Source organism: Magnolia sinica, chromosome 6, assembly GCF_029962835.1.
Source record: "Magnolia sinica isolate HGM2019 chromosome 6, MsV1, whole genome shotgun sequence".
NCBI lineage: Eukaryota > Viridiplantae > Streptophyta > Magnoliopsida > Magnoliales > Magnoliaceae > Magnolia > Magnolia sinica.
In genome coordinates, this window is record NC_080578.1 from 1,537,448 (window position 1) to 1,608,829 (window position 71,382).

At 39.7% G+C, this 71,382-nt stretch overlaps 6 protein-coding genes, 1 long non-coding RNA gene and 1 other non-coding gene across 19 annotated transcripts in view; 4 read left to right on the top strand and 4 right to left on the bottom strand.

Moving 5' to 3' along the window:
- The window catches only part of LOC131247898 (protein ENHANCED DISEASE RESISTANCE 2-like), a 23,232-nt gene extending 22,986 nt beyond the window's left edge, over window positions 1-246 (bottom strand). For 2 of the 6 annotated variants that reach the window (XM_058247850.1, XM_058247848.1), the window contains exon 1: window positions 1-229. This exon is cut by the window's left edge and continues 74 nt beyond it. The gene's annotated coding sequence lies outside the window, so the exon portion shown is untranslated. The other 4 variants (XM_058247849.1, XM_058247847.1, XM_058247851.1 and 1 more) reach the window with 3 other exon arrangements.
- A 14,025-nt stretch (window positions 247-14,271) lies between these two features.
- Window positions 14,272-15,480, bottom strand: LOC131247900 (protein transport protein SEC13 homolog B-like). The gene has a single exon (XM_058247853.1). The coding sequence runs from the start codon at window positions 15,384-15,386 to the stop codon at window positions 14,475-14,477; it is 912 nt and encodes a 303-aa protein (XP_058103836.1). The 5' UTR covers window positions 15,387-15,480; the 3' UTR covers window positions 14,272-14,474.
- A 598-nt stretch (window positions 15,481-16,078) lies between these two features.
- On the top strand, window positions 16,079-16,152 carry TRNAV-CAC (transfer RNA valine (anticodon CAC)). Its single transcript has one exon. It is a non-coding gene; the product is annotated as a tRNA-Val (tRNA).
- Window positions 16,153-16,358: 206 nt separating this feature from the next.
- LOC131247901 (uncharacterized) lies at window positions 16,359-21,331 on the top strand. Of its 2 annotated transcripts, none has more exons than XM_058247854.1 (4): window positions 16,359-16,502; window positions 19,049-19,159; window positions 19,278-19,350; window positions 20,835-21,331. In XM_058247854.1, exons 1-4 carry the CDS (start codon window positions 16,459-16,461, stop codon window positions 21,108-21,110), a joined length of 504 nt encoding a protein of 167 aa, XP_058103837.1. In that variant the 5' UTR covers window positions 16,359-16,458; the 3' UTR covers window positions 21,111-21,331. The 2 variants fall into 2 exon arrangements, with proteins under 2 accessions (XP_058103837.1, XP_058103838.1); XM_058247855.1 differs by having other exon boundaries at window positions 20,838-21,331.
- LOC131247902 (uncharacterized) lies at window positions 18,190-18,694 on the bottom strand. Its single transcript, XR_009172080.1, has 2 exons — window positions 18,594-18,694; window positions 18,190-18,286 (listed from the first exon to the last, which is right to left on the bottom strand). It is a non-coding gene; the product is annotated as an uncharacterized LOC131247902 (long non-coding RNA).
- A 10,939-nt stretch (window positions 21,332-32,270) lies between the features above and the next one.
- LOC131247903 (uncharacterized) lies at window positions 32,271-39,718 on the top strand. The gene is made up of 4 exons (XM_058247856.1): window positions 32,271-32,417; window positions 34,596-34,722; window positions 34,827-34,899; window positions 39,311-39,718. Exons 1-4 carry the CDS (start codon window positions 32,279-32,281, stop codon window positions 39,578-39,580), a joined length of 609 nt encoding a protein of 202 aa, XP_058103839.1. The 5' UTR covers window positions 32,271-32,278; the 3' UTR covers window positions 39,581-39,718.
- A 7,417-nt stretch (window positions 39,719-47,135) lies between these two features.
- Window positions 47,136-52,781, top strand: LOC131247904 (uncharacterized). Of its 6 annotated transcripts, none has more exons than XM_058247859.1 (5): window positions 47,136-47,222; window positions 47,336-47,374; window positions 48,012-48,459; window positions 51,720-52,212; window positions 52,614-52,781. In XM_058247859.1, the coding sequence occupies exons 3-4, from the start codon at window positions 48,113-48,115 to the stop codon at window positions 52,207-52,209; spliced, it is 837 nt and encodes a 278-aa protein (XP_058103842.1). In that variant the 5' UTR covers window positions 47,136-47,222; window positions 47,336-47,374; window positions 48,012-48,112; the 3' UTR covers window positions 52,210-52,212; window positions 52,614-52,781. The 6 variants fall into 6 exon arrangements, with proteins under 6 accessions (XP_058103842.1, XP_058103843.1, XP_058103841.1 ...); XM_058247860.1 differs by having other exon boundaries at window positions 48,066-48,459; XM_058247858.1 differs by lacking the exon at window positions 47,136-47,222 and having other exon boundaries at window positions 47,253-47,374.
- Window positions 52,782-54,567: 1,786 nt separating this feature from the next.
- LOC131247905 (MOB kinase activator-like 1A) lies at window positions 54,568-65,583 on the bottom strand. Its single transcript, XM_058247863.1, has 7 exons — window positions 65,418-65,583; window positions 60,404-60,452; window positions 58,064-58,172; window positions 57,125-57,218; window positions 56,136-56,269; window positions 55,867-56,030; window positions 54,568-54,842 (listed from the first exon to the last, which is right to left on the bottom strand). Exons 1-7 carry the CDS (start codon window positions 65,438-65,440, stop codon window positions 54,768-54,770), a joined length of 648 nt encoding a protein of 215 aa, XP_058103846.1. The 5' UTR covers window positions 65,441-65,583; the 3' UTR covers window positions 54,568-54,767.
- Between the last annotated feature and the right edge of the window lie 5,799 nt (window positions 65,584-71,382).

A 71,382-nucleotide genomic window follows, 5' to 3' on the forward strand; every position in this document is an offset into this window, starting at 1 on the left:
GAGTTCGAGCTACGGAACCGAAGATACGAAATTTGGATGGAATCCGAGAATTCTGAGAATCCCGTCAACGTTTTTCGCCCTCCAATCGTGGAGGATGTCGGAATCGGGCGACAGGACAATGTGTTCAAGCCGAATCTCGCTGGTCGAGCTGGCATAAAATCCACGTAGAGAGAGAGAGAGAGAGAGAGAGAGGAGCTATCGGGATTTAAACGGGAGGGTGTGAGGACGAAGAGAAGAGAAGACGTTGTAACTAGGAGCGCCTTCCGCAGTCGCGCGCTTGGTTAAAAAGCGCGCGCTGATTGGTCACATTCGATATTGAACTTTTTCAATGGGCGCGGATTGAATATTACCGCTGCCATGAGCTCGCTAGAGACGAACGGTCCTGTCAGGGGCTCTGTGGGGCCACCATGATGTATGTGTTTTATCCACGTCGTTCATCCAATTTTATAAATCATTTTAGATGATGAGCACCAAAATGAGTCATATCGAATGCTCAAGTGGACCACACCAAAAGAAACAGTGGAGATTGAATCCTCACCGCTGAAAACCTCTTTGAGCCAAAGAAGGTTTGGATCAAGCTGATTTTATTTTTTTTCCCTTCATCGAAGTCTATGTGACCTTATGAACAGGTGGGATGTCAAACAAACATGACGGTGGGCCCTAGTAAGGTTTCAACAGTGGGTGTCATTATCGCCACTGCTTCCTGTGGTGTGGTCCACTCGAGTCTTACATCTGCCTCATTTTTAGAATCATACATTAAAATGATCTTTCAAAATGGATGGACGGCTTGGATAAAATACATATGTCACGGTGGGCCACAGAGACCCTAAAGGACCGTCCATAGCTAGCTAGGCGCTTGCGGGGTATACCCAATCCGCGTCCTTTTTTAACGGCGGTGTTCCATTTTCTTTGGTGTGGTTCACCTGGTAGATCCAGCACTGCTTCATTTTCGGACGCGGATTGCGTCCTACCCCGCCGAACGGGGGCTTTGTGGGGCCAACAGTGATGTAAGTGTTTTATCCACGCCGTTAATCATTTTTTTCGGATTATTTCAAGGTATGATACAAAATTTTAGGCAGGTACAATCTTAAGTGGACCACAAAGTGGGGATTGAACGTCCACCATTAAAAAGTTTTTGGGAGCTGGAGAAGCTTCGGATCAAGCTTATATTTGTGTTTTCACTTATCCACGTCTACGTGACCTTATTAATAAGTTGGATGGCCCTCATAAAGGTTTCAACGGTGGGTATCATTATAACTGCAACTTCTTTTGGTGTGGTCCACTGGAGCTGTGGACCTGCTCGTTCTTTGGATCATATCTTAAAATGGTCTAATAAAAGCGATTAACGGCGTGGATAGAATACTTACATCACTTTGGGCCCCACAGAGCCCTGCCCGGACGGATTGGGGTAGGACGCAATCCGCGTCCCTCATTTTCAGGCTCATCTTCTAAAATGAGCCAAAAGGTTATGGTGGGCCCATAGAGCTTTTCCAATACCCAATCACCAACTAGGCATTGGAGGAATCACTGCCGATCAAGTCCATTCTGGTTTTTCAATTATAAGATGAGCGGTCATGATTCATGGTTCCATTGCCTTGTATACGCTAGCAGGTTGACTGTAAACTCTCATCCTTTTCACCATCTTTTATCTTCCGATGATTTGAAAAATCTAGCTTATTCATTGCTCATGGACTATGCAATTTAGAAAAACTTTTAAAATCTCTTGGTATGCTTTCCTTTTTCCCTGATAAGATATATTAGATGAATTGATTTAATAGCATATGACCACCACAGTGGGCTAAAGAACAAAAGTTTGGACTCACATCCCAACTATTTTCCATGGTGTAGCTTACCTTAGTTTTTTAATCATCATATTTTTTGAGTTTTAAGGCGAATACAGATAAACTTATCTAATGGCCGTGGTGTTCAGTTAATTATGAGTGCATGTGCAAGGTTATAGTTGGGTATTTGGTTTTTTATTTTATTTTTATTTTTTTTATGGTTGTCATCATTTTCAATATTTAGGCCCACCTGAGTTTTGGAATAACTCAAAATTTTACTGGTAAATAGATAATCATTGATTACAACCATGATATGTGGTGATGCTTTTACGTGACATTGACGGCTATTGCTTTTTAGAATGATCCAGCATAGACATGCTCATTTTAAGGGTAAATAGGAAGATCCAAAAGCTCAAATAAGCCACACAACATGAGACAGGGGAATTGAGCATCTGCCTTTGAAACATTATTGGGGCCATTGAAGTTTTGGATCAAGCCAGTATTGGTGTTTATCCTTCATATATCTTTGTGTGATCTTATGAACAGCTTCGATGATAGATGCACATCCTCATGGGCTCTTATCCACATTTCAACTTTCAATGGCATATGTCATTGTTCCCCTTTGTTTCTGTAGTGTGGTCTATTCGAGCTTAATTTCTACTTTATTTTTAGCTCCATCCCCTAAAATGAGTTAGTAAAATAGATGAATGACATGGATCAAACACATACATTATGGTGGGCCCCATATATTTAACCGAATACAATTCTTGTTCAATAACTAAGATTACATCACCATTATTGAGGCCTAATTAAAAAGGTAATTTCCTTCCCTACCAAATAAAGGTGAAAAGTTATCATTGCTTATTTACACTACTATTTACATTTATCATAGACGAACAAACAGCCCTAAATTCACACAATAGTTCGATTTACCTTAATTTTGGGATTTCTAATTTTCATGATAGGGCCAGCCTTCTGGACAGGTTGCATACCTGCCATGCATTAATTCAAATTAAATCAAATAAAGTGTAGAGTTCTAAACTACTGTCTCAAAACTATGCTGGTTGAACAATCCTACTCTCATATTGGTGGGCCCTAGTTTGTTGAAATATAACCATGAGATATTTTCAATTTTAAACTGTCCAATCGCCATCCAACTACCAGATGCTAATATAATTTTAATTTTTTATTTATGATGTGGGATTCATAATTCTGACAGTTTGATAGGCCTTGCTTGTATACGACTCATGCAAATTTTTTTGCGTAATTTTTAATTACCTCTGTATTAACCATGATACTAGTTAGAATATAGAATTCTCTACAACACATGTTTTACACAGCTCCAAATAGGGGTGTGCAGGAACCCAGCTAGCTTGGTTAGCTCGCTCGACCTGACTTGAAAAAGCTTGATTGGTCTGAGTTCAAAGCTGAGTTCGAATTGAGTTGAGCTGATTTTTTTAGCATGAAAATGAGTTTATGCCAAGTTCGAGCAAACCCCAGCTCGACTCAACTCGGCTCGGATCTAACTTGAATTGAACTCGGATCGAACCAGTTTTGTGACACGGCTACTTTGCCATTGATGTTGCTCATCAACTGTTGAATAAAATGACTCAACCAAATGTGGCTGATGGCAAGGAAGGTATGTATATTAAACAAACACCATTTTTTTTTCTCTTTTTTTTATTTAAATATTATTTAGAAGGTGTTTGATAAAACACTTCTAAAACCATTGCTTTTATTTTACAAACAGAGGGATTGTGAAGTTACAGTTCAAGTGCCTGTGGATATGCCTCGATAACGAACTCAGCTAGATCTTGGCTCGAACTAGGCTCGAGCTGTTGATTGAACCGAACCACTCGATGTACACCCCTACCCATAACGCATGTACTTTATGTGAAATCCACTCCGTACATCATATTCCATCCTGCACTCTAGGACCTGGAGCAAAAAATCATCTAGACCCCACAGCTCAGGTGGGCCACGCATCAGGGAACAATGGGGATGGAACGCCACCATGGAGCGCATCTTTTATCAAGCTCATTGATCAGGTTTTACATTGTTCCATTGACGTGGCTTATCAGAGTTTTTATGCAGCTGATCTTTTGTACCTAAGGTAGAAATAATAATGCTCACATGATGGACAATGTGAAATTACACGTACAACATGGTGGGCCCACATAGTGACTACTACGGTCCTGATTGGGTAGGCCACACCAGTACGAGGAAAATAGACGCTTATGAAAAGACACCATATAAATCTAGCGGTACACGTCTAGCTCACCTGTCGACCTTATTAGTGGAGTATGTTTTCTATTTCACGGTGCTCCTACCCGATGAATGGCCGGATCACCCATACGTGTGCCATTCTTGCACGTGTACCGCAAAGCGCCTTTTTAACCCCTCGCGCATCTCCCCTCGGCATTCCATCTCCATTGGCGGGAAACATAGCCCTCCGACGTCCGATGCGAAGGTTACGGTTGATTGGCGGGTAGGAGATCGGATTACCTGCCGCTGTGGGCACGGGATTTTCGTGCCACCAAATTGTGTGCCACACGTGTTCATGATGATCTAAACCGCATATTCTTTGGATTCAGATATCTATTGCACTTAGCCCTTTATTTTTTTGATTAGACTATTTTAACCATATAATAAATGGACCTTTTATGGATAAACAGGAACCGTTTTTTATTTTTTTATTTTTTTTATTTTTTATGTCTTAAGAAATATAGCTACTTAAACACCATGACTTTTGGACCATATCCTAATCTCTATTGGAAGCACTAAATGCACGGTTTCGATCTGATCCACGTGTGCCACTTTTTCGTATGGAGAACGGATTACCTGCCTCCATGGGGGGCTACTACTAATCTATTCTCGTATGGAGAACGGATTACCTGCCTCTGGAGGTTGTTCGCATGCCACTTTTACAATTCCTGGATACCTGCATATCAAGCATTATATTCTGCCAGAGTATCAAGTAATTCCCACGATCTAAAGGGTCATGCCTGATGAGATGATGCTTATCAGTTCCGATGGAACGCTCATACACGCCTAAAGGGGCGGTCAAGTATCCTTCATCTTGTTTATGCTTGTTTATGCGGCTAACGTGTTATACGAATCTGATCCGTGAAGAATGTGAGCCCCATCACCACGATCATCAAGATCAAATATCAGGCCAATCTGCTTATCTATAAGAAAGCAACGAAAGGAAAGGATGAAGTTTTATGTGGATGATCTATGCCACCCATCTAATCAGTGGATCGGCATAAAGATCTGATCATAAGTGGATTCAAATGTGGGTCCCACATTTTTTTACGGAACGGATTTTGTACCAGTGGAAAGGACATGGGCTCACCACGTAGAGCGCGACTTGGCTGATGTGGGTGCCACCCTGACTGTAGGGGCCACCTCAATGCATGCACTGTATATCCACGCCATTCATATGTTTTGTCAGTTAATTTTAGGCCATGGTCCTGAAAATTAAGAAGATACAAATTTCAGGTGGATCAGGATACAGGAAACACTGCTCGTTGAACACCCACCATTAAAAATCTCCTTGGGTCCCATAATGCTTTTTGACCATCCAACCTATGCTTTTTTAATGACCAATAACCAATCTTTCCTGTTGCCTGGTCTACCAGAAATTTATATCTATTCCTTTTTGGGACCAGGCCCTAAAATAAATTCCTTTAAAACGAGAATTAAAAGCTCATGACTTATATTGAATTGAATGTTTTACAAAACACATGTAATGATCTTAAAAGACAACTCATACTAAACTCTTTTTAAAAAAGAACTAAAAGTTGATTTTTATTGAATTGAATGTCTTACAAAGCAGATATATTATATAGTGATCTTAAATTGGCAACCCCAGGCAACCCTTCACCCATATCCTAACTTAATTGACATTTAAAAATAAAATTTGTTAAAAAGAGTAAAAATCATATAAATTCTAAAATCTCAATCACAATCCTAACATAAAATTATGAAAACTAAATATCAACATCAGGTGTGGTGCACTGATTGAAGTTTTTATCTCCCTTCGAAAATTACATGGGAGGCTATTGCCTCCAACCCGCATGAAGGAAGCAGGGTGGGCCTACCGTGATATTGGTAAGAGATCCAATCCGTCCATCCATTTCGCTTGCTCATGATACAAAATGAGGAAAAAATTACGATGGATTCAAAACTCAAGTGCTCCACGTGAGAGGGAAACAATGGGGATTGAACACCCACCATCGTTGAAACATTTGTGGTGCTGCAGAAGTTTTGTATCATGCTAATATTTGTGTTTTGAATCATCTTAATCTAGTTATTATGATCATTTGATCAGCATGTTTTCTAGACGATGGACGATGGACGGTAGCTCCCAACAGATGAACACTTTCGATCATCTAATCACTTGGGGCCCGCTACATGGCGGACGAACGCGAGTCACGTGATGCACGGTTCCATGCATGTTAGGAGAGGGATTTGTCAAATCCCTCGTGAAATGTGGTTAGAGATTCCAGCTCAACATGAATGGATGGATATCATTGGTATTCAAGATTCCCGCTCTACATGAATGGATGGATAAACATGAATGGATGGATAAGATTCATTGGTATTCAACTCCATGCAGGATAAGCTTATTTTCTCATTGATCTTTTCCCACGTGATGGTCCACCAGAACAACAGTCCCGATCGCTACATGTTTGCCACATGGAGGAGGATAATGCGCAGAAGTTCTATCCATGGCATGCTGCATACCAGCATTCCTCGGTTTCAAAAATCGGCCTCTTTGACGTTATGTTTAAAACCTATTTTTGTGGCTCGAGGTAAAACGTCCATTTCATTGTTAGAGGTTGGGACGTAAGGTGTTGAATCGCGTTTATATATCTCTCTATCGTATATAACCTTAATAGGTTTGGACATTTTTACCCTTATAATTAACCTTCATAATTGTGGTGAATAGAGGGTAAATTCCTCGTAAAAATACAGCTGCTTGGCATGGAATGATTGAGATTTTACTACATAAATGTATGTAAGTATATATGTCACCTTCTTCCTTTCACTTTAAAAAAAATATAAAAAAATTTAATGCGTATAGTTTGTACCAACTTACTCTTTTTCTTGAATTAAACGCACCATGGTAAGGCAGCCTCTATGGAGCCTACCTTGATGACCATGACATCCACATTATACATTTATTGTTTTAGTTAATCTTAGGATGTAAAAGTACACCATTAGTGCTCTCATTTTCTAAGTTTCCTTTATAGGCCATCAAATGGACAGTCCCAAAAACAAAAGTTTAGCAGTCTAGACAATCCGATTATTATGACTAGTAGACATGGCATGTGCAATGCACATGGTGTGGGAAGAGGTTTTGCCAGCTTACTTTAGGGCATGAGCTAAAAAATGAAGCACATCCAAAGCTCAAGTGGACCAGACTGCAGTAAATAATTGAGATACTGACACCCACAGTTGAAACCTTCCTAGGGCCCACCATAATGTTTATTTGGCATCCAACCTGTTCATGAGGTCACACACTATAGATTCCACAGTGAGCCCCACCATGATGTTTATTTTGCATCCATCTTGTTCATTAGGTCACACACCGCACATTCTACAGTGGGAAACCAATCGCTACTTTCGGTGTTGTGGTCCACTTGAGATTTAGATGTCTCGTTTTCAGAGAGGCGGCACAATATATCTATGGATTGGATTGCATAGAGCCATCATCGTGAGCCCCACACATCATTGTGGGCTACATGCGAGGAAGGAAAGAGGGCTACTCGCATAAAACAGGGTGCGCTTCCTGCGGGGAAAAAATAAGCCATTGCAGGGTTTTTTTGAGTGAAATACGAACCATTCAATGGACAATACCTACATTATTAAGTTTCCAAAATAACCCTGCTTTTATTAGAAATGTCTTCTTACGCCCTCACTTTGTGTATGGTATAGATTAAATTTGAATGATGAAAATGCTTTAGTCTCGTCTGCTTCAAGCAGATGATTTTTTATTTTTTAAATTTTTAATATGAGAATGAAATTTCACACACGCACTGATGTGTGTTGGACATCCCATCATGGTGGGTCGCCTTTAGGCTATGGGATGTCTTAAAAATCAGTCATGTCCAAAACTCAAAGTGGACCACACCATTTGAAATAACGTGAAATCATACCTAAAACATCTAAAAGCTTTAATAAGGTTCACTTGAGTTTTGGAATAGCTCGAAATTTGGTGCGACACTCGGACCTTTTAAATGGCAGATTGGGCCACCTATCATCGATGTGAACTATTCATTCATTTAAAAATCTAGGAGCGAGCCATGGTGACTGACCAAATTATCCTAGTCCTTTAAATGGGGCCAATTTGTTACAAATGTCAATTGTTTACAGGCCATAAATCAAATGGTTACAATTATCAAATCAAAATGTTGCTTTACCATCATAAGAAATAAAAAATGGGTTCCATCGACCATATGTTTCAAGATGATGATTTGACCTATTATATTTCTCCAGTCAATCTTGACTGTCCATTTTCATGCTATTGATTAGAAGCTTAGGATCACCTGATTGGCATGATTTTTGCATCATGGTTTGCTCATATTTGTATAAATTGATTGACAAAAGGCCACCCTGTGTGCCGTTTAAAAAGGCTTGGGGACATTGCACGAAGGGTGTCAGCAAAACTCCTATACATAAGTCCAGGTGGATTCCCTGTTACAAGTGGTACCTAGAGGGCTCCATCCTGTTAACACTTCCTCGATAGGAGGATTAGGTTTTGGTTCCATGATGAATGGTGAGGAACATGAAGATTACAAGTAACTATTACTGTATTTGCGCTTCTCCAAGCAGAAAATCCATATATCCGAGCTTAAGTGGATCAAAACTAACCGTAAGTACACGGTCAACCATCCGACACGATATGCTCAAGCCAAGAACCAAACCAAAGCAAGAATAATGGATTAACAGAGGAGAGTTCAAAGCACAAGACCGTCAACCGATCATGCGAATTACTCGTTGATAAATGAAAGTTACTTATGCAAAGCATGCCCCTAGTGGATCTCAACTCAAAAATCATTGGACACGAACTCAAAAATCAGGATGCTATGAATGTATCTTGCCAATCACCATGAGTAATAAATGGCTACCGCTCCAAGATCTTATAGATAGAAGGTATCGAAAACTTAAATGACGTAGAAGAGAATAGATTGCTTTCAAGGATTAGGATATCAGAAGTGAAAGAAGCTTTGTGAAAAAGAACTGCAAGGGAGATACTGGCTTATTTTGGTTGACAAACTTGTATGAGACCAAAGAATATGCTACAAATGAATGAGTATTGCATTGCCTATTTACAAGAGCAAAGGAGAGATACAGAGCTACACTTAACTATGGGGGATTAAACTTATTAGTCATACTATGAAACTTTTGGAGAGCATGATTAGAGGAATGTATCAAAAAGTAAATTTCCATTTAGGTGGAAGGCTCCCCTACCCCTTTTCTTCCAATAAACTTTGACAGCAGCTCTTTTGGCAACCAAATCCAAAAGGTGTGGGTGGAGATTTTGAGATCAGAATGGTGAGATCCTCATTTAATTTTTTTAAATTTTTTTTGAAAGATGACAATTTTATTAGGAAAAGCCAAAAAAAGAAGACGAAAGAAAACAAAGCAAAAGGCAAAGGAAACTGCACAAAAGACAAATACAATAATCAGCCCCAGAACTGGAAGAAAAACCCAAAGAACCAAACAACTAAGGAGCCCAATTCCTAAACAATACAACAACTCTAGAAAACACCCCAGCCGACAAAATCTTAAGATTTCTAAAGAGCCCATCATTCCTCTCAGCCCACATAGCCCACAGAACTGCCATAAGAATGGCCCTCCACTTGCTTTTCCCCAAAGCCCCTTCTGGATTCACATGATAGGTGAAATGGAGGCTCTCGATAGACTTGGGCATATACTACGAGACCCCCGCCAAACGAAGAACACTCCACCAAACATCCATAGAGAAATTACTGTGGATAAAGAGATGATCCACTAATTCCTTGGCTTGAAGGCACAACAGAGAAACATTTGGAATAATCATGCCTCTTTTTCTCAAATTATCGACTGTTAGACACAATTCTTGCCAACCAGCCACACAAACGCCACAACCTTTGGAGGCACACCATAGAACTACACCGATCCCATGTGGCAGCATCTAGCTGATGGAGGAGCTGCTAGAGAGCTGTAGAACAATTGCACCAAGAAAAGGCCAAAACTCGCAATGGACCAACATAGGGAATCTTCCAAGCTTGGATCAAGGAAGTGATCTTGTAGACGAGAAAGGACCTCAGTGAGGTCCCGAATTTCGGAATTAGAAATATTCCTCCAAAATGGTGGAATCCATACCCCTCCTCCATTGCCATAAAAACAGTTGGCCACCAAAACATTAAGATTGGAGGTAATGGCAAACAGGGCAGGGAAGTCTTCGGAGAGATTGGAGGATCTGCGCCACAGATCCAGCCAGAAATTTATTCTGGAAACTTTCCTCGAGAGAAAGACAACCTTTCAAAATTTTCATGGGCCACCTTGGCAATCCCTTTCCAGAAAAAGGATGAACAGTAAAGAGAGGATCTAATCCACCATCCACGAGGAGATAATCCATATTTAGCAGCAACTATCATTCTACAAAGGCTATCATCCTCGCGTCCAAATCTCCAAGTCCATATGCCCAAAAGGGCCTCATTAACCACCTCCAATCTTTTTATTCCCGCTGCCCTTTCTGAAAATGGAGTACAAACCTCCCTCCAATTTAACAACAGGAACTTTTTCGAGGCTGAACCTCCTTGCCGCAAAATGTCTCTTCGGAGCTAATCAGTCTTAAGGATGAGAGACTTTGGACATGAAATAAACAGGTAAATTAGAAAGGGAGACCTTTATTAGATTTAATCTACCATCCAGAGATAACAATTTACATTTCTAGGATGACAATTTCCTCTCCAATCTTTCTATAACCCTATCCCAAAGAAACAATGCAGGTTTCCCTATACATAGGGGAAGGCCCAAATAGGTAGTAGGCAGAGCGCCAACCCTATATCCTAAGGATTCAGCTGGGGAAGAAGTTACCTCCGGAGTTAAATTGATTCCAAAGCACTCACTCTTAGACAGGTGAACTTTCAAGCCTGAGACCATCTCGAACCGGCAGATGGTCATACTCAAGAAAACACCATATGATCATTATCTTTACAAAACAACAAAGTGTCATTAACAAATTGGAGGTGACAGATATGCAGGGGGAAATTCTCCACCTTGAATCCCCTAAAGAGTCCTGTTTCTTGACCCCTAAACAAAATACGACTAAGAGCTTTAGTAATTAAAACAAAAAGAAAAGGGGATAAAGGGTCACCCTGCCGCAGGCCCCTTGAGGCCCGAAAAAATCCAAAGGGGTACCCATTGATAATATCCTCATTGAATTATAAGGCCCAACCAAAATTAAAGACTCCGACTTTGTGGAAGCCATGAGTCTCCTCCAACCAAGGTATTAAAAAATGGAAACATAATGGCCATACGGTAACAACACAAGCTGTTACGTGACATGGAATCATAACAACCCGTGTAAAATTTTTAAGACAATAATGGGCTTGTAAACAGTTGTTACAGGCTCGTAACAGTTCATTATGACCACGTATAAATCCCCTTTGCGGGGCTTTTTTCATTTTTCCCCATTTCTAACCCAATTTCAACTAGATTTGTGCAATTTTTTTTTAAAATTATTATTATTATTATTTTTTTTAAAACAAGATTTAATCCATTTTCGAAAAATTGATGATTTGAGGCCGAATAAGGAAATTTTGAATAAATAGGTTAAAATAATTACATTTTTTCCTGTTTTTCTTGCCGTGAATGTATTGATTTAGCATCATATCACCAAATTGACCAATTTTTGGTAGATTTGTGTTTGATTTGGCCATGTTTGTATAATTTTTTCATTTTTGTATTTTTTCTAATTTTTATATAATTCCCAACAAGTTTCAAAATTCTTTTTATTCTTTATAAAATATTTGGAGCATGGATTGTTCAAATACATGTTTGGATTTTAAATCTACACATGCATGCACTAAATCAATGTTTTTCATTACTTTTTCTATTTTTTGGTATTCATGGTAATTCTGGGTTATTTATAGTTACCATTTCCCCCCTCAAATTTCTTAAGGGGAATTATGCTAAATGGTTTGGAATATGCACTAATAGGATGGATCCCACAGATTTCGTGAATTTTTTGGTCCATTTTGAGGGCATTCAAGTGGTTCGAATCAGCTCGACACTATTCATTCAAATTTAATTTAAAAAATTTCCCCAATTTTCTTCAAGGAAATGATGTCAATGTTTACTGATATGAATTAGTTAGATGAATTCCACAGATTGCATTAATTTCAGGTGATTTTGGGTGGATTTAAGTGTATCTAAATTGGCTTGACACTATTCATTCGAATTTAATTTTATTTTCCCCCAAAATTCTTCAAGGAAATGATGCCAATGTTTAGCGATATGTATTAGTTAGATGAGTTCCACAGATTGCATTAATTTCATGCCATTTTGGGGGGATTTCATAAATCAACTTGACACCATCCATCTGAATTTAAGTTTTATTTTTTCCTCAAATTTATATTAAATCATTGATATTAGATATTTAAAATGTCAAATATAAGAGTTTCAAAGTCAGACTAACCCTCTAAAGTTAATAATATCATCAAACAACCCAAGACAGAATTCTTAACAAAGAATGGCCCATTATAGTATCATAAACATGTTCAAAACAATAAAAGAATACATATTGGGAATCCTTCCATTTTTCTAGTGTTTTTCACATTTTTTTCTTTAAAAAAAATTGACTGTCACGGGAGCAGTAATGTGACAGTCCAATAGCTGGCCATTACTAATATTGAATACCATGCCTCCAAGTGGTTAAAATGCTAGTGGAGTTCAAAATGCTCCCAGCTTTGGTGGAAGGTCATTCATGGACATCCATTGGCTGGGTGCTATCTGCAAAATGCATGTGGAAGGTTGCGGATATGATTGAAGAAGCTGGAGCTCGGAAGTAGGTGTCCGTCTCGCAAGTGGAACATGAAGCTAATGATGCAGCTAAGCAGCCTCTTACAGCTGGGGCTTCCAGACAATCCTTGTCCGTGATTGAAAGGAGATCCGGTTCGGATCTTGGGCTTGTTGGGATGCTTGTTCCCTGTCACTGGTTTTTGAGTTTTCTTGTTTCTTTGCCCTTATTAGTATTGGTGCTGCTAACACCTGTTTGAGCTAGTCTCAATGCTCTGTAGTATTATCTCCTTCTGCTTCTTTTTTTTTCCTAATAAAATCTTGTTTACCTCTTAGAAAAGAAAGGAAAAGAAAAAAACTTGGAGATATAACTAGAGAAATTGAGGTCTGACAGAGAGGTTCCTGTCAGGGTGGATATGAAGAAGATTGGAACTTTTTATGAAACTGGAGGATCACAGATGGGATTCATCCTAATTCAACCTTCAACCTCCAGATCGGCCAAGAATTATTACTCCACGGTTTCAAAACAGAGATGGACCATTGCCAAAATGAGCTCAACAATGCACAAGGACAGAATGCGGATGTTGTAAATCAGTAATCAACGATACCAATGACAACCCCATGCATTCGCTTCAGAATCCTTAAATTTCCATTTGACAGGCAGCAGGAGTTGCATATTCTTGGCACAATCTTTACCAGTCTTTCAGCAAAACAAAAAATCTGGTGTTCATGCAGCTTCTATCATTTCTGATGAGTTCATATCGTGAAAGCATCAAGCGATGTTCAAATTGGCAATTCTACTTCAAGTAGGCATATGCACTAAGGCTCATTTGGCACCTCGGATTTTGTATTCAACTTAAGAATCCAAATTGGGGATTTTCAATCTATCAGTTGTGTTTGGCAGCCTGGATTTTCAATTCCATGGAATCCAGCAACTGTGTTTGGCAACTTGGATTTCCAAAAAGAGCATTTCATAGAGGACGAGAGCAGTAATGACAATTAGAGAGTGCTTTCAAAATTCAAGATTTTGCACTCCACCTTTTCTCTTGGATATTAAAAGGGCCCCTTTTGAGGATTTTCAATCCTAGATGGATATAAAATCGAGGATTTTCCAAGGTGCTACTAAACATGATTTGAATTGAAAATCCTAGATTCCAAATCCAAACTGCCCAAAATCCATGCTGCCAAATGACCCCCCTCAATGTGCTTTCCTAATGTTATGTGTCAAGATACACTACGGCTTGCTTGGCAGCATGGATTCAGAATTTCAGAGGGAATTGTGTGGATTTCATTTTTTGGGTTGCTTGGTAGCAAGGATTTTGAGAGGGATTTGGATATCAGATGAATCAAAATCCCTCAAGAGAGCCTTTTCTGCATTCTTACCTCAAAGTTGATTTGCAAAATCCACTGCATTCTACAGGACTTAATATCCACTGCTACAACGAGCTCTAAGATACAAATTGAGATAGAGAAATGCAATGAAATGGAACAAAATTCAGATATACTAAATAAGATTTTTCCAAGATGATATTGTAAAACTTCATCGCCATCCCTAAATTCTTTCACTCATATTCTCAACAGAATTTAGTATTCAAAAACTAGTAACAAAAATATTCAGAAGAGAAAGAAAGAAAGAAACCGCTAGTAGATCAGCAGATATGAAATGCGATCCTCGATCTAGGGTTCGACGGTCGTCACCTGCTGCCACTCGCCATCCACCGCCTCTTTCCACAGTGTCACATTGTTGTTACCGTCCGCCACTGCTAGTATATTCCCAGTCAATGACCATGACACCCTCCACACCGGTGTCTTGAAATCGTTTAACACCTTCCCCTCCCAACGGTCCCCTTCCTTCGCCACCGTCCATATGACGACCGTCCCATCCTGCGAGGCACTTGCGATCGTTGACTTCGGAAGCCCAAGATTTGGGGCCCACGCCACGTCCCTCACCCAGTCTGCGTGCTTTTGGAGGGCGGGGAAACAATCCATCTTCCAATTCCCATTGTATAGCTTCCACACCTTCAACGTGTTGTCGCATCCACCAGAGACGAGCTTCTGGACGGGCGGATCGAGGAGGCCGGATCCGAAGAGGGCGCCGGGGCTGGTTGCGGGGGCCCAGGAGACGGAGGTGACGCCGACGGGGTGGGCCTGGTCGATCCGAGCGGCGTCCCAGGAGCCGTCGGATCGGGCGGTGAAGACGGAGATGTTGCCGTCGGAGGAGCCGCAGGCGAGGCAGAGGCCGAGGTCGTGTGGGGCCCAGGAGATGGAATTGACGGAGGATTTGTGATCGGTGAAGACGTGGGCCTGAGACCAGTCGTTGGGGTTGGAACCTTCCTTCCAAATGATGACGCGACCGTCGTAGGAGCATGAGGCGAGGATGGATCCGAACTTGGGGTGGGCCCACGCAACCTGCCAGACCGGGCCCTGGTGGCCCATCAGGGTGGCGAGGAGTTGCTGGGAGGTGGCTGTGACGCCGATGATCTTGACCGTTGCGTCGGATGATGCCGTGGCCAGGCGCTTCCCGTAGTAATCCATGTTCACATCATGAACCGTGTCCTGATGATCGGTCTCGACCTTCTGCGCAGGCATCTCTCTCCGTTTTTCTTTGAATCGCTCCTGCTGCTCTGGTCTCAATTGCAGTGGGAAGAACAACCCAATCGCGTGCCAGAACCGCTCGTGCTCCCTCGAGCGAACTTAAAAGTAGCGGATCATGCGTACTGAGTTACTCGGTACGCTTTTATCGTACTGAGTAAACACAGCTGGGCCTATTGTGAATGTATGTGGGTTATCCAACCGTCCATCTGTTTTTTCAGATCATTTTATTGGTTCAATCCAAAATTTAAATATGAGGAAATCTCAAGTGGACCACACCACAAGAAACAGTGGGAATAATGACCTTCACCCATGAAACATTTTTAGGGCCCACAGTGATGTTTATTTTTCATCTAACCTGTTCATAAGATCACACAGACGTGGATGAAGGCAAAACACAAATAACAGCTTGATCCCAAATTTCTGTGACCCCGAGAAACTTTCAATGGTAGAATTTCAATTCACACTGTTTCCCGTGGTGAGGTCCACTTGAGATTTGGATACAATTCATTTTTGGGATTAAGCCTTAAAATTATGTGTTAAAATGTATGGAAGGAGTTGATAAAATATTTCAATCACGTTGGACCCCATAGAGTTTACACAGTACGCTTTTTGACGGGCACAGTCAATTAAGGGTGCCTGTGATTTGATCTAATTAAGTATTTAAATACCAGAACAATAATAACTAAGTCTGGGTGGTGTAGTTGGTTATCACGCTAGTCTCACACACTAGAGGTCCCCGGTTCGAACCCGGGCTCAGACATTATTTAATTTTTATTAAATCTTTATTTCCTGAAATACTCAGGAGCAAAAGAGTGGCATCTTTATTTTTGGCTCCTTTATTTACTCTCAGTTGTTATGAAATACTAAGTAGCAAAAGAGTGGCCCCGGAAAGGAAGATCGAGAGATATGGGAAATTCCTGCCTTGGAATCAAAGCCTGCAAGAAGGATACGGGGAATTCCTGCCTTGGAATCAAAGCCTACAAGAAGAAAATGGCAGTTGCTTTATACAGACGGGAGACTAAGCAGAGGAAGATTTGCTGATTTTACCTCATTTCTCATTCCAACTATGGGCCAAAAGCTGGGAAGCTTTTGGGGGAGAGCCGAAGGCAAGTTCTTCCATTATTTTGTTTCCCTTTCCTTTTTCCCTTCTTTCGGAGGTCCTCTCTTGTTTCTGTATTTATGATTCTTTGGTTTTGTGAGGTTTCTGCGTCTTTATATATATTGGCTTTCTAAAGGACTTCGAGACGCCCTCATCTTGTCATATGATTTTGGTAGTTTTCCCTTTGCTTTCATGCCTGACGGTTTCTTTAGCCTTGGGGTTGGATTCTCAGTGAAAAGACATTCATGAGCTAATACACATGCTGTGAATGATATTAATTTGCTGCGGAAGCACAACGCCTGCATTAAAAAGAAAACGAATCTCCACTAGCCTGTTTGGGGCAAACAATCCATGGAACATGTGGGTCCCACACAAGAAAACACCTGCATTCTGATCCTTGTGGTTCAACTAGACAAAGTGGCAACGCTAGGGGTTGTTTGAATGCCCGATAAATTTAAGTTGTAAACACTTTACACCCGAAACATTTTTAGTTGTGAAGTATTTACAGTCTATCCTGTTTGGCTTTAAGCTAGAGAGAGAGAGAGAGAGAGAGACTATTAGTTGCATGCCTCCCTCGAAGAATTCAAAAGAAAGATAAAGACCATTGGACATTTAATAGGATTACCTGTACTTTAAAACACAACAAAATGTCTGGATTCTAAAAGCCTCTTTACTCTGTAAAGTGTTTACAGGCAATTGCAGGCATCCAAATGGCCCTTGTAATGTTTTTAACCCCTTTACAGCTAAAGTATTTTATAGGGATCTAAACAACCCCTAAGTTGGCTACATGTTGCCATTGCTCTCCCTCACCCCAAACAGGCCCTCTATATAGAAGTTTTTAAACTATATGGTAAGTAGACTCACCCACATTGCCTGGTCAACACACGACTTGCCTGAATCAATCCCATTTTTATGCCACACTGAGTAAAAAATGCGTTGACTTGGTGAGGCTACTAAATTGTAGAAACTTGACAAGGCATTGATTAGTTTTTTGGAGTTTTTTTTAGGTGACTCAGCCAAGTCAAAAGAAAATTGGATGATTCATGTCGCGAGAGGTAGTTGTGGACGATGAACTCGGTAATCCAACAAGGAAGAACAAAAACTTGACTTTTTTTTAATAAATGGAGTGTTCCACTATTTGTGAAAGCTTTAATTTTTTAAGTTCTCTTGTGTGAAAGAATAAGTGCAAATAGAAAACGCTTAGTTTTGTGTTACAACCCCAAGCAAGCATCAAGCTATCCATTTTTCAAAAGAGTAACTTATCTTACTCAAAGTATTTCTCCCCCCTTTTTAAGTAGATAATTGTAGAAACTTGACAAGGCATTGATTAGTTTTTTGGAGTTTTTTTTAGGTGACTCAGCCAAGTCAAAAGAAAATTGGATGATTCATGTCGCGAGAGGTAGTTGTGGACGATGAACTCGGTAATCCAACAAGGAAGAACAAAAACTTGACTTTTTTTTAATAAATGGAGTGTTCCACTATTTGTGAAAGCTTTAATTTTTTAAGTTCTCTTGTGTGAAAGAATAAGTGCAAATAGAAAACGCTTAGTTTTGTGTTACAACCCCAAGCAAGCATCAAGCTATCCATTTTTCAAAAGAGTAACTTATCTTACTCAAAGTATTTCTCCCCCCTTTTTAAGTAGATAATTAGAGAACATGAAAGTGGTCATCTTGTTAGGGCTTGTTGAATGCATTATCCTTCTTTTTTCTTTTTTCTTCTTTTTCATGGGCAAGTTGGGTTGGAATCTAAGACCTCAAAGTTGAAATGCACCCTGTCTACCAAGGTGTTCCATAACCTGCCGTTATCGTTATGACACACACACGCACACACACACACACACACACACACACAAAAGAAAAATCTGTTTTTATGGGTCATTTTTTATGTAACAGCTGTAACGGTTACCACGTAACCATTATGTAACAGCCGTCATGGCCGTTATGTAACCATTTTGGAATGCCATGCTGTCTACCATTGAGGTTCATAACGATTATAAGTCTAATAAGTGTAGAAATCCATATTATACTCTCCTTGTTCCAAGTTGCAATCCCGTTATTTCACCTCGGAGTAGAAAGGAATGTAACTGCAATATGATCATCAACTTTGTCATTTCCTCTTAGGTGAATTTTTGCAATTCAATTCATTTGTGCATCCAAACACATCCTTAATGCTCTCCTAGAGATGACACCACTACTATGGTTGAGGCCATGACAAAAGCAAGTAGCCCCCTTTAGGAAGCCTTGGCTTGTCATTTTTACTTCGCACAAATGGAGACGAAGAAAGCAATCATTCATGTAATGCCATCTTAAAAGTAATAATGCCATCTTAAAAGTAACATCTCCTTCCAAGAGTATCACCATCATTCAACATCATATATTTACCATCATTTAAGCATTACTTTTTAGTGGAACTGGAAACGGTATCTCTGCACACTAACACATGCATTGTAAGAAAATGAGATTTTATTTTACAATTCTTCAACTATTCTTTGAGTGCATGCTCCATTTTCTTTCATGGTAAGAGTATGTTTTTTTTTCCCCTTGTATGTTCTAGGCAGGCAACACGTGCGAAAGATATGTGATAAGATATTTGATCAGTGCATAGAAGGAAATGAAAGCGGTCTTTTGGGATTTAATGATCTTCACTGCGCTACATTGTTGGTCTATAAGTAAGAATGACTCACTCTTCTATGATTTATCGTTCAAGATTTTGCAGTGTCTTTTTATGTACATGCCCTCTTTTTATTGGAATATGATCACTATCAAATTTCACTTATTTCATTTCAGTGAAATCAATAAGAGTTTTCCTGGCCCTCACAAGGAACCCCCCTCTGCTGAAATAGTTAGAAACATGGTAGAGGTATGCCCTCTGTTTAATCCTCTATATGATGCCTCAAACTTTAAAATTTTAGCATTTGAAGTTAGATCACCAAACATAAGGTTTTCTGAGCCCAGAAAGTATGGCGCACATGTTCAAGATCCGAGCTTTCCGTCAGTTGCAACATACTGATATGATCTTCTACCAAAAAATCAACCCATTTCACTCAGGTACATACACCACAATGTGCCAAACAAAGGGGCGGTTATTTTTCTTTTCTAGCAATTGATTTTTCTATACTTTGTGTCCTGCCTGAGGAGTGAAATGGCCTGATTTTTAGGCCAGAAGATCTAAATAGTGTAGCCCACCTGAAGGAACACTCAGTCTCGCACATTCGTGACATATTGGCACATGTGCTTGCATGTGGATAGGTAGGGCTCTACAAACTTGTGGGCTTAGCAAACCTCCAGCAGACTAATTGCATAATGGGTCAAGGAAAAAACGGGTCCACTTAGAATCCACAGATGATTCACTTATATGCATCAGAGAACATGAACTTTAAGTAGGTGGCAGAGTAGTAAGAAGACTAAGAAGGCATGAATAATAAAAACAACTGCCAATAGAGTACATTGGATTATTTTCCAAATGAGCCCGAGATTGCATGATTCCAGTGAGTGTTTGGGAGATACAACCAAATAATCAACAACATATGAAAGGTTACAGAAGTTGGAAAAACTAGAAAATCTACTCAAAATTCATCAGATGTCTGCCATAAATAAATTGGCTTTGAGAAACCCTTGATATGAGTTGGATTGGTCACCTCCAAATACACAAATAAGTGGATTCTGATAAACCTTACTCTGATAGCATGTAAATTTTAGGGATATCTAAAATAGAATAGGAAATTCGGAATATCTCTATTAAATAAAAAAATGTAGAAATACTAGAAGATGAGAGAAAAAACTAAGCTGCCATCAAGTAAATGCAACTGAATCTGAAACTACTATCAAGCGTACGCATATTTAACATGGGCCACCTGATGAGTGGATCAGCCTGATTTTGGGCAATGGTATGTTTATGCAGACCCTCTTGATGAATGATCCAGATTTCATGCACGCCTGCCCTATCGGCACATGTTTTGTGAAGAAAACACCCATTCCTCCTTGCCCAAAATATTTAGCTGTGTGGTTATTTTTCCTATGGGGAAAAGATTGTCGGCATGGTGTCTGGTGTGCACATCTCCCCCTTATCTGTAAATTGTGCATGGAAATCATAACATGCATTTCAAAAGGGCATTTTGAATTTCACATTTTGACATATGCATTGTGGATTCATGCCAACCATCTTTAAGTGGTGGGAGCTGTGTTCTACCAACCCTGTCGATGCGTATTCTATGTATTGAAGTTTGTGCACTATCCTATATCATTGAGATATTTCCTATCTGTTTATTCATGCAATCTTTCTGACTTTGACATGGGTGCTAGAAAATTTTATGGATTTTGGATTTGGTTTGATAATGAATTCAGCAGCTTCTCGGTGCTCAAAAGCTTGAAGGGCTGGATCGGGAACGGTTCTATCTGTTGATTTTGGATTGGATCTACAAAGAACTGCGCCTCTTTGCTGTAAACAAGTTCTTTCTAGCTCTTTTAGCAGCCCCTGCAATGGCTGAAGCCACCAAAAACTCAGGCAAAAAGGTGCCCTGGGTTGAGAAAGTCATAGAGAAGATTCCAACTCCAATTTTCATCTCTGCATACACTGTTGCACTTGTACTTCTCCAAGATTTCAGCCTCTCTGTTTATTAGATTGCTTTATTAGATCGCTTTCGCAGTGAACCCATGTTGGGGCTGAAAGGTCGAACCCAGTTGCATCAGGTCCGTGTATGCTCCAGTCAGTTGTATTCGTCACGAACATTTTACTTTGTAATTTCTCATCTGATTCGTAACTAGTTCTTACGTCTTCCCTGTAATTATCTATATTGTCGAAAATGCATGCATGCTTATTGTTGAAATTACTAGTTTGGGACTGTTGGATGCACTTATATTTGTACACGATAAAGATGAATGATCACATACGATCAGTCACTTGTTTGGGACCGTTAGATGCGCCTATATTAGCGTATGATAAAGATGAATGATCACATGCAACCAGAATATCCTAGGCTTGCCATTCTACACTGTTTTTCTCATGCAACGGGTCACATTTGCAGGACGTGTGAGCCTCCCAAGAGGTGGGAACCATTATGAAAATAAACATTAGTGCAAAAACTAGGTGATCCACTCATCAGGTAAATGGATGGCTGATGGCTGGACCCAACTTACAAGTGGGGTCCACTTGATAATGTTGGGGGACTGTAGAAGCACATGGAGATGAGTTAAGTAGAGTAATCCAATCGCACCAAGCAAGCACAAAGAGAACACAACAATTTTAACGTGGAAAAATCATTTCGGGAAAAAACCATAGCACAAAGCGACATATATCACTATGAAAGCAACAAATTGCAGGAGTAGAGAGATTACCAGATCCGAACAACCTCAAATCAACTCAAGCTATACCTTTGAAACCTTGGAACGAATTAGAAACCCTTTGGATACCTCCTAATCCTGGCTGCAACCAAATATATAGCATTTGGGAGAATCACAATCAAAATAGAAAACAAATCCTACAAAATTGCAACTCTATAAAAATTTGCATGAAACTGTTCGATAACATCGAAGTCACTTCAATGACATTGAAATAATACGAAAATGTTCCAATGTCAAAACAGAAAAACCCTTAATTTTATGTATTTGAAAAAAACACTTCCTTTACCTCCCGCTACTTTTTGCAATGGAAAATCAACAAAATAACTAATTTTTTAAATGACAAAATTACCCCTGTGCATAAAGTAGAAAGTCATCTAATATCCCCTACATTAGACATCTAGACCATTCTTATTTCTTTTGCTCAGGAAGAAGAGAGCAATGGATGGACTGCCATGGAGAAAGAACTTGAGAGATTTCGTACAAGACCAAGAGAATTTTGGAATTTTTGAAGAGGGTCGGTATAGTAGGAGAAGCATGTTGTTTAAAGCGTGGGAAAATTCTCTTGCTACCGGAATTAAAGGTGGGTCAATTTAAAAATTGATGGAATGAGGCGTTTTATGTAACCTTGAAAAATGTAAGGTTAACTACTTGAGCTTTGGATCTGTCTCATTTTTGATCTCATGCCCTAAATTTGGCTGACATAACAAATGAGCGGTGTGAATAAGTCACATGCATCACGATGGGCATTACATTGATTTCATAAATTTCTCAATTCAAGTATTAAAAAAATAACGTGTCACATTTGCATTTGGGAAAGATGCCCTGATGACCTAGGTAAATAATTATTACCCATTTACATGGTAGCTATATTGAGCTTAAAAATCGAATATGCCTTTAGTACAGGGCTCACCTTGATTTATGAATTCTATATCACGTCGTACGTCCATTTTTTCTGATTATTTTATTGTATGACTCAAAAAATGAAGCAAAACATTTTGAATGTGAACTATTCCTTAGATAAACGGGGTGATTGTCCATTAATATGCTATGAAAGTTTTGGATGAGGCTGATATTTTTTTCTTCCATTTATCTATGTTAATTTAACCTTATCAACAAGTTAGATGAAAAATAAACAACACGTAGATATTATGGTGGGCCCTAGGAAGTTTTTAATGGTAGGGCCTTCAATCACCGGTGTCTCCTATGGTATCGTCCACCTGAGTTTTGGATCTGCTTCATTTTTTGGCTCATACGATAAAATGATCTAGATAAGTGGATAGACGGTGTGGATTTAGAGTATATACATCAAGGAAGGGTTATTGGGTGAGGCCGGGGTCCGCACCTAATCTGCTCACCAGCCTGCCAAGTTTCCCGTGAAAAGGTGGATTTTTAGTTTTCACCGTTTGAGGAGTTATTTGATACTCCGACTGTTAGAAATTATACAGATTAGTGTATTTCTGTATAATGTGGAAACCGAAAAGTGCAAAATAATCAGAAATCAGGACAAGCTGAAGCACGTTTGAAACGCTGTCCTTAAAGCGTTATTTGCCCCTACTCAAGTGAATTGAGTATGCTGGAGGTTACAGGCAAATAGCTTCTAGGATACGACGAGCCTGGTGTGGGTCTGCGTTCAGCAAACACGAAGGCTCACCAAATGGAACTCAATTACACACTTTCTGGCAGTATTACAGTATAAAAGAAAAAATCTCAAAAGAAGAAGAAAGAAGAGAAAAACTTCTGTACAGGTCAGTTCTAATCTTCAGCTACTGGTTCAGTTGAACCGTTTTAGACCACACCGCTAGTTTGTTCTTCAAGCTAAGGTTTAAGCCTTGCTTTGTTGCTGGAAACACTAGAAAATATGAGTGAAGAGGGGCTGACTGTCTCAGTTCGTATGGGTTTGCTGGAGTGAGTTAAGATGGTTTAGAAACCCATCCAGGTCTTCCTTTTATAGGCTATGGTGGCTAGGGGGTAATGGTCCAGAGACTTAAATTCCATTAAGCCATTTCTGGTTGTTGGAAAACTAGCCGTTTTCTGACTGTTGTGCATGGACCATTAAGTTGCTGCATGCTGACTGTTGTGAGACAACAGCTAGCCGTTTTCTAACTGTTGGGCTAGCCATGTAGCAGTTACAGTTGGACCCTTCACTAATGGCTCAGCTGTTACAGTTTCTACTGCAACAGCTCTTTTCAGTCCCTCTATTTATACTGAGAGATTTCTCTCCCAGTCCTTTAGTCTCTCTGCTAACCAGCCACCTACCATAGCCACTTAGTCGCACACGTCTCGCTCCGGTTCGCTCAAGGTCACGAAGGATGTGCGAAGTGCAAAGTGCGCCACTAGCGCCTCTACAACCACACTGCCTCACATGCCCACGCCCTCGCACTGAACCCGAGCCCGTGCCCGAGACCGAGACCGAGTCCGAGACCGAGACCGAGACCGAGCCCGAGCCCGAGCTCGTGCCCGTGCCCATGCTACACTACCTCACATGCCCACGCCCTCGCATCGAGCCCGAGCCCGTGATTATAATACTCCACATCTTTCATATAAACCACAGGTTTTTCTCTTTTCTTTTCCATGTGAGACTATTCCCAAAAAACCCGTAGAAAAGTGTTTTTCAAAACAACTTTTTATATTATATTTTATTTTATTATTAAAATATTTTTATTAAAATTAATATTTTTGCAACAATCCCCCACTTGATTTTTTATAAAAATATTTCTCGATTAAACAATACTGTCAGAATAATTTGTTTATATGCATAAAGAAAGATATCTTTCGATTTTAATCTTTCCTTAATGTAAGTATTTCAAAACTCTGTCGAAATGACTGGTAGCTGCAGCTTTGAACCAATTATTTCTAGCTAACAGAATTGAAAATACCACACACATATTCGCTATGTGTTTGTTAGAGTTCCCACAATCTTGCTCAGCACAATTAATGCCCATGTGCTTATCCTAATTCATGAACGATTTCGAGAGAAAAACTCCTAACTCTCATGAGAGACGACACCATCTCTACGTTCATATAGGTGAAATCCTTCCAGTATCTTCGTTACTATAAGATACTTGTTCTTATAGACTAGATTTCATTAAGAATTCTAAGACTCAACCCTCTATCGTAACACTCAACACTTATCTATTATGGATGAGGTTTTATAATTTTAGTGCCGAAAATTTTTTCACATATCAGTGACTTGTTCTTACCCATTAAACCCAAAATTAGAGATTTTTTGACTTTAGGTTGGGTTACCATCACTGGTGGAACTTTGGTTGAAGAGTTCCAACCACATCTCTCTAGATGTAGCCTTTACTACCTCTCTCGGTAGAGGTTTAGTGAAAGGATCTGTCAGGTTATTGCTTGATTTCATAACAATGATTCCATCTCGAATCAATTGTCTGACATAATCATGTCGAAGACTAATATGTCTAGACTTACCATTATAAGTCCTGCTATAGGCTCTAGCTAATGTGGCTTCACTATCACAATGTAGTGACACACCCGATATAAGCTTTACACAGAAATGAATTTCTAATAGAAGATCCCTTAGCCACTCAACACTTTGCCTGTTGCAGCCAGGGCTATAAATTCAGACTCCATAGTCGAATGCGTTATACAAGTCTGTTTCTTGGATCCCCAAGATATAGCTGCACCTCCTAGGGTGAATACCCACCCTGTAGTAGACTTGTTGTCCCCTGCACTCGATATCCAGCTCGCATCGGTATATCCTTCCAATACGGCAGGAAACTCTGAATAGAATAGTCCTAAGTCTTTGGTTGCTTTCAAGTAACCAATGACTCTATTTATTGCATTGCAGTGTTCAGTACTAGGGTTACTAGTAAACCTATTAAGTTTACTCACAGCATATGCGATATCAGGTCTAGTGCATTGCATAGCATACATAAGACTCCCTATAGCACTCGCATATTCTAATTGTGCAACTATTCTTCCAGTATTTTCTTTTAGCTTGATACTTGGATCAAATGGGGTCTTTGCTTCTTTTATATTTAGATGGTTAAACTTGTTTAGTATCTTCTCAATATAATGAGATTGACACAAAGCATAACCTCCACAATGTTTTTTAACTTTGATACCAAGAATGGTATCAACTTGTCCAAGATCCTTCATTTTAAATACGGAAGATAGAAATCTTTTTGTTTCAGTTACACCTTCTATTTTATTAATTATTATTAACATGTCATCAACATACAGACAAATAATAATGATGTAACTACCATCTACTTTAGAATATATGCATTTGTCAGCTACATTATGCATGAACCCATAAGAAAGTATTTTGGAATCAAACTTCTCATGTCACTGTTTTGGTGCTTGTTTTAATCCATACAATGATTTGACTAATCTACATACTTTGTTTTCATTTCCTGGTAGAACAAAACCTTCAGGTTGTTCCATGTATACCTCCTCATTGAGGTCACCATTTAGGAATGTGATCTTTACATCCATTTGGTGGATGTGAAGATGATGTATGGAAGCTAGCGCAAATAATATCCTAATGGATGTTATCCTAACTACATGAGAGTATGTGTCAAAGTAATTTATCCCTTCTTTTTGTTTAAAACCCTTAGCTACTAGTCGAGCTTTAAAGGTTTGGATAGTCTCATCAGTGTGATATTTCTTCATAAATACCCACTTACAACCTATGGGTCTAGAACCTGGAGGTAAGTTAACTAGTTCCCATGTTTGATTTGATAGTATAGATTCCATTTCATCGTTTATAGCTTCTTTGCAGAAAGCTGAGTCTCTAGAGGATATGACCTCTTTATATGTTTTAGGATCATCTTCTATAGTCATTATTATAGGTATTTTTCTTATAACATTTTTTCTATCTCATTCTACAAGATGGAAAATGACACGTTGTGAGTCTATATAGTCATCTCCTAGACTCTTCTATATTCTTATCATTTGACTTATACGAGGCTCAATGGGAGCTTCCACCATCTGTGGAGCTGTGCTATTTGGTTCTCTATTAGGAGTTTGGATTTCATTATCCTTTGACTCCAAGGATAGTGAGTTCTCAAAGAACTCAACATCTCTTGATTCTATTATTGTATTAAACTCTATGTCTAGAAGTTTATAAGCTTTACTAATTTGTGCATACCCTACGAAGGCGCACTTAATAGCTCTTGGTCCTAACTTAGTTCTTTTTGGATCAGGGGTTCTGCAATATACAAGACACCCCCACACTTTTAGATATCTTAGGTTAAGTTTTATACCTCTCCATGTTTCATATGGAGATATTTTATATTTTTTAGATGAAATTCTGTTTATTATATGGCATGTTGCAAGCAGTGCCTCTCTCCATAGACTTAGTGGCAACTTTGCTCTTATCAGCATTGAGTTGACCATTTCTACTAATGTTTTATTCTTCCTTTCAGCTATACCATTTTGTTGAGGTATGTATGGCGCTGTACATTGATGTATCAGTCCATGTTCTTCACAGAAGTTATCGAATTCATTGGAGAAGTATTTTCCCCCTCTATCGCTACGGAGAATTTTTATTTTCTTATTCAGTTGATTCTCTACTTCTGCTTTATATATTTTAAACATGTTTAATGCTTCATCTTTACTTTTTAATAGGTACACATACACATACCTAGAGCAATCATCTATAAAGGTTATGAAGTACCGTTTACCTTCATGAGTAAGAATGTCGTGTAACTCACAGATATCACTGTGCACAAGATCCAATATTTGAGACGATCTTTCAACACTTGGAAAAGGTTTCTTTGTCATTTTGGATCTTATGCATACTTCACATTTTTCGGTTTCATTATCTGTGTATGATATTAAACCATTCTTAGCCATGAACTTCAACGTACTATACCCTATATGGGTTAGTCTATCATGCCATAGTCCAGCGGATTCAACCATATACGCAGAAGTGCTACTTTCATTCAGAGAAAACTTAACCATTCCGTTACAAGCATATCCCTTTCCAACAAAATTTTCATTTTTGGACAGAATCAGTTTACCTGACTCATACACCGCCCGTATGTCTGGTTTTCCCAGAAGATCCCCAGAAACTAAGTTTCGTCTCATGTCTGGGACGTGCAGTACATTAGTTAAAATCACTTTCTTTCCAGATGTGAATATCAGTTCGACAGTTCCTTTGCCGATGACCTTCGATCGGACTTCATTACCCATTTGGACTTCTTGACCATCGGTCAATTCCTCATAGATTTTGAAGGCTGATTTGTCGTAGCACACATGTACAGTAGCGGCAGTATCATACCACCAACTTAGAACTTTGCTTTGAATGGTATTCACCTCAGTGATCATAGCCACTATATCGCCTTCTTCTATTGCACTTGCCTCTTTTTTATATTTGCGATAGCGGCATACTCGAGCATAGTGCCCAGTTTTTCCACAAACATGGCATGGGCCCTTGAACTTTTCGTTCTTCTTTTGGGTGTTCTTCTTGAATTTCCCTTTATTAGGTTTCAAGGAATCGTCCTTCTCGGGATATTTGTTATTAGTGTTTTTTACAACATGTACCTTGGACGAGGTATTCCCGTTATCATTTTTTCTATCGCGGTTACAGGATTCTTCCTCAATCCTGAGGTGTTTCTGAATTTATTCCAGTGTGTAGTCATCGGTTTTATGTAGCAACTTGTTTATATAGTTTTTTCACATCGGTGGCAATTTGGCGATTATAGCCCCGACTTGAAATGATTCAGGAAGATCAATTTTTATCGCTTTGATTTTGTTTACTATTAGTTGCAATTCTTGGATTTGGGACAGCAGCGGTTTATTATCTACCATGCTGAAGTCAAAATACCTGGCGATGAGAAATTTGTTGGTACCTTCTTTTTCAGTATTGTATTTGAATTCCAGAGTGGCCCAGATCTCCTTTGCTGATGACATTTGTTGGTACAGATCGTACAGGCAGTCGGAGAGAGCGTTCAGAATGTGTCCTCGACACAAGAGTTCGTCTTCGGATCTTTTAGTGCGGGCAACTACTTGTTCAGGTGTGTCGCTGTCAGATGCTTCAGGTAGTGATTGCAAATTTTGATCTAATATGTAATAGATCTTCAGCGCCGTCAGGAGAAATTTCAGCTTGTCTTGCCATCTTGTAAAATTGGTTCCATCGAACCGATCAAGATGTATCAAGTCTTGATTCATCAACTTGATGGATGAAACACTGTCGGCTTCCATCAGTAAAATAACGCTTTAAGATTGTTAGAAATTATATAAATTAATGTATTTCTGTATAATGTGGAAACCGAAAAGTGCAAAATAATCAGAAATCAGGACAGGCTGAAGCACGTCTGAAACGGTGTCCTTAAAGCGTTATTTGCCCCTACTCAAGTGAATTGAGTATGCTAGAGGTTACAGGCAAATAGCTTCTAGGATACGACGAGCCTGGTGTGGGTCTGCGTTCAACAAACATGAAGGCCCACCAAATGGAACTCAATTACACACTTTCTGGCAGTATTACAGTATAAAAGAAAAAATCCCAAAAGAAGAAGAAAGAAGAGAAAAACTTCTGCACAGGTCAGTTCTAATCTTCAGCTACTGGTTCAGTTGAACCGTTCTAGACCACACCGCTGGTATGTTCTTCAAGCTAAGGTTTAAGTCTTGCTTTGTTGCTGGAAACACTAGAAATTATGAGTGGAGAGGGGCTGGCTGTCTCAGTTCGTATGAGTTTGCTGGAGTGAGTTGAGATGGTTTGGAAACCCATCCAGGTCCTCCTTTTATAGGCTATGGTGGCTAGGGGGTAATGGTCCAGAGACTTAAATTCCATTAAGCCATTTTTGGCTATTGGAAAACTAGTCGTTTTATGGCCGTTTTCTGACTGTTGTGCATGGACCATTAAGTTGCTGCATGCTGACTGTTGTGAGATAACAACTAGCCGTTTTCTAGCTGTTGGGCTAGCCATGTAGCAGTTATAACTGGACCCTGCACTAATGGCTCAGCTGTTACAGTTTCTGCTGCAACAGCTCTTTTCAGTCCCTCTATTTATATTGAGAGATTTCTCTCAAAGTCTTTTAGTCTCTCTGCTAACCAGCCATCTGCCATAGCCACTTAGTTGCACACGTCTCGCTCCGGTTCGCGAAGGACGTGCGAAGTGCAAAGTACACCACTAGCGCCTCTACAGCCACACTGCCTCACATGCCCACGCCCTCGCACCGAGCCCGTGCTCGAGCGCGAGCGCGCGCGCCGGTGTTCCAGTGCGTAGCACTGGAACACGTAATATCCATAGTCCAAGGACTAGGTAGGTAAATATTATAATACTCCACATCTTTCATATAAACCAAAGGTTTTTCTCTTTTCTTTTCCATGTGGGACTATTTCCAAAAAATCCGTAAAAAAGTATTTTTCAAAACAATTTTTTAAATTATATTTTATTTTATTATTAAAATATTTTTATTAAAATCAATATTTTTGTAACACCGACTGCGTACGAGACTTGATATACAGCTGCTCAGAAATTGTACATGTAGCCTCGCTAACATAAATTAATCCGACTAGGTTGCTTCAGAGTCCCAAAACCAAATTAGTGAAGCAATCCTAACCTCTGATTACTGGACACTTGTTTGTTGAAATAGGACCACTGAATTTCATTTTAAACGGTAATTTGAATGGAAAGCTAAATGGACGGCTGATTCACGGATCACCCTAACGGCTCCCTATTCCAGTTCTTCGATGGGAAATTGGCCGTACTGTCCTTGAAGTTTAGATTAATTACTCAGTAAGCTATGGCATTCTATGTATCCTAAGAGAGGCCTTTTGATGTCTTTTAAATATTATTTGAAACGAAAATGCCGTTGTCCATGCATTGCTTTTAGGAGTTGTACGATCTTGAAGTGAAGTAGCAACGCCCGAGAATGGGACGGATCGGCTACTCCCCCACACCGGTCAATCGTTGGTGCTCGGCAGTCTGTGGGCCCCACCCCACGTATGTGTTTCATCCATGCTGTCCATGTATTTTTTTTTTTTAATTATTTTATCATACGAGTCCAAAGACGAGGTATACTCGATATCAATGGCACAACATTACAGGAAACAGTACTGAACGACGGTCGGGCACCATTAAAATTCCCTTCTTCTATCGCGGAAACGGATTGGCTGATGGTCGGTGCTCTGTGGCCCATGGTCGGTGCTCTGTGGCCCCCACCATGATGTATGTGTTTAATCCATTCCGTTCATCCAATAATAGTGATTGGATATCCACAATTAAAATCCTACTAAGGCCCAATGTACTGTTTATTTGAAATCCGATCTGTTAATTAGGTCATATAGGTCCAGATGAATGGAAAAAACAAATATCAGATTGATCCAATACTTTTATGGACCCCATAAGGTTTTTAATGGTCAATGCTCATTAAACACAGTTTTCTGTAATGTATTCCACTTGAGATTTGGATATACCTCAAATTTTTTTTTTAATACATACTATAAAATGATCTGGAAAAATAGATGAACGGAATGGATGAAACACATACATCATGTTGGGGCCCACAGAACACCGACCACCAGCCATTGGCTGGTGGCAGGGGGAGTAGCCAATCCGTTCCCATCTGTCGCTACCCATATCATCTGTCTCAATTATCGCCGTGGTGGAGCCGGAAGAACCGGAATATGATACAACCATCTCTCTACAGTACTCTTGTACTATGATGTAAGCATTGGATCCGACCACGTGCTTTTTTATATCATGGATCTTTCATATCTCAAAGATCACACCGATTATGCATTCCCATCCATCTGATCTGTGGCCATTAAAAATGATGGTGAAAACCAAAACAGCTAACGGTCAAGGATAAACTGTAGAAAAGGAAATGGACAGACAGTCCATGAATTTAATTTTTAAAAAGTAAACCATCCATCCTAGTGTCAGCATATCTGTGGGTCCGATCGATACATCACTCTGCCACGTGTAATGTGGAGAGATGGCTACACGGTACTCCAGTTCTCCCCGCTCCACTCTATCATCTCCCGCTCGCGCAGGATTGAATATTTATCCCGCCTACTCAGCGAGTGCCACGTGTTATGAATGATGTCCGTCTCGCCGAATGGAAGTTATATGCTACTCAGGCGGCGTATGACACTTGATACGCAGACACTTGAAGTTCTATACTTGGCATATATTAACTAAGATTAAACCGAATAAACTGTAGAATCCACTGTCTTGACTTCACAATCTCAAAATCATATGGTTTAAACGATCATGATCTCTGATTCGTGGACACTTGTCAAGACTTTTGGATGTTTTCATCTGAACCGTCCAATAAATGCCCACGAATCTGAAAGTCAGTTAATCAAATAAGAGTAATTTTTAGTTCAAGATACATCTAAACTCTGAAACATAACTTGGAAAGTCTAATTTGACTTAGTCATATGCCACGCATGCATTTTCTAAGTAAATTTTGAGTGCCTACGTATCATCTATCACTCTGTGCCAGAGTATTAAAGTTTTTCTTCTCCCAATGCTCGAGGATTGTTTTCTTCTACTTGGAAGCTTTGCCTTCTTTCGTACTTCCCACTTCGTAACGTTTCCTCTCTCTCTCTCTCTCTCTCTCTCTCTCATGGGGCAGGTCTTAGCTACGATCCAAGGAAAATTCCAAGGTATAGGCTCTTTTCTCATTTCTGCAATCTCCTCTTCTTGTAGATTCATTTCTTTGTATTTCCTTGCGATTTCTGCAAAAATAAAAAATAAAAAAATCCGCATTTTTAGAGGGCTGTTTCGCTCTTGATGCTCGTCTCTGGGCAGTTCTAGGGTTTTCGCAGTTCGAGGCGTCCGTTCTCGAAATTTCCGTCTGGTTTTTATAAGAATCTTGGAATTCGATGGATTTTAGGGTTTTGGAGGATCTTTGGCAATACTTGCATGGTGTCATCTGTTTGGGAATATTTATTTATTTATTTAGAGAGTAATGGAGGTTTTGATTTCTTGGAGTTTCTGTCATTTCTTCTTCTTCTTCTTCTTTTATAAATTCGAAGAGGAATTGTTAGGTCCTGATGCACAAGGACATGCATATGCTGTCCTGATGCGCCCATAACGTACAGTTGGGGCCACTGGTACTGCTTTCAAGGCCGTTGATCTGATGGCCTTGATCTGCGGGCTGTGAATGATGTTAAGAAAAATATACGTCAAGAGTAGGGAGAAAGGCCAGGGCTTAGATTGGTTAGATCTTCAGGTCTTGAAATTTTTTGACCCATCACCATCCGGAGTTAGGCCCATCAGTTCGATGGTCACGATTGCCAAACCATGGGCCCCATTTATATGGTCTGGGCTCATCATGGCAGTACAGTCCTCATGGATCAGGACCCGTTGACCCCCTTTTTTACACTTCTTTTTCTTTTCTTTTGTTTTTTATTCCTCAAATTTGGATACTGTAATCTTTAGTCATATATTTCACCATGCTTCGTTCCCATTTGTCCTCCTCTCTTCATCTTCAAAATCCTGACCATAGCCATAAGTTACTCCATAGATCCATCTACCTTTTAGTGAAAACTGGTCAACCTCTAGAATTGCTCATCCGATAGCCAACTATCATTTTAACCCTTGTAGAGTAATTGGTAATGGCATGAAAGAAGATTTGAATGGAAATGTGACTCGTATAGAGGAAGGAATTTCTGGTGGAGCCCACATGTGCAAAAAAGAAAGGAATCTGAAAAGGGGATTCGAAGGAGGCTGGGGGCATGGGGTCCACACAAGGGCCCCATGAGAGGCAATAGAGAAGCAATCAGTTGATCTGAGCCGTTAAAAATAAGCAGCCTTTGGCTTTGATGCCATGAAGACTTGAATAGTTTGAATTGTATTTTTTTCTCAATACAATCAGACCCAATAAGGTGGGTCTCTATTTAAAGGGATTACAACCCTATATGATGAAGTTGGTTACAATTCAAATATATTACAACAGCTATTAACCTAATCCTTTTATCTCTTTGTTTGAATTTGAATTGACCCTTGCTGATCTGTAGAGGCCTCGGGCCCATCATGAGATGATGGACCATGCGAGGAAGATATGCTATTAATTGGAACCATCATATATGGACTGTATCATAGAATTGCATATTTCAGACGTTCCTATCATTGGATTGGTTTCCTTCAAATAGATGGTTAAAACAAAATGGCCAACGATTCATGGGTAATGGGAAGGTCTACTGATTGAATGAAAAGGTGATCCAGTCATTACAACTTTCATGCCATGGCACGTGTACTTTGGACCGACTATATGAGTAGTTATAACCACCGTAAATGGGCTGCATCTTTGGAGGGCTTGGGTGAACTACCAATTTGGGTGGCTAGGTGGCTGCCGATCATTTCCCATCATTTAATTTTGTACGATCTTGATTATATTCAAAGACAGCCAATTCTGTAATCCACCTCAATATATGGCCTGCCATTGGCTGATGGAAGAGAGCCATACTTCCCATGGACCACCATTTTTGCTCCCTTCAATTTTAGGCTCTGAGTCCTTGGGCTACTGGTCCAACTTTTCCCTTTTCAGGATTCAAGTTTTTTTTTTTTTCCAGTTCCAGTAATATGTATCATTGAAATTGTTTCTAGGCTTTTACTTGATCTATTTTTGAGCCTGAACAATTATTTCACATCCCCCATACTTTCCAGTATTAGGTGGATTTTCTTCGAATTCATGTGATCTTCTGCTGGTTTAGTCTCCCATTTGTTAGATGAGCCGGTAGAGAATGTAGTGTGAGAGAGTGATCGAGGTTTCAATCCCTGGTAATGTTTTAAATAGTCTTCTGCTGGTTCTAAATAGTCTTCTTCTTATGTCCGTGCAGGTCAGCAATGGCGGCAGAGGCAACTTAGAAAAATTACTGATAAGGTCTTCGATCATTTTAAAGATGACTATGGGAAAGATCATTTGGCATTTGAAGATCTATACATTGCGGTCCTGTTTGTGTACAAGTAATAGTTTGCTTCAAAGAAGTTGATATTTGATTTGTTTTTTACTATGTTTGGGTTGTTGTTATACTGGTGGTTTTTTTTTTCTTGGCTATGTTCTGCTGCAGTGATATCAACAAGCATTTGCCTGGACCTCACATTGATCCCCCCTCCAAAGCAAGTGTTAAAGCTATGATGGAGGTAAGCTTTATTCCTGTACTGGTCATCAGGTCTCTAATATTGTTTCCAGAGCTATTTTGATGTGCATTTGATGTTGTGGGACGGGTTTTTGGCATATAAACTTTTCTAAGTGCACTAACTTAGTGAAGGATATGGCAATCTTTTGACAGGGTCGATCCATTGGCCGCCATCTGTTAGTCATGGTCACAAGCCAATTGGTTTACATACCAAGTCATTCAATTTATTTTGTCATACTTATAGGCTGAAAGGTCAAACCTAAAACAATAAAATATTTATTGGTTTTAATGAGGTTGGTTGGCTTCTACCTGTTCTTCTATGGGGATCAGGATCGTATGATTGACAGAGCTACATTTGAGAAACAAAGGTGCAGCTCAGGTAACTACAAATAGAGCTTTGCTAGCCCCGTGCTCCACCTCATCCACTTGCACCTTTACACTGCTGTCCAACCTGGCAGGTGGGTTGATTCAAGCGGTGTCTAAGGTGGCCACCACCAAAAGGATGGTGGTATGCAAATATCAAACCGGTCCGCTAATCAAGCGGGCCACATGTCTGTCTAATGGACCATTGGCAATTTTGTTTGAGCCGCCCATTCCTCTTGTTTGGAGTTGGCCCACCTGACAAGTGGATCATGCTGATTTCTTCCTATGGTCATGTTCAATGTGGGGGCTGCCTTATTCTTCATGTATATGCCCCATGCAGATCTGATGTTGGCATATTTTCTGTGTGTAAAGGTGCATGCGGAGCTAGCAACCCTCCCTCATAATAATAAACGACAATCGCATGTCTAAACTCTAAAGTAACACGGGAGGCACTCTTTCTGGCTTTCTATGGTTTTGAATTGACTATCGTATCATATGCATTGTAAATCATTGATACATGCATCATGTCATAGAAGGTAGCTCTTGAAACTTTCCCATATAGCATCTGCTTTAGGCATAACACAACCATGGGTCAAATCCATATGATGTGGTATGTGAAAGCCACTTCCATTGTTCTTGAGGTGCTTAGACTTTGACAGTAAGGCTTAATTTGTAATGTAATAAGCTTCTCCACTGAGTTTCCCGCTGGGGGTAATCCATGTTAACATTTAGGCTTCCAATGAACTGCAACAATAAAAGAGAAAAAGTGCGCGTGTTACCTTGTTTCTATGCAATCTGCTAGTTAACTGTGGCAAGACTGCATTTGAAACTCACCATTCTAAAAAAAGGCTTTCAAATTCAACCTTACCTTGGGTTGGAGTCACTTATCTGTCAGCTTCTGAGGTTTCTGTGTGCATGATTGTAGCTTGTCTAGGTGAAAAGAAATAAAGAAAGATGCAATGTTGTTTTGAAATTGCACTCCTTTGTGGGCCAAATGAATAGTGTGCACTTTCTGTTTTGATATTATTGACTAGCAAAAATGTCTTCTGCAATATCCAAGAAGCTGCAAGCTGCAAGAAAATTACCTTGGCAACTGTAGCCAAAAGTATGATTGGAAAAATCTTTGTCCACATTTGCTTGCCAAACTTCGCATCTTGACTCATTCGTTTTGTTCATCTTCTTCCTAATATATGTTTAGCTCCATGCAATATGGGTCAACTGTGTAGGACACAGCGCCTTGTTATCTTGGACCTTATTCTGTACAGGAATGCTAGTAAACAGTGCTGCCTAAGAGTTCCATGGAGTTTCCTCAAGATGCACTTGGAAGAAATGTGGTGATTGGATTGGGACTGTTGATCTGGTGGGCTGCCATGTGGATTGGCTGTATAGGCCAAAAATTCCACTGATTGGACAATTCTCACCATCCAGTTGTTGCCATTTTTAATCGTTCAATTTGTACTGTTGCTATAACTGTTCCTTTTGCAGGTAACACATCAGATCATTGCAATTGTCCACTCCCCTTGATGTGGCCTATCCACAAGATGCCCCACCAGAACAACATTCCAATCACCACATGTTTCCTGCATTGTGCACCATGAGGAGCTTAATGATGAACGGCTGGATGAGTGGACCAACAGGATCTGACAGTATCTACATAATCTTGGGACTTTTGCATGAAGCTAAAGATGGCTGGTCTATGTCCAAATGTCTGTCTTAGCACTATGAGAACGGAGAGTATCTGATTACCCCTCTAATCCTGCAGTTAAGATGGCCCCCGGATTACAACCAATCGTTTAGATCATCTAGGGGCAGGCCTAGTGGTCCATATGCAATTTCACTTCTCCTTACTCTCCTTGGACATTCTCTCGATTGAGGTGTATTGAACTTGGGAATGCCTCCCTTTTTTTTTTTTTAATTTATTTATTTATAAAGGGAGCGGTCAGAGAGGATAGGAGAGGAGTTCGGATGAGGTAGGGGTTAACTCTCTCTCATTCGATCTTTATTCCTCATCGCAACCTCTTTTTGTTGAATTCAAAAATAAAAAATCTGAGAGAAAATTGAAAGAGGGATTTTGAAGGGGAAATGCATGGGAACCACCCACAAGTAGGCCTCATGAGTCCGTATCCAACAGTTGCTACATGGAAGTCATATAGAGTTTTGTGCTGCATGCAAGCATTTCTGTATTCTCTATGACCCATGCATGAGAAAGCACAGAAGGTCGGTTCCAATTAATATGTGAGGGAACGGTTGTGGAACTCATGTTAATGCAAATCAATAGTTTACTAAACAAAAACCGATGCACAAATTCCACAGAAATTTCAGGGAATTCAAACTTTACAAAGCAAGGTAGTTTAAGGATGGGGTTCACTTGATTATTTCTTTCGTAAAGCAGTGAATTGTAAGAAAAGTTATCAACGACCAACCGGAACTAGTTCGAATCCGCTTATAAATGGATGATTTCCAGAACTGAGGAAAAGGTGGATGGAGAATAGGCAGATGACGCATGGCTTGTTCATGATGATGGTATTGTTGTGGAATGTTATTAATCATCTCTTTATAATACCAGTCTCAGTTTCATCTGGATATTGGGTCCCTTCAATTGGAATTTCATGGGAGTATATGATCTGAATGTCTTTGAAGAATACAACACTACCTACAAGAGGGGCAACTATTGAAAATTGTGGCATGTCCATCACATCACTAAAATACCAAATATCCAAGAAACATATGATGGTTTTTGGGGCTTGTCTTGTCAATAAGATGTAGTGCATGGAGCATGATAAACAGAACACTGCTGGGCATTCATCGTGGCAGAATGGTTAGCTTTTCATTTAGGGCCTGTTTGGTATTCCAGTTACAACGGTAAATGGCTGTAAATGGGTAATGATTATTTACTCTTGTAATTTTGTGGTGACATCACTTACATTTGACTGCAATGATGATTTTGCTACATTGTTTGTTTCACCCACAAATCACTGTAAAAAATGGTAGCTTTGATATGAAAATGTAATGATTACAATTTACTTTACCTACTTCCTTTACAAGCATATTATCTTGATTTATGAGCCATAATTCTTGTTGAAACAAACACCTCGAAATGATAATGATGGCTCATTCACTTTGCATTTCATAGCAAATTGGAAAACCAAACAGACCCTTAGATAAGCAGGCATTCCATCTGTTTCTGGCTTTTCCTCACCATTTATACCCTGCTTTCGCAGTAGTTGTGACTTTAATATTCCAAGGAAAAGAAAAGAAAAAAGTCAACAGTAGATCAACTATTTGGAATTCAGAGGGTGTCCGTCTAATCGAATGCCAAAAAAGCCATGAGGCAGTTCATGTCAAAGAGTGGAGCATGAGAAACTAAATAATCAAGAGGAGGATTTCAGCTATGGCTGCATGATTTATTTGCATTTTAGGACTCAAGAGTCGATTCACATTCTTCTTCATCTATGTGTGTTTTGATACATGGTTTCCGTTTGGATTTTGTGGACAACGTAATGATTACCAGATGATAACTTCCATGGTCACTATCGAAAATAGGATTCCAAAAATGGGGTGCTTCAGCTTGTTTCTTATGCCGGGGAATTCTGACCAAGGATAACAGTTTACTGTGTGGAATCCATGTATCCAAACAGCCCAACTGTCTTGTCAGTGGAAAACAATTTCCATTTCTGCATGGATTTCATATATCCATAGGCACCCTATCTCTAGCCAATTCACTAACCCAATTCTTTTTTATTTGTTTGGGCGGCTTTCAGACATCAACCCATTTACTTACCATTTTATGCTTCTCACCAGTTATCCATTGGAATGAATAGTATGTTATGTGTGCCCGACATGCCCAAACTATTCTTGTCATATGCTGGCTTTGGATGACCATAAGTAGATGCTTTGAAATTCGAATCTATGGGCTTCGATTTGCCATTGTTAAATACAATGCCCAGCCCAATATGTCCTAACAATATGTAGTTCCTCCCCGACATTTACATTGGTGGATGCCACTCAATTTGTACTGATCTTTACAGAAATATTTTACTGATTTTGTGCAGACATATGATGTTAACCTTGATGGGCAACTCAACCGGGAAGAATTCGCGGGGTTTATCCAGAAGCTGACGGCTGACACGCTGAGCGTGGTTAGCCGAAACTTGATCATTGCAATGGTTGTCGCACCAATGGTGGCACTGATGACAAAGAGGGCAACCGAGGGAGTACCAGGCATTGGTAAGTATGTCCAAAGGGTACCAAATTCAATTTATGCATCCATTGTTGCACTTGGAGTCGTGTTAGTGCAAAAATCTGGCGAGGAGTGTGAGTAGTGAGTCGAAACTACTGGGTGATGTTTTTTTCTTTTATTTTGTGTAAAATAGATTGCTAGACTTTCTTCATTTTGTTGATATATATGTTAATAAGTCTGTTTGCATGGATAAAAAACATTGCTACAGTTGTTTGCTTGGGGACAATGTCTAAGGTTGGATAGTCGCAATACATATTTTATGAGAATTTCTATTTAGACTGCAATAATTTACGTCATTTCAAGGAAAATGCTTGGCTCAAATTATTTTGATTTCTTTTCAGGTGAGTTCTCTATTGCTTAAATACAATGTGCAATCCAAATAAAAGATGCACACGTGTGCATTAACAACTCATGTGTACAAGTGGAATGTCATGTTGTTCAGATTCAGGTTGGAAGTTTTGGCTTAAGCTTTTATGCGGGCCACCAACCTGATGCGACCCTCCTTTATCTGGGCTGGAGACTGGCAATGAGAGAGCATTACACTCCCACTGGCACAATGTTATAGACCATTACATAGGTTGATTACAATCAAGTGCATATGTCTAAAAGTCTATTACATAGGTTGACTACAATCAACGTTTGTTTCCTTACGTGCGAGTGGTGCAAGTGGGACGTGCCTTAAATCCAAATTGTCTAAAAGTCTATTACATAGGTTGATTGCAATCAACGTTTCCCATGCGTGCAAGTGGTGCAAGTGGGATGTGCCTTAAATCCAAATTGGCCCAAACCCTCAGACCTGTCAGAGATTTGGGAAGTTGTCTCCATGCATTGGAACACCTGTTATGGTGGCTTACGCATGATGAATAATAGCTTGGATGGGTGTGTGAACAACACGGTGGGACCATATTCCATCTGGAAGTTTAGGATAGGCGTCAGCCTCCCAATGTCTTCCGTTGTTGTGCCTTTTGGTGTGATCCGCTGGAGTTATGGATCAAGTCTTTTGAGTTTCAAATATATGACTAAAATGTTTTGGGTGCCAAGGGATCAACGGTTTCAACTCCATATATACGTCACTGTTGACCCCATAGCTCAATATACGGTCGATCACATGCTAATGAAACCAGGGATTGGTCCATCACTAACTGTACAGTTTCGTTCCCAATTTGTTCTTGATTCGTTAACTGCAACCTGCATCAAGCTAACAGCTATGCTAAGCCCATGTGCGTATCAGACAGCTTTTGTACTCGGCACTACATAAGCCAGCATGATCCATGGATAGGAGATCAAGTCCATCAATCAAGGGGGCCAAAGAATCAGGTTAGTCTGCTGATCAGGTGAGCCACAAAAGTGGAGGTGAGGAAACTTGGCCAAACGTTTCTAAACCATCTACCTTTTTTCTAAGGTAGTGTCTTCCTTGATGTGTGAACCAGCTAAATTTTTATGCAAGAACACCCATGTGGTCGAACCCACCTGAAAGACATCTTTTATATTGCACCTGCCCACATGTTGGCACCTACATGTGCATGTAAATAACATGCCTTTTGTAGGCTTAGCAAACATCATGTGGCTGATCCTATTTTTGCTATCTAAACATTTCAAACAGACATCAAAGAAATTTTTTTTTTCCCCCTTTTCAGTTCCTTGTCATGGGCATTTTTAGATATCAAGGAAATCTGTGGTAATGAAAGAACATTTCATCGTTGTGATAGTTTTAGATGTTCGGATGCTAAAGAAAGAAAGGAAGAAAAAAGATTCCATGAAGTATAAACTTTTTAAGTATTCTTATTCTTCATTACATGAAATTAGATGACTATTGCCAGGTAAATATGAGACAATATCCAAACGAGATTCATAAATATTACCTTTTTAACTTTTAAGTATTCTTATTCTTCAATACATGAAATTAGATGACTATTGTCAGGTAAATATGATACAATATCCAAACGAGATACATTTAAATATTACTTTTCCTTTTTCTTTTATGAATGCATGTGCAAAACGTGACCTGTTTTTGTGTAACTTCTGAATTATATAATTCAGTTAAAGCGGGTCCTGCCATTTGAGGGGCTTCCATTTGAATGACACAATGCGTGAACAAGGGAGACACGTGTGTCCCACACTGTAGGATGTGGATTATGTGTTGTGCTAGAATTCAACCACATGGTGCATGTGTGTAGTTTGCTTGTGTGTCAGAACTGATTGTGGTCGAATTCAAACTGAATGCCTATGACCCCTGACGTTGAAATAGAGCGGTGAAATTAAATGGCTGTAGACTAACTGTCTATTTTACCAACTGTCAAGTGCACAATCAAATGATTCATCGAGAATGAGGCTTATCCTCTAATAAACTCCTTTTGCCTTGAAAATTAAGGACTTTCGACGGTCTTCCAAGTGTTATTCAAATATAAACTAGCAATGGAATTCGAGATCGAAAATAATAAGACTTATTATTGTTAAGGATCACCGTCCTAGTTGAGAGCAGTGGGGTGCTTAACCAAGTAATGCGCTAATGAGCAAGGGATGATAATGCTAAACTTACAAACTATTGTCGACCTAGCATATGAGAATAGATAAACGATTCCTAAGACTAAGGTCCTCCTTCAGATCCTACACACAAGTACAAGTAGAAGGGATTTACAACTAATGACTATGACTAAGTTGATCCTACGGAAGGCGAGGACGGACAAAACTACTTTTAGATGTTAAAGGGTCAATGCTGATGAGCGGTGGAGATGATAAGTGTCCTAAGAGACTAAATAAACAATGTAGTGTGTTTGAGAGTTTTCTGATAATCTATTTCAATACGCAACTTTGTGATAATAATTGCTGCTACGTGGTGTACGACACACCGTCAACTATAAAGTGATGGTTGACTTTACTCGTTCATACTTCACATTCAGTCGAATGGGTTCATATTGAATTAGTTGGTTATTGATTATACCTCGATGTTGATGTAGTTCTGATAGTTCTTTATTTTTATCGACGAGTTACTCAAGCAGCACAACTCTTAAAAGCCTATTATTAATGAGAAGACGTTCATACATCTAGCGCGTGACATGAATATCTCACGTCTACCACGTGACTGCATCTGCATCGTTTGCTGCGTGACATGAATATCTCACGTCTGTCACATGACTGCATCTGCATCGTTTGATCCAGTGTTGCTAGATCTTGCCTAAAGAGATGGTGATCTCCTCACCAACTCCCGTGGTAGTGTGATGAGGTGATGAGATTTGATTGGCTTACAACAGGGTATATGTCGTGTCCAATGACTAAAGTTTACAAAAGGTTGCAGGCCCTACCTTTTTATTTATTTATTATTATTATTTTTTACACACGCACACACACCCCACACACTCACACTAGTGGAATTTCACCACCTATGGGTACTCGAACCCTTGGCCGGGAGTTGAAACTCCTGGGAGTCTACCACCCGAGCAAGAGTAAGGACCCAATTGCAGGCCCCACCTACAAATAGCCATTCAAATCTTACCATGTCATCTCGCCGGGTGTAGCTTCGGCCTCACTCAAGATGGTGCAGTCCTTACCATTGGTCTCGCCTTGATGCATGTATTCTCTATCCACTCTATCCATCTGTTTTTGTTAAATAATTTTAGTTAATGAGCCCAAAAATAAAGAAGATCTGATTCTCAAGTGGACCATATTATATGAAACTGTGGTGATTTAACGCCCTATTAAAGACTTCATGGGATCCAACTTAATGTTTCTTTATGGCCCATAAATGGTTAATCACCACCATTTCATATGGCATGGTTCTCACCACATAATCTGTAGCTTGGGCCTCACCCAACATTGTGTGGCCCACCTTAATGTGTGTGTGTATGAATGCTCAGTTGCGCACCCAGTGATACCCTCATGGCTCAACTTTTAATCTGATCCAAAAGTCTGGTGGGCCATGGCGAAAGAAAATAGTTTTCTCTTGATTTGTCTATCTTTTTTGCCATGACCTGCCAAAGTGTTAAAGGTTCTATGGGGTGTTGCATCAGGTGGATGGTTTAGATTTTGAGCTTATGTCAATGGAAATGAGTTCTAAAAAAAGTTCTCACGGAGCCCTGCTGGCTCATTTCAAGGCACCGTCCAAAACTGAAGTAGATCTGCTGGACCATGCCATAAGAAACTGTTTTAAAAACTCGTAGGGAACAAAAGTTTTAAATCAAGTTGATATATGTTTTTCCCCTTCACACGGATACCTATGTCCTATCAACAGGTTAGATGGCAAATAAACATTACGGTGGTCATTTTAGTGGGACCTAGGAAGTTTTTAACGGTTGGTGTTCAATTACCATGGATCTGCTTCATTTTTTTTGGGTTATACCTTAAAATGAGCTGGACCAACGGATGGACGGCATGGATTTAGAACTTATGCATCAAGGCAGGCCCCATGGTCAGGCCCGCACCGAATCTGCGTGGCGTGCTGTCGGAGGCGACTGACGGTCCATAGATGCCCGCCTCGGAAGCGCATAGCCAAGTAAAATACACAAAAGAAACGAACGACGTGTTAGGTCAAACAAGAAGCCACCCCAAGTTCCCCATTACCATGATTTCGCTGTCCATGGTCAGGTGATCGGCCGTCCATCTTCTGGGTGCTATCCTGGATGGGCCACATCAATAATCAGGCTGAAACGATGATCCTGACCATTGATTGCGCTAGTTGAATGTCTACCCACCGAATGGTCGACATTCAACAGTATATACCGATGGCCCAGATATAAGGGCTTAATACAAGCAGTTGTGATTTTTCTAATCATCCATTCTCCTCAGACAAGTGTGGCCCACATGATGAGTTTTTTTAGTGGTCTATGGGCCAGGTAATGATCCCGCTCGGTCTACCTAATAATGGGTCTACCTAATAATGGCCTTTGATCTCTCCCACGTGTGCGACATCCACCTAAACAATCTCTCCTGGCTTGAATTGCTTTAGTAATCGGTGTTTATTGCCCTATAAAACTCTCGGTATATGGGATACAAAGGCTTTGTAGGATCTGCAAGTGGAGCAAAGGGTTCAGTAATCCAGACCATTCACATGTTGTATCCCATCATGGATGGACTATGCCTCAAAAATCTCTTTGATGGACTATCATAACCTTTCAAAAGTATGGCCTACACAGACAGACAAATCGGAAGAAAAATACATTGACGGTCCACATTCGACTGAGAAAGGTCCAAATATCTTGCCGATATTTTGAGGAATTCTCCATCCACCGTGTTACTCAGCAAGCAACCGGTCTTGATTACTAGACCACGAGTTCCTCCTGTCAAGCTTGTACAGTGATCCCATATAAGCCACATATCATGTGATAAAAGACCAGTATTCATAGCAAATGCAAGGATCATTAGTGCAAAGACATGAGTTCATGATCACTGTAGCCTTACATTAGCGTCGGCATTGAACTTGTACATTTTTATTTTTTTTGTTTTTTTGCTGGAAGGCTCAAAAGAGCAATGCATAAAGGTGTTTTTTTTAAAAGAGCTGATGAATATAACCTAAGTGAAGATCTAACTGTACATTAAGAGCTTGTTTGAGGACGTGTACGTGAAGGTAAATGGGAAATTGAATTAGAAGTTAATGGCTTATTCAGCTGTGTTTGAATTGGAGTAAACAAAATGCATTTGAAATCCAAATACTAGTAATGGGAGGAATGAAAATATATGGGAGTAACTGCCATTTAGATGGCTAACCTTTGGATACCTTAAATTATTCTATTGGTATGATTTTTGTCATGTAGTCAATAATTAAAATTTTCCAAGAGTATCACTAGCATGTCTAAGGTGGACTTTGCGGTGGCACTTTTATTTACTTCCTGGAAATTTTAAAAAGCATTTCGCCCTATTTACTTTCCATTAATTTAATTGCCCGAAAGATCTCGTACTCTATTAGGGAAAGTTGTGTCCGGTCCCACCTTGGTATTAAATGCTTAAATGCATCTTGGCAGGGCCTTGGTGGTGCCCACCATGATGTAATCCACACCTCCTATCCATTTTTTCAGATCATTTTAGGATATGTATCTAAAAATTAGGCGGGTCTGATGCTCAAGTGGACCACATCACAAGAAGCAGCCACGGTAATGAAACTCACCATTGAAACTTTTCCTGAGGCACCATCCAACCTGTTTATAAGGTTATATAGACTTGGATTTATCCAAAAGTTTTGCCAAGGTTTTAATGGTGGGAATTTAATCCACACTGTGGCCACTTGAGTCTTGGACGTACCTTATTTTTGAGTTCATAAACTTAAAATGATCTGAAAAATATAAATGTACGGTGTAGATAAAACCCATACATCACGATGGGCCTGACGCAATCACGTTCCCTCTAATAGGGTAGAATTGATAATCACACAGACCCTTTCAAATTGTACACGTGGCTTATAATATTTCAACCCAAGCCGTCCAACTCACGGACTTCACTCTACATAGAGTATGGCCCTTAAAATAATATATATTTTTTCATCATCATAGCTGTTGATGCAGATTTTGGCTCATCCCTCTGCCAGCACTTGAGTACTTGGTGCCTGCATAAGAAGAGGACAAAGAAGACTCTGGTTATTACAGTGACTCTCCGATGCCTAAGTCAGGCCTGGAATCTGTGTCTAATGGTTTAGATTTGGGGGTGAGAAGTGAATGTATATGCGTATCTTTCATTGTGGGTAGGTCCCCTATTTATAAAGGCAACATAATCTCATGGCGTCTAGAACTTTTTCTGAAGGGAATTGATCGTTATCCCAAACGACATTCAGATGGGAATGACTGACGAAGCTCAGCCAATCGTCGACCAATCTCGAAGTATTAGTATGTTTGAATAACTTACACTCGTCAATTCATTCTCCGTTAAACTGTGGTTGAATGTGGATGACTGGCCTTCGATCGACTATTAACTTAGATATGGTCGATCCATAATCAACCTATCGCTGACTAACGGCTAATCCATGGTCGACCTAGGGGATAGGTCGGACTGAGGTTAAGCAAAGGTTTGGTCGGCTTGTGCTTGATTAATAGCTGACCCATGATTTGGATCAGTATGAAGCAGCCTTTGAAGAAACCTTTAAGTGTCCTTGAAGGTGTATTGGCCTCTTTAAAGGTTCCGCCTTATGGCTCTGAACATGTAGGCCTTGGTCAAGTCCGGTGTCTGGTGAGTTTATATCAGTAGATTTAGTATATTTCATAAGTTGACTTATCGACTTGTTATATTTTTCCGTAACAATAATCTCTGATTTTTGGAATTTCTTTGCCTAAATCTAACCATTGATTATGTTTCCATCTGACCACACGTTAATTCAAAAAAGTTGTTGTTTCATAAACCATCACAAGTAGGACTCACGATATGGACGGTTTGATTCGGATCACACGCCGACATGTATACAAATGTTCGTAGCCGGAGTAGCAAAGATGTCCTCCTTGTACAAAAATGCTTGTAAGAGACAAGTCCAAGACCTTCCATTTCTCGTTTGTGTCGGGGATCCTCTGGTATCAGGTTAACCGAGAATTACTGTTACCCTAATGGTTTGGCTTCCGAAGCTGTTTTTAATTTTATTTATATTTTTTAGTAAGTGGTGACGTGGACCGATGAGAATTAGGGTATCAGGATTTCTCTGTTGACCTGACAACAGAGGATCCGACCCTCGCTTTCTTGGGCCAGGGGATCGACGACCCCACACGGCGCCCTCGTGATTCATCCTTCCTTTTTCATCGCAATCATTCGCTCGAGTCGAGCCGCTCTTCTGCGACGATTCTTCTCTTATTGGGCCAGGGGATCGACGACCCCAGATGGCGCCCTCGTGATTCATCCCTCCTTGTTTTCATCGCAGTCATTCGCTCAGTGAGTCGAGCCGCTCTTCTGCGACGATTCTTCTCTTAAGGTACGTCGCCCAATCACCTCAATTCAAAATTACAAATATTACAATTAAATAAAAAAAAATCTTATATATATATATAACATCTTTTTATTGGGGGAGGTTTCTAGAGCGAGCGCCGTTTCGAGATCCAACTGCTGCAGATCTTCTTTCAGCTTCTTCTAACCCGAACTCTCGAGGCCTTGATCTGTATTTCCTCCATTAAAGCTCTGGATCTGTACGAGCATCTCCTTCTCCGATCTCTCTACCCCTTTTTTTCATTTCAGGTTTTCCTTTTCTGGGAAAGAAAGCGGCCTTTTCCATGTCTAGAAGCGGACTTTCACCGTCATCGCTCTCTTTCTGTATAAATATAATCGTTCGATTTGTGCTTGCTTTTTTTTTTTTTTCAATCGGATCATGGCGAGGAATTGGAGAGGTGACCGGTCGACGTTTTCGGAAAGCGGGGAAAATCTTCAAAAAGAGAGAAATTGCGCGTCTTCGGCGTAAAATCCAAGTCAGACGGTTGAACGCTGTTCCGATCTTGGAAAAACGTCGTCAATTCCTCACCCCGAATTTGATTTCCAAAAGAAAGAAAAAAGAAAGAGCACCCCAATCCTCGACGAAATTTGCAGATTTTTAAAGAAAAAATCTCTTTCTGTTTCAGATCGATCTCTCTCATCAGAAGAGGATCTCGATTTTGAGTAGTTGGACTTCACAGGTTGGTGCAGTGATTCCGCGGAAATCCAGGGGTAATCTCGGAAACGGATGGGTTCTTTCAAAGGGCATCTTCTTCCGGGTACTCTGTTTCTGGCCATTGGAGTGTGGCACATATGGAGCACGATCGTGAGGTACGTGTCGGATCCGAAGGGGTTTCGGGTCCGGGTCTGGAATCCCGTCCCGTGGTTCGGAGGACGGGTAAAGCACCTGGAGCTGTACGTGATCGCTGGTGGGGCCCTCATCGACTTCTGCATCGAGCTTTTCTACTCGACCCACCTCAAGTTCTTGGTGAACGGGGTCTTAAACCCTTCTCACATGAACGATTTCGAGCACGCCGGCATGCTCCTCATGTTCCTCATCTTCGGTGTCGTCGCTCTCCTCAACGAGAAAACGAGGTGAGAGCTTTTGCTCCTCTGTCGTATCCTTTGTCTGTTCATCTCAAAAGTACAATAATGCCATTGGATAGTCTCTCTCTCTCTCTTTTTTCAAAGTGCCGTACATGCAACTCAAACTAAACCGTCCAAATCCTGGGTGGGTCCCACTTCATATGAATAGCCCAACGGTTATGCTGAAATTATGTTACACTTACATCTGGCCGAGTAGTGGACATCTAATGTACGGATGAAGTTAATGTTAGCCAAGGGCATAAATGTAACAGTCCAGTGATTTGGACGGCTTGATTCGAGCTACATATGTTTGTAGCGCACACTGCCAGAGTATCAAATAAGTAATCCAGATTGTCTACAAACGTTCGTAGAAAAAGCTTTTTCTGCTGCTCTTATTCACCTGCGTGATTCATGTCCGTGCAACTTTCATTGAGATGTTTGTGTGGGGTCCACCGTATCGTGTGCTACGTTATCTTTACTATACGGGTCGTAATGGGCGTTACAAATTATTATTTTTTTTTGTTTTTTTGAAAAAAATAATCTTCAAAAACCTGTATTTTTCCTATAATGTTGATTAAGAAGTATAAAAGACCTATATCGGCTTCATGACAGACAATTACATGCCTGTTATAGCCGCTGTATCTACCCTATCACAAACAATTACGAGCCTGTTATGGCTTTTGTTGGAGATTAAACATGCTGTTGATAGAATTACAAATCATTTTTTTCTATGAGGCTGTCACGCCTTTATGCCACTGTTAACTTTACATTACGACCTTTATGGCATACCATGTTTGTGTTAGTCATCTAACCCCCTCATCAAGCGAATCCCAATATTGTGATGGGATGCCCTCGTAAATTAATTCTATATATTCATTAGGTGGGCCACACCATATAAAACAATAGACATCCACCCAAAAAGTTGGTGGCCGGTGAATTAAGGGTTGGAAATTGGCCTGGGCATCCCACTTTCTTGTTGACCTACTCTTTTTCCTTTTCCATCATAAAAATACGGTGGGGGCCCACTAGCGGAATAAGCCTTTTTTCCGGAGGATTCGGCCTCATAAGAAGGGCCGAACCCGCTTTACGATTGGAGGAGTTATACGATGGTCTGGCAGAGTATGGAGAATAGTGCTCGTGCAACATTCTACTGTACATGTTGTGGAAATATATTAAATATAGATCGTCTAAATCGGTGGGAATCACTCTAGGTGGTGTATATACCTAAAGTTAGATTGACTGGGCCATGGCATTTCATTTGGCAGCTGGAAACGAAATGGACGGTTGGGACAAATTCAATCGGGCTACTGTCCATTGGTTGGATGATTACAATAGTCCAGTCAATATATTTGGTGGTCTATAACGATCCTAGATTTTGCAATGGTGGGCCCACTATAAGGATGGTATGGAACGTGTATCGGAATCTTGCATGGGTATGTTCGTCCGTGCTGTCAAAAGTATTATTTATTTATATCAGATGGATCCTTCTGCTATTATTACCCGAAAAGCTACTCCTCCTAGGAGGTTTCCTAATCCACAACCATTTGGTGCTGGTCCTGTACACTCCACACGTGCCAAAGTTGCTCACGTGCGTGAAATCCAAACTGTACATATGCTGGCGGCCCTTGTGCGTACATGCCCTGATCCAAGAATCAGGGAAGCCAGTATATAGGTGGACACAATTGATACATGTGTGCACAGATGGCTCTATCATATTACAGTTCTTGTTTCAGGCTTTCTTATATATATATATATATATATATATATATATATATATATATATATATTTCTTTTGTATTTTTTCACGGAAAGATCTTTTGCCACATGCGTGGCATGCATTGATTGGTTCCCTATCCTTTTGGGGTTGGATCAGCTCTGATTTATCATTGCCCATGTGCTGATAGTCATGTTAGTGCAAGGAACTGCAGGGGCAAAAGAGTCGTTTGGATTCCCCTTGCAGCCCCCTTTTTCAACGTAGTCGTTTTCGCAAAGGTAATAATCATACAGCAACACTGCAACAATGGAGGAGGATCATCATATCTCCATGTTCATCATTACCACGAATTAGGCGCCTGAGGAGCTATTTGATACACTCGCACTCAGACATTGTATGCGTGGGATGACTTCAACAAAATCTAACCGTCCAAATTGTAGGGCCCACTGTAGATAGGTCATTTTTCCAAAATTAATTATAATTTTTGGTCAGTGCAAACTGTTTGCTGAAAGTCCCACCGTTCCTTCTACTAAATAGGCTAGTTAGATAATCAAATGAAGTGTTAGTTTTTAGGCATTTGAACAATCTAGGTTGAGAATCATCACAATCCGAGGGTGTAACTCGAGTTATTTGTATGCCACGTGTACAATTTGGTGTGCCTGCGTATCAACTATCACACCCTGCCAGAGTATCAGAGTGCTGGTTAAGCTTTTACTATCATGGATAAAGATTCCTCCTCCTTTCTTCAGTGGCACATGGATTTGTAGTTTAAGAAAAAGGTCTGATCGATTGCCATCATCACCTTAGACGGGCATGGGATCCCTTTTGCTGATTAACACACCCATCCTTTCTTCTCGTTATACTGTAGTAGCTTGTACCCTTGCATAACCAGAAGTGGGAAAGACGGTTAGATTCGGGTGTGGGTTTGCCTGAAGAGTATCACACTGCGTGGAGCGCGCACACACTACATGAATCCTTTTGTCACTATCTGATCTTGATTGGAAGGTGATTAGATGTAACCTTATATGGATTTTTCAGCAGATGCTCCACATCTCATCACCACCTATTGAGCCGTTTGGATTGTAGCTATTCGGATTCAGTTTGGATTGTAGCTATTCGGATTCACAGGAATCCTAATCTCCACTTGAGGTGCATTTGTTATATTTGGAGTGGCTGGATGTTGGAATGCTGAATATCTAAATGTCTGATGGTCCTCTATATGCAATAAAATTAGGGAATTACGGTGCCCAAAAAGTGTGTGTGTGTGTGTGTGTGTGTGTGTGTGTGTGTGTGTGAGATTTCCACAGGTGATTACCCTCTCTTAAGTAAGATGGCCAAATGATATGGTTCGAATCTGATTGTCATCTGATAACAGTTATTGAAAGTAGGCACCACTTTCTTTAACCCCACACAAGGGATAGGATCAAATGGTGGCTCACTTGGCGGTTGATTAGATTCCACTTGCGCTGTAATTCCACCATGGATGCTTCAATATTGAACACATCATTTTCTTAAACAATGCAATGAAATGATTTGGGCACTGCCCGTGCAACAGGTATATCTCCCTACCAGAAGGGGCTCTTTGCCTGATTATCGCCACAGCGTTCTGCTCTGAATACCTGTTGTTCTACTTCCATTCCACCTCCCACAAAGGCCTGGAGGGCTACTACCACCTCCTCCTTGTCCTTGTCATAGGCCTCTGCATAGTTTCCACAGTTGCTGGAGCCCTCATCCCGACTAGTTTCCCTGTTGACCTGTCCAGTGGCATCTCCATCACTCTCCAGGGCCTCTGGTTCTACCAGACAGCCTTCACCCTCTACGGTCCGATGATGCCAGCAGGCTGCCTGCTGAAAGACAATGAGATCAAGTGTCGGTTGCCTGACAATGAGGTCCGAGGGGAGCTGCTTGCCAATTTCCAGCTGTTCACTGCTGTAGTGGTCATCCTCATTGGTGCCGTGGGATCTTATGGAATTGCAGCTTCTAGGTATGGGCATTCAGAGCTTAAGAGCATGCATGCGGCTGAAAATGGATTGCAAGGGAACTAAATGGTATGTTTTTTTCCCCACCTTGGCAATTGCACACACAAGTGAATTGAATTGCAAAAATTCAGTTCAATCCAGAGGAATGGAGAAAGCTTTATAATGTTTCCCGGCATTCATGACAAGGAAGTAGCCCTTGAATCACAATGGGATTTCTATCCAAACCATCTTGAAAGTAATGCAATTTTAGTTTGAATTGGATTGACTGTACTCATATGATGCATGGAATGGGTTGACGGTGTAAATTATAGCATTGTGATTTAGTTAGGACTTCTCCCTTGTATGAATGCGGAGTTAGGAAATTAAATTTTGGTTATTTCCACTTTCAGGGACAAATAATTGCAATTCAATTCGATGGTGCATCCAAACATTCCCTGATTGGTTGACTGTTGTCCTTTTGTTGATTTCAGGTCTGCAGTGGTATTTACATGTAAAGAGGCTGGGTTGAATCATGTTAACATTCAAGTTCGTGACAGGACCAGATCGGCAATGCTGGCGCATTTTGTTCAGAGACGAGCAATGTAGCAACATAATAACTGCCTATATCAAATGAGAACCGATAGATTAGGCCCATTTTTTTTTAAAAACCCAGATAGAAAAGATTCATGTTATATAACAATTGGTTGCATGTGAAAGCTGAAGTGATATGCCATGGCCGTTCTATGGGAAAGGGCTAGCATCTTGTGTTTGGATAATAACATATTGAGATTGGGCATGATCACAGCATGCCAATCATCAACAGTGCTGGAGTGAAAAAAAAAAAAAAATCACTCATCCCATTGATTCGTATAAAGAAGTTCATTTTCTTAAGGCCTTTTTTTTTTTGTTTGTTTGTTTGTAAATCCTCATTGTTGAAACTCAGTGTCTATATGACTCCAGAAACTTGGAAACGGATATGAGGTTTTACCCACTTCAAAGATTTTACCCAATTATCCAATAATAGTTTAACTAAATTATTGAATTCTAATATATAATATATTAAATTTGATATTTGCTCATCCAAAACTCATTGTACATCTAATTAGTTGGCATGTATGGCTTACCAAGGTATTTGTGTGACATCTAGCTCATCTGGCAAGGTAGTCTCATTGTGAAAATGCAATGCCTGGAATATCAGGTCGATCCAACTATCAAGCAAGGCACACCATAGAAAACTATAAACAACTAAAAAAAAAACCTCATGTTCATGTGGGGCACTCATTTTCATAGTTGGATCGACCCCTTTTTTGGGGCATCCCATTTTCAAGATGGGACAATCATGCTAGACAGGCAAGATGTCATAAAATCAACATGGTAGCCCACATGCCAACTAGTTTGATGTACAACTCGCTGTATAGAAGCATTTCTCACTAAATTTTATAGTGTTGACCGACGTATATAGCAACTGTTGCTAGTCTACATTTTTCGTTTAAATGATTTTAGGATTTATAAATTGATATTAGTTAATTATGTTATGAAAATTGTTTTTTCTATTTTAGGTATGATTTTATTAGGTATCTAACCTTTTCTTTTTAAAAATTAATTAGATACTAACTGGATATCCAATTATCTGATTTCTTTGGATAATATTTTTATGCAACTAATATCCAAACTTCTTTGAACAATATCCGTTTCCAATATTTAAGTCCGTCTAACACTGAGGCCCAGGGCAAATTCTAAGGCCGTCTTCAGATAAATGTATTCCAAGGGCAAAGAAAAGAAATGACAATTATTAGGCAATGATTATTTTTACAAGCACAATTGAAACATGCGTTCACTTGGATAGCAAATGATAATAGGAGACAAGGTTCACCTAGTGTTGTGCTAGAGGATATAAACCATGAAAAAGTGCAGGGATTGCTTTGAAGTATCTTCCCTTTATTATCCAAACATCTCAAGCCATTACATCAATGGAAAACCTTTTCCATTTCCATCGACTTCCATGGGATTGGTGATATCCAAACATGCCAGTGTGCATATGGCATTATTTACGTGTTTCTTTTCAAGTCTGTTTGATGGGTCAATGACTGGTCTTGTTGGATACACCCAGTTGGGTCTACATTTACACCCCATCCCAAACGGCCCCTGCAATTTAGATGGTATAATTTTGGAGACGTGTTGAGATGATGGTTTTGAAGAAATAGAAGATTGGATTAAACACAGGTTTGAGTTGGATTTTTTTCAGGGATTGACAGATCTGGAGTTGAAAAAGAAACTAATATTATGAGAAGTTTTATTGTTCTTTTTTCTTTTTCTTTTTCTTTTTTCTTGCAAAGAAATTACTCAAGCTTGTTTTCCAACAAGATGGCATCAGATATGATCAATCTTGGGCAGCTCAGGAGCAACTGCAAACAGTTCCAAAGCTCAGCTTCTGCCACACAAGACTAAGAGAATTAACACATCACAAATACTAATGATTAGCATTTTATTTGAATAATATTACAGATGGCAGCCACCTTATAAATGTGGCAAATCAGAGCAATAAACACTCAAAGCTTTCACGACGTTAATAGATAGCACACTCCAGGCGTAAAACAGCACCGGATGTCTTATAATTAAGTAGGTTTGCAGACATATTTTCAGTCCTAATATGGCGCAATGATGGATTCTATAAGCTCTTGAAGTGGCGCAAGCTCCTTCTTGTCAATCAAACCAAATTCCTGCATCACAACACCAACCAACATTCAGGTCACTCAACTCATATAATTATTTCTTCTTGTTATTAAAGTACTGCCATATCCAACCCCGCAAAAGGAATGCACCGTTTAAACCCACCCTGATTGATTTGCTTACACCCATTTTCCTCTTGGGAATTGCAATGGTACAAAAGCACCCTGTCTCAATTCCGAAATGGAAAATAGGTTTATGCAAACCAAACAAACATAGTGAGCGTAGACATCAACTCCCCTCAAAATTGTGAATTCGGCCCGCACAAGGGTATGCCCACTGAAGATTCTTAGAAGTACTGATACCAGCAAAAGACCAAATTACCCCTGCAGGACTTGAAAGATCAATTTTAAGGGTTGGGCCAAGTCAAAGCTTGGAGGATAAATAAAATAAAATAAACAGAACGAATCCCCCACACATTATCTCCACTGGTATGAATCGGTTATAGAATGCAACAAGTCAAGTTGTCAATCCATGTTTCTGATGAATGAGCCAGACAAAGTCCATGTTTGGATACATGTAGTCCAAGGTAAAAGAAAAGAAAAGGTAATGATAACCAAAGTCCATGTTTGGATGCATGTAGTCCAATGAAAAGAAAAGAAAAGAAAAGGTAATCATAACCAATTATCATTTCCATTAGCAAAACTGAAACATGAATTCCATTTTAAGGGGTCTTCTCTGGATAGCAAGTGAAAATCAGATATTTATGAGACAAGGGACCACCTGCTTTTTTGTGCCAAAGAATGCAAACTATGGAAGAGTGCAGTGGTTGTATTGCGGAATCCTCCCTTGTCTTTGCCATCCAAACATCTCAAACTATCACATCAATTTTTATTTTTATTTTAAAAGAACCTTTTCCATTTCCACTGATTTCCTTTTTTCCTTTCTTCTTCTTCTTCTTCTTCTTGCAGCGAATTTCTACTGATTTACATGGGATGGGTGATACCCAAGCATGCCCTAAAAGTTTCTGATGTATGAGCCAGACAAAGTAAAAGGGTGGCCATAAGCTCTACTTACACACGTAAAGAGGATAAAATGCTTGAAGCAGGTATTGAGATGAGCCTCCTCCTTGAGACTCACGATCTTCTGAAAGTGTGAATGGTATATGTGGGCGTAAACACGGAAGAGACGTTTGAATATTGTCTTCACAACTTCTTTGAAGTTTGGAGGGAAGGGTGTACCTACAAAAATACAGTACCATAATATTATTAAAACACGTAGACCCAAAAAAAGTTCTGGATATCCACAGGACCACAAGCTTCCAAATTATCTAATAGATATGGTACCAAGCTTTTGGGGGAATATGGATTCATCATCGAGCTGAGCCTCAATCCAGTCCATCAGATATTCTACGTATTTGGGAGCAGAAACTTCTATGGGTTTCTTTATTTGTACACCATCAGCCCATCTATACTCATATCTGCAGAGTTTTATCCATATAAAATCAGCAACTCTATGTTTGTAGAAATTTATAGGTGTGACCAGTGACCATGGAATCAGAAGACTAGGATGTGTGTGTTTTCCATTGTTCAACAACCCAGAAGTCTGACATGACTCAATGCCTGACTGGGTAGGTTCAACTTGAAGACTTGGGTCGACTTGAATATTTGACTATGTATTCAAGAAACAAGTATATAATTCATGGATTAACAAATTTAATGTTGCATAACCATATGGGCAGTTAAGGGACAACATGTTCATAGGATGAGTGTAGCTGAAATGAGAATGATGAGATAAGTGAGTGACAAGACAAGGATAGAATTAGAAATGAATGCATTAGAGGGAATTTAGGAGTAGCACCAATACATAAGTAGACTTACATTGTTTGGTCATGTGCAATGGAGACCAAGAACCGCACCAGTTGGAAGGAGTTAATAAAGTTGAAGGCTCTTAAAGGGCAAGGGGAAGACCCAAAAGGACTTGGACGGAGGTCGGAAGATGTAATTGAAGGTCTGCCCCATGATAGAGTGGAAGCTGGAACAGGATTAATGTAGCCAAACCCAATTAATTGGGATAAGGCTTGAGATGATAATAATGAATGTCAAAAAATTGTTATAAAAAAAGAATAAGAAAAAGAAAAGAAAGAAGCAAGGTTGTAGAAATAGTACTTTTGACCACGTTAAACACTGCCATGTACACAGAGAACTCCCATATTCATGGCAATGATCACTCAGGGATAATTGATAATGTAGGAAGGCTTATCAGTTGTCACTGAGTTCTATCCTTATAACTAAGATAAATTTAAGAAGATTGGTAATTGATGCTTAAGCCGTACTTGGGCCCTGCAGTCATTGTAGGACAGATCTCAGGTGTGCAGAATTCAGTGAGAGTACCATAGAGCACATTGACCTGGTTGAAGAAATCCACAGCTGAAAATAAGGCAAAAAAATCCAACAACCTTGATTCAGTTCCAGGTCCCGAGTCAAAATCTCAGACGAACTCATTGTAAAAAATAAAAATAAATAATAATATTAACAACAACAACAGCAGCAGCTTTGCAAGAGCTGCATGTGAATCTATTAACCCTTTTTCTTTCAGTGAACCCTGCCAAGGTTACTCATGAGTGTAGGATTTTAAGTCATACTCTTTATGATTCATTTGCACGTGATCCTGCATCAGACCTAGCCATGTATATGCGCAGCCCAGAGAATGGACCAGTCCAGTCATCATCTCATTTCTTGTACCAGTTAGTTCAAGGACGGCTTTGTGAATCCTGTTTATAGTAAGGCTGATCCTTGGTAAGTGAACAAGCCTTGGTATGCCTTCTCACCATCCTGATCCAAGTCCCTTTATGTTGATGCAAATGGAAAGTTAGAAAAATGAGTGACCCACAACTCACATTCCATCTACATGTTTGACACACCTGATGGCTGGACTGGCCTGATATTCGAGATATTGTACAAAAGTGCAGCCATCTGATGAACTGATCAGTTCTCATACAAATTCACCACATTGGCACGTAGAGGGAAAATAGGATTTGAAACCCTACTCTTATGAACAACCATTGCATTTCAGTTTTTGAATTGCTAACCCAAGTTTGTGTAAGGTAAGAAGAAACTAAGGCAAGGGGTTAACCTCCAGTAAATTGTAGCACTTGGCAATTTGGAGCCAAAGTGGAAGCATTCAGACCAACAAGCACTACGATAAAAAATCAAGTCCAAGAAAAATATTTTTTTTTTTAATCTCTTTGCCAAAACCCAGGAGAGAATATTACTGTTGACAGCAAGCCACTCATTTCCATCCTCCCCTGGAGGAAGTCGTACTGCTTCCCGCAGGTTTCCACTACCCAGAGTGGCGTCAATGTGCTTCCGTAGTTGTGCACCCTGCATATGGCCAAAGAAAAAAAAATAAAATCAGACACAGAAACAGTTCCACATGCAGCCATCAGCAAATCAAGAAATTGTGTATTTATGTTTAAGAAATGCTCCAGTGCTCTCGAACACTATAAGTTATAGTGCTCCTAGTTTCATTGGGACACAGCCAATCCGTCCAATCAATCAAGACTGTCCATTGGGTCCAACGCAGATTTCATAGGATACCATGCATATATGATATATCACACCAATCTGAGTATCGTAACAGTCTGATCGTTGCCCTTCAATATGGACGTCAAGATCATTTAAAAAAAATTGATCAATCTAGTTGTTGGGGACCCTCATAGATTGCTTATGATTCTAAAGAGTCAATTTTGTTAGGCAACCATCCCATCCCATCCATGGCTCTGAAAAAAGGATGGCTACAAAAATAAGAACAAAACAGGCTAGATTGACTCATCTGATCAGTGTCATTTTTGCATAGCAGCCATAAAATGTGTTCTGGACTTAATAGACAGTTCAGATTGATATTTGGACTGTGCACGCAATTATAACTTACAGCACTCTGAGAGCACTGGAGCATTTCTCTTTTATGTTGTACTTTATTTTCATTAGTTGGAAAATAAAAGTTGTGTTTTATGACATTCCCCAAATCAGCAAGTTCAGGTGTTACTTCTAAAAGTATATCCCAGTAGCAGAGCATTTGAAGGCACATGCACCAGGAGACTAAGATCACATCTAGGCTGCATTTCGATCATCGTTGTTGTTGTTGACATTGTCATAGTCATAGCCTAGTTCAGCTATTTGAGGTTGGCTTATAGGCACTTCATGAAGACTTGGCAAAAGTTCAGCAACGGGCTGCTACCCACTATAATGAGCATGGGCATGTGCACACATAAAAAAAAAAAAAAAAAAACCACTAGGAAATGGCCTCAACAACCCAATGTGTGGAAATTTATGTAGAAAATGGTAAAATAGAATTTAAAAGAACATTAGAATACAAGGTTTATATTGAAAGGCGACAATCAATAACTGAAGCATTAATGCATTATCATTTAAAAATTTATTTATTTTTCTGACAACATTCCCACGTATACTACTTTCAGCACGAAGAATTTCCATGGATTCCCAATCCACTCATTGTATTGTGTCCAATAGAATAAGGAACCATTTAGAAACACATTTTGCACAAAAAGGCATGTATATATATATGCCACAATCCAGCACCGTTTGGGTGCACCATTAAATTGAATTGCAATAATTGGTCCAATACAATGGGGATGAATGAATTCCAATTACTTTCCTTAGTATTCATGTTGACAGACCATGCTTCTAAATGCACTTAGGTTACTTTCAAGGTGGACTTGCAACAAATGTAACTGCAATTGAAGGTTTCTTCTTCATTATGCACACTAGGAAACACGATTACAACCTGGTCATCATTATTGATCTGCATGTCTAAAATTGTTTGGTAGCACAGATTTTGGGTAGCTAGTAATTGGATCCAGGATGTTCAATCCAGATCATGTTTGGAAACCCTAAAATCCTGGATTTCAAATCTACCTTGGATTGAAAAGCCTCAAACAGGCCCCTTTCAGAATCCAAGAGAAAAAGTGGGATGCAAAATACAGGCTGCCAAAGGCCCAAACATAATTTCTGGATTCCACAAGATTGAAAATCTAAGTTGCCAAACACAACCGGAAGAATGCCAACCAGGTTTGAAAATCCAAGATTTGAATTATTAAGCCAGTATCGAAATCCATGCAGCCAAATGAAGTTGCATCCCTAAAGTAAGCCCCAAATTTCAAATTTGTATGTCCAGTATAAAGAGCATAATACATTTGGCTTATACTCGTCAGGAAAGGTTGGATTCAAGCCAACAAAAGGTATCAATGCAAAAGGTCTCAACATGATAGAAATTCCAAAAGTGAATTGATTGTTATGATGAAAAGCTTCGAAGAAAACTTCTCTGTAAATATTCATGCTGTCTAAAAAGATCTCCCAAAACTTGGAATAAGAATATAGTAAACATCAAGTCTGAATATATCACATTAGTAAGCAGTTACAGGCAACTAATGATTGCACATAAGAAGCACCTACCAAGATTCAGAAATAGGCAAAGCAGCATGTAGAATGATGCACATGAAGAAGATTCAGAAACAAGCTAGATGGGACAGTCCTTGTGTACACTTAGAACCAAGCAGACAACATAATAATTTGCATGTAGTTAGAGAACAAACCTTACTCCCTGATGGCGCGCTCTTTTTTGGGCGGAATGTCTTTTGATTCCTGTTTGCAAGTCAATTCATTGTCAGGCATGTAACTAGTAAAGGCAATGTGAGATTCCGAAATCCAGTCATGTATTTTCTTTTTCTTTTCTTTTCTTTTAATGAATGGTTGAGATAGAATGTGTAGCTGAAATGAGAATGCTTAGAACGATGAGTGGCAGGACGACGAAGGGTAGAATTAAAATTTGATGCATACACGGGAACTTAGGAGTAGCACCAACAGATAATAAAATGAGGGAAAGTAGACTTGGATGGTTTGCTCATGTGCAACGGAGACCCACAACTGTGCGGGCTGGGAGTTGGTACAGGTTGAAGGCTCTAAGTAGAGCCGGACACGAACCGAGCTAGCTCGGTTAACTTGCTCGACTCAGCTTGGATCGAAAGTTGGGTTCGGGCCGAGTCGAGCCTCTTTTTTTTAGTTCGAAAAAAATTTCGAGCCGAGCTCGACTCGAAATTGACTCGGTTCGGTTCAGCTCGGCTTATATACATTTAAATTTAAATATAAATATATTATATATATAATATCGCCCTAAATCCCCTAGCCGACCCGACCGGCCCTCCCTCTCAAATCTCAAATCTCCCTCCCTCCCTCCAGTCATGTATTCAATTAGTGTCATTCTTGAACATCTAGGAATGCAATAAGAGCAAAGTTAAAAGAAAAGGGAAAAAAAAAAACCATAAAGCCATCAATAATTTATAATGGCTGCTATGACGGGGACCATTTGCTCTATGCTGTGTTGTGTAACGAAAATGCCTGCTAAATAATTATCATCATCTTAAAATAACAGCCGCTATTGTTTTCTTAACAACTTCTCCAAAAAAAAAAAAACTACAAACAAACAAACAAACAAAAGAAGAAGAAGAAGAAGAAGAAGAAACAGCCATTATTTTCTCAAAAATGGCTATCATAGGTAGTAATTTCTTTAGGATATTATTATTATTATTATTAAAACAATGGTTGCATTATGGAATATACCATCATTTTCTACTGAAAAGAGCTACTATTTTTCCATGGGCCCAACATTTCCGCTGTCCATTTTCCATTTTACTGTTTTACAACAGCTGTTTTCTCTATACGATGATAACAACGGTCAACCAGCATGAAGTTGTAACCCCATTTTCTAAACCTTGAATACAAACAATCATAAGACAACTGTAGCTTGTGATCATCGCATCAGCTAAGCCTTATCCCAACTAATTGGGGAGCTTGTGAGAATCCATTATCAATTATTTGTAACTTGGACCAGCATGCATTCGTTTCACGGGAAGAATGCATGAGCAATGTGAAAATGCTCAAAACAACAAGCAAAAAAAGCGCTTCATAATAAAACAACAAACACTGAGAAAAGTACACCTTGCTACATAAAACTGGCTATTCTGCCTTTTTCCTAAGGTAAACAGGGCTTGAACTCGAGACCTCAATGTTGAAATGCACCCTGTTTGCCGTTGAGCTACAGGCTTAAAACCCAACTGGCTTTTCTATTTTATTCACTACTTGAAAGGGTTTTGTCATATCATATCATAGCCTTGTCACATCTACTTGGCATTGGCTTTAGGAATCCCGCTTCACCAACCATTCCTGTTTGAGGCTCCATCCTCAGTAGGTGAACCAAGGTCCGAAACTGAAATTATCATGATAGCCTGGCAAAAGTTTGATGACTAGATGCCACCTGCTATTTACCCTCGTTTGCTGGGCTTGGGACCAACTGGCAGACAACTACTAGGAGGAGCAATTATCAACCCTTTGAATAAATTATACATTGACAAATATCGCATCAGTAGACCTTGATCTCAAAACCTACTATTATTGGATAACTAGCTACTTGAAATTCATTGTAGACAACAGCTACAACACATTCGAACGACAAAGGATAAAGCATCAAAAGCGTTAAGTGAAGTGAAGAAGGAACATTGGTAGTGACTCAAAGAGCTATTAACTCTCCAACCAAACAAGAAGATTCTGCCATATTCACTGAAGGCCCCACATCTTACAAGCACACGTGGTGATTTTTCATTGGCCCATGTCTGGGGCTACAGGAATCTCTTGTAAAATCCCTTTAACCCTAGTTATAGGCAATTTGTGTCCGAATCTTGCTGACTCCAACTAGGCCTTACAGCAAATGGTAGATGCTTAGAAAGCAGACTGCCCCTGTTGTTTCTGAAAATTAACAGAAGGCTGAGCTTAAAACTCCTCCATATTATGTGGGAATCAAAATTAAAGAGAATGAAGAAATAAAAGTCAGGGAACTGTCCATGGAACATGGCAAATCTGATTGAGGAAGCTAGGGGCTTATATTCTTCTATCAATGTGTTGTTCTCTCATGCGCACTGCACGGCAAATGCAAAGGAGTATAGGCAAAGACGAGGAGGAGGCTTCAGGAGATATCCTTCAAACAGAGGTTTGATGGTAGAGTTAAGCTGCATGTTGGACAGCGATACACACCCTGAAAAACATATGCACACATCAGATGTCTCTTTTCTTTTTATTTTTTGGTTCTCTTGTATAAGTGAGGTGTTCTAGGGCTGGTTTAAATGGGCTCCCCTGTTCTCTCTGTTGGCTGTGTTGATCGGCTGCAGGTTGTTGTTTTGTAATCTGCTTGCTCGTATCTTAATAAAGTTTTTTTTTGAAAAGTCACATTATGTATTAAAAGAGAAAAAAGATACAAGGCAAATAGCCTGCACTGCCGAGGAGGCTACACAGGCTATTAGGAAAATAAGAACTGAATATTAAAATCCTTAAGCTTGTCTACATTAACCGCCCATTCTACAATAAACAGTCTAGCTCTCTCAGTGACATGTTCAACTGGATTGGAGATTCCATTGAAACATCTGCCGTTTCTTTCTTCCCAAACTGCCCACCAGACAGCAAGCAGCGACATTCTCCATAGCAGCAACTTTTTCTTCTCAAGAGTGATACCGTGCCAAGCCTTTAGAAATCTTCCAGCTGAAATTGGGGCTGCCCAATTCATTTCGAAACGAGATAGGATATCCTTCCGGATGTGGTTGATGAAGGGACAGTGGATGAATAAATGGTTAACCGTTTGCTCATTAGCCAAACAGCATAGACAAATGTTAGTGATAATCATCCCTCTTTTCCTTAGGTTATCAATCATAAGAACTCTATTCATTCCAACCAACCAAGTGAATCCCACGATCTTGGGGGGAGCTTTGTACTTCCAAATTTTGTTGGTAAAGATCTCTTCTCCCTTGCCCACTCCTTTGTCAATGCACCTGTAGAACGATTTAACCAAGAACTTTCCTGATTTAGGATTGTTCCGAACCAACTTATCTGCGCTTTTTGGGTCAATCTTGGCTTCTTGAGTGTAGTTTAGAAGAGCCATGTACTCATCCACCTCGTTATCACGAAGATTTCTTCTGCACTCCACATTCCACACTACTACACCCCCGGCCACAACATAAGAGTCAGCTACTGATGCTTCCCAGTTAACCACAATGCGGTAAATGCGCTGGAATTTATCTTTTCTTAATAAAGTTTTGGTAATTCCTCAATAAATAAATAGATAAATAAACAAAATCTCATTATATGGAGAAAATTTAAAGTTATGATGAGGTGTGTGCTGGTCTCTTGAACTCTATTTGACTTTGTTCCTAACAAACCCTATGGAACCTACAGGGTGGGGAAGCCTCAGCTCATTCTTATATTGCCATGGTGATATTTTTTTTTAAAAAGTTTAGGACTGATGAAATATAAAATAGGGTTTTGGTGAGGTTCTCCCGTGGACATCATCATGCGCCATGATGAACCACAAAGATGAGTGTTTCATCTGGTTCCTTTTTTTTCCCCCCCAAATTCTAGCTGTTGCAATTTCTTGATCCACAAGATGTTGCATTTTATGCATATACAACAAGTATAATGGGTTATTTGTTACTCCAAATCAATCTCCTAACAAAAACAGATAGTAAGATAGAAGTTTGTTTTCCTTCCATTGTGAAACATCAACACAATATCCGACATTGAATCTGCAAGCCCGAGAAAGTGAATTTGCACTCCCCTTTCAACCATCAATGGACAATTCAGCTCCTCTAAACTAATTAAAGACAACCCGCCTTCCAATATAACCTTATGGAGTCATGGACTTCTTCCTGAAACCATGACAGAGACTTTATTTCGATTTTCAAATGTAAACAACCGAAAATCTCCCTTACAAACCTTCTTGACAGAAAAACATACGCCCCAATTTTAAGTAAAAATAAATAAATAAATTGATACAAGCTAAATATCATCGACTGCATTTGACAATAAAATGCATTACATGTGCTTTTGTCATGAGACAAACAAACACAATGCAACCAAATCGAAAGGTACTCGGAAGAAGGATAATCTACCGAACTGAAAAATCCGAGAAAACCCATGAAAGATCTACCCAAGCAGCAACACACTGCGGATCCAAAAATCAAGGGAAATTAATGAACCTCACATCCGATCTTACAGGGCATTTGTACAATGCTCAATTGGAAGTGCCCTATGATTGACCCAGAAACGGTACCACCCTCCACTAATCCAAACCGTTCGACTGATGGGACCCATCACAGGATGGACCAAACCCCCCATTAGCTCCCCTGTTAAATGAATCTTGAGCTTGCAAATGGAAAATTACATCCAATCGCCCATATTCAAGACCATCCCAATCGTCCAATGGGGGAGATACGCTACGTAACTCCGATCCATAAGTAAGCGAATCATATGAACCGTTAGATCGCCCAAAGGTGGGCCACACATATAGAGCTAGTTAAGCTGAGAAAATTGGTGGATCAATTCTTATTGAAGAGACTGATAGATGTTCGGATCCACCCATAACAACAACAACAACAACAACAATAACAACAGCAGCAGCAGCAGCAACGACAACAATCATCAAAATTTAAAAAGAAAATTATGATAATTACAAGAAGAGAAATTAGGGGGGGAAGGGAATACTATAGAAATTGGAGAAGAAAAACATGCCTGCCCAGACCGAAGAGGCTCATGGCTGGCGGAGAGAGGAGGAGAGATCGTCTGCTTCTTGGAGGTGGGCTGGGGCAACGCTGCCCGTTCTTCGCAGTGGTGGAAAATGGAAGCGAAGGGGTTTTCTTCCGTCAAAAGCTCCCAAGTTAAACGGCAAGATTCGGGCCCGGGCAGCATCCATTATTCACGGGCAGCTTTAATGAAAATATTTAAAAATAAGTAAATAAAGAGGGTCGCACTCTGTGGCCCCGCCAGATTATTAGTGGGGTCGCACCTCCTCTGTGTCGCTACGCCCGGGGTGCACCGAGAAGAGGCCGTGGGGCCGTGGGGCCCATGTGAGTTCTGTCAGCATGCGACCGTGGGGCCCATCTATTTGTCCTATATCTACTCCGTCCATCCGTTTTTATAGATCACTTTAGGGCATGGGCCAAAAAATGAAATGGATCAAAATCTCAAGTGGACCACACTATTGGAAACAGTGGTGACTGACCATTAAAACTTTGTGGGCCACAAAGGTTTTGGATCTTGCTAATATTTATATTTTCCATCAATCCAGGTATTTTTTACCTTATCAACAGGTTGGATGGAAAATGAACATTACGGTGGAGCCTAAGAATTTATTTTTTACGGTGGGCGTTCGATCACTTTTTCCTGTGGTGTGGTCCATATGAGATTTGGATCGGCTTCATTTTTGGCCCATTCCATTAAATGAGCTGAAAAACAGATAACGGCGTGGATATACAACATTTAAATCTAGTGGGCCCCACTGTTATGACCTGACGGAAGTCGTTCAGGCCCGATCACCGAGAAGTCGGTGTCTTGTGTACGCTCAGTGCGTACCAAAAAGAGCAGGGAGCCGCGTTGGTAAATTGGTATACCTCAGGTGGGTGGTAAGTACGGCTAACCGAGCGCCACGTAGGTGGAACTTTTATGAGATCCGCCCCGTCCATCATGTAGCCCGTCTCATTTCCATATTGCTAAATAAAAGTCACGGTGATAAAAAAAATTAGGTAGGCCGCATCATAGGAAACAGTTGGGATGTGATGTCCACCGTTAGTTGTGTAGGACCCACCTTGGTGTTTTTATATGTAATCCAATGCATCATCCTGTGGTGTGGTACACCTGATATTTGGAACTGCCTCATTTTTGGGCTCACGCCCTAAAATTATGTAAGAAAATAGATGGACGGCGAAATCAGATTGCGTATAAAATATTGATTTTAAAATATATTTTAATAAAGAATAAAACATAATATATAATATATAAAAGTGTTTGAAAAATACATTTTTGTGGGTTTTGGAAATAGTCTCACATTGGAAAAGAGAAGAACTGTTTGTGGTTTAAATGAAAACAGTGGATTATTATAATATTTCCGCGGCTGCCTGCGTCCATGGTCTAGTGGCAGCCGGGCGCGTGAGGAGCGGCAGGCCTTGAGGCAGCAGAATCAGAGGCGCTAGTGGCGTACTTTGCACTTCGTATGTCTGACTAAGTGGCTAAGGCAGATGACTGGATGAATGGGAGACTAGAGGACTCGAATGAGAGTCCTCCAAAGATATATAGAGAGGGAAAAAGAGTCAGCAGAAGAGATCTCAGAATAAATTGTGCCATTAGTGTAAGGTCCAACAATAATTGCTGCATGGCTAGCCAACAACTAGAAAATGGCTAGCTGTTGTCTCACAAATCAGCATGCAGCAGCTTAATAGCCCATGCATAACAGTCGAAAACGGCCATAAAACGGCTAGTTTTCTCCAAAAGAGAAAATGGCCATAAAACGGCTAGTTTTCTAATACTAGAAAACGGTCATGGGATTTAATTCCTAGACCATAACCCCACCACCATAGCTTTATAAAAGGAGGGCTGTATGGGTTTTAATATCATTTCTCAACCCACTCCAGCAGACCCATACGAACTGAGACAGTCCTTCACTCCTCTCTTATACTTTAGTAAGACAGTAGACAGTAAGGGTTCAACCCTTTGCTTGAAGAACAAACCAATGGTGTGGTTTAGAATGGTTCAACTGAACCAGTAGGATTTGACCAGGCAGTGGTCTAAATCACATAATTTTTCTTTTCTTTTTTGAGATTTTTCTTTTATTGTATTTCTGCCAGAGTGTAACAGAGTTCCAATAGGTGGGCTTTCGTGTTTGTTGAACGCAGATCCACACCAGGCTCGTCGTATCCTAGTAGCGGTTTGCCCTATAACCTATCAACATACTCAATCAATTGAGTAGGGGCAAATAACGCTTTAAGGCCAGCGTTTCAGATGTGCTTCAGCTTGTCCTTATTCAAGCTAATTTTATTTTCGGTTTCCATATTATAGCAGAAATTATATTAATTTGTATAATTTCAAACAATCTTAAAGCGTTATTTGATGGAAGTGAGTGTTTCATCCATCAAGTTGATGAATCAGAACTTATTCATCTCGATCGATTCGATGGAACAAATTTTACGAGATAGCAAGACAAGCTAAAATTTCTTGATGGCGTTGAAGATCTATTACATTTTAGATTCAAATCGCAAGCACTACCGAAGCATCCGACACAGACACAAACAAGTGGTTGCCCGCACCAAACGAGCCGAAGACAAACTATTGTGTTGAGGACACATTCTAAAGCGCTCTCTGACCGCCTGTACGATCCGTACCAACAGACATCATCAACAAAGGAGATTTGGGCCGCTCTGGAGTTCAATACAAGATCGAAGAAGAAGGTACCAACAAATTCCTCATCGCCATTATTTTGAATTCAACATGCTAGATGGTAGACCGCTGTTACTCCAAATCCAAGAACTGCACTAATAGTTAATAAAATCAAAGCAATCAAAATTGATCTTCCTAGATCATTCCAAGTCGGGCTATAATCGTTAAATTGTCACCGATGTGGAAAGACTATACAAAGAAGTTCTGCATAAAACCGAGGACTACACACTGGAACAAGAAACACTTCAGAATTGAGGAAGAATCACGTAACCGCGAAAAAATGATAATGGGAATGCCTCGTCCAAGGTACATGCTAGAAAATACTGATAACAAGAATCTCGAGAAGGACGATTCCCTGAAACCCAATAAAGGAAAATTCAAGAAAAACGCCCAAAAGAAAAACAGAAAGTTCAAAGGCCTATGCCATGTCTGTGGAAAACCGGCACTATGCTCGAGTATGTCGATATCGCAAATCCAAAAAAAGGTAAGTGTAGTAAAAGAAGACGATATTGTGGCTATGATCACTGAGGTGAATATCATCCAAAGCAAAGTTCCAGGTTGGTGGTATGATCTCCGCTAGAATACATGTGTGCTACGACAAATTAGCCTTCAAAACCTATGAGGAATTGATCGATGATCAAGAAGTCCAAATGGGTAATGAAGTCCAATCGAATGTCCTCGACAAACTGTCGAATTGATATTCACCTTTGGGAAGAAAGTGATTCTATTAATGTACCGCACGTCTTAGACATGAGGCGAAACTTAGTTTATAGGGATCTTACGGGTAAACCAGGTATAAGGGTGGTGTACGAGTCGGGTAAACTGAATTGTCTAAGAATGAGAATTTTATCGGAAAGGGATATACTTATAACGGAATGGTTAAGTTTTCTCTAAATGAAAGTAACACTTCCGTGTATATGATTGAATCCACTGGACCGTGGCATGATAGATTAGCCCATATAAGGTATAATACTTTGAAGTTCATGGTTAAAAATGGTTTAATCTCATATATAGATAATGAAACCGATAAATGTGAAGTGTGCATACAATCCAAAATGATGAAGAAATCTTTTCAAGTATTTAAAGATCGTCTCAAGTATTAGATCTTGTGCAGTGATATCTGTGAGTTAAACGGCATTCTTACTCGTAAAGGTAAACGGTACTTCATAACCTTTATAAATAATTGCTCTATATATGTGTATGTATACCTATTAAAGAGAAAAGATGAAGCATTGAACATGTTTAAAATATATAAAAGCAGTAGAGAATCAATTAAATAAGAAGATAAAAATTCTCCGTAGCGATAGAGGAGGAAAATACTTCTCAAATGAATTCGATAACTTCGTGAAGAACATTGACTAATACATCAATGTACGCGCCATACACACCTCAACAAAATGGAATAACTAAAAGGAAGAATAAAACATTAATAGAAATGGTCAACTTAATGCCGATAAGAGTAAAGTTGCCACTAAGTTTATGAGGTGAGGCACTACTAGCGTGTCATATACTAAACAAATTTCGTCTAAAAATATATAAAATATCTCCATAAGAAAAATGGAGAGGTAGAAAACCTAACTTATGATATCTAAAAGTGTGGGGGTGTTTTGCATATTGCAGAACCCCTGATCCAAAAGGAACTAAGTTATGACCAAAAACTATTAAGTGCGCCTTTGTAGGGTATGCATAAAATAATAAAGCTTATAGACTTTTAGACATAAAATCTAATACAATAATAAAATTAAGAGACGTTGAGTTTTTTGAGAACTCGCTCTGCCTCTGACTAGCTTGCATAGTTATGGTAATTACAAGTAAGCTATTTATATTCACGGTGATTACTTCACATGCATAGCAAGTTCGAAGTATCGGTATTGCTACAAGTTTCGTTGGCCAGGGATATGGAAACAATATCGATATTGCCCATTAGGGAAACATGGAAAAATGGTATAATTTTTCAGTGAGACTTCAGGAGATGTTAAAATACACATATTTGTATATTTAGGAATTAAAAAATTACAAAAAGAACACATGCATAATAAGTTTCCATTTAATGGGGCCTAAAAGCATTTGTTGTTGTAAGAAATCAGTTCAGCCATCTCATCCATCCCATCTATCCATCCAACCATCCAACCTTCCATCCAAACATTCTTCAATCTTCAATATTTCAGAATAACGACAACATGATATTTCACCAAGAAATCATCAACAACTAGAAAGAAAACGAAATATTGTGGTCTCGATATCACCCATGTTGCAATAATGATAATATCACGATATTATCAATATTATCATCTTCCAGATAGTGGAAGCTCCTTTTGAACCTCGTAGGAGTCAAAATACAAGAAAAGAGAAGAGTCTAAGAGATAACTACATAAACTCACAACGTGTCATTTTCCATCTTGTAGAAGGAGATAGGAAAAATGTTATAAGAAAAATACTTATAGTAATGATTATAGAAGATAATCTTAAAACATATAAAAATATTGTATCCTCTAGAGAGTTAGCTTTTTTGGGAAGAAGCTATAAACGATAAAATGGAATCCATAATGTCAAATCAAACATGGGAACTAGTAAACTTACCTCCAGGTTCTAGATCCATAGGTTGTAAGTGGGTATTTAGGAAGAAATATCACACTGATGAGACTATCCAAAACTTTAATACTCGACTAGTAGCTAAGAGTTTTAGACAAAAAGAAGGAATAGATTACTTTGACACATACTCACCTATAGATAGGATAACATCCATTAGGATATTATTTGCGCTAGCTTATATACATAATCTTCACATCCACCAAATGGATGTAAAGACCGCATTCTTGAATGGTGACCTCAATGGGGAGGTATACATGGAACAACCTAAAGGATTCGTTCTATCAGGAAATAAAAACAAAGTATGTAGATTAATCAAATCTTTGTATGGACTAAAACAAGCACCAAAACAATGACATGAGAAGTCTGATTCCAAAATACTATCTCATGGTTTTATACATAATGTAGCTGACAAATACATATATTCAAAAGTAGATGATAGTTGTATCGTTATTATTTGTCTGTATATTGATGACAAGTTAATAGTAAGTAATAAAATGGAAGGTGTGATTGAAACAAAGAGGTTTCTATCTTCCGTGTTCAAAAAGAAAGATCTTGGACAAGTTGATATCATCCTAGGCATCAAAGTTAAAAAATATTATGGTGGTTATGCTTTGTGTCAATCTCATTATATTGAGAAGATACTAAACAAGTTTAACCATCTAAATATAAAAGAAGC

Bases quoted from the DNA above. Each gene is read 5' to 3' on its own strand.
- LOC131247900 (XM_058247853.1), bottom strand. From the start codon at position 15,386: ATGCCTGCGCAGAAGGTCGAGACCGATCATCAGGACACGGTTCATGAT.
- LOC131247904 (XM_058247859.1), top strand. From the start codon at position 48,113: ATGGGTTCTTTCAAAGGGCATCTTCTTCCGGGTACTCTGTTTCTGGCC. The intron at 48,460-51,719 runs GTGAGAGCTTTT...CCCGTGCAACAG, and splicing joins CTCCTCAACGAGAAAACGAG to GTATATCTCCCTACCAGAAG.
- LOC131247905 (XM_058247863.1), bottom strand. From the start codon at position 65,440: ATGAGCCTCTTCGGTCTGGGCAG. The intron at 60,453-65,417 runs GCATGTTTTTCT...ACTTGCAAACAG, and splicing joins AGCCTCTTCGGTCTGGGCAG to GAATCAAAAGACATTCCGCC. The intron at 56,031-56,135 runs GTACCATATCTA...GTATTTTTGTAG, and splicing joins CATATTCCCCCAAAAGCTTG to GTACACCCTTCCCTCCAAAC.
- LOC131247903 (XM_058247856.1), top strand. From the start codon at position 32,279: ATGCTCGAGGATTGTTTTCTTCTACTTGGAAGCTTTGCCTTCTTTCGT. The intron at 34,723-34,826 runs GTAATAGTTTGC...GTTCTGCTGCAG, and splicing joins GCGGTCCTGTTTGTGTACAA to TGATATCAACAAGCATTTGC. The intron at 34,900-39,310 runs GTAAGCTTTATT...GATTTTGTGCAG, and splicing joins GTGTTAAAGCTATGATGGAG to ACATATGATGTTAACCTTGA.
- LOC131247901 (XM_058247854.1), top strand. From the start codon at position 16,459: ATGGGCCAAAAGCTGGGAAGCTTTTGGGGGAGAGCCGAAGGCAA. The intron at 19,160-19,277 runs GTAAGAATGACT...ATTTCATTTCAG, and splicing joins GCTACATTGTTGGTCTATAA to TGAAATCAATAAGAGTTTTC. The intron at 19,351-20,834 runs GTATGCCCTCTG...TAATGAATTCAG, and splicing joins TAGTTAGAAACATGGTAGAG to CAGCTTCTCGGTGCTCAAAA.